This window comes from Ornithodoros turicata, chromosome 3 (assembly GCF_037126465.1).
Source record: "Ornithodoros turicata isolate Travis chromosome 3, ASM3712646v1, whole genome shotgun sequence".
NCBI lineage: Eukaryota > Metazoa > Arthropoda > Arachnida > Ixodida > Argasidae > Ornithodoros > Ornithodoros turicata.
This window is the reverse complement of record NC_088203.1, coordinates 46,184,351-46,256,439: the sequence shown is the minus strand read 5'-3', so window position 1 is coordinate 46,256,439 and position 72,089 is coordinate 46,184,351. Positions and strand designations below refer to the sequence as shown.

Here is a 72,089-nt window from a genome sequence, read left to right as displayed (position 1 = left end):
TTTATATAACATCAAATAAAAAACCATAAGGGATACATGCTTCCGCAATGAGTGTATATAGTACCCACCAATTCTGGCCAGCAATGATAGTGCCGGCACCTGTTACTCTCTCGAGCTTCATGCTGCTTCATCAGTGTTGTAATCCACCCATTCATCGAGCAGCCTCTGTGGTACGAGATTTTCATCAGAGATTAGAATAACTGAGTCCTGCACCCACACAGCGAAGATTCACCCACTCCATTGAAGATATGTGGTAGAGCACGCAAAAACACAAAAGACGAGAATACAACGCCCTAGTGTTAGTTTAGCGTGAATAAGTAACACGAAACGAATAAATAATACATTCCGGCAAGGTCCAAGCTGGTCCGGCAAGTTGTACGGCTTGTGGTCACAGCACTGGCACAACAGCTTTTGCGCCGTCAGACAAATAGCGAACACACAACAAACGTCACGCACGAGATGCAATATCTTGCCGATTAAACTCAACGATAACATAGACATGAGTTGAACACAAGAAACCACGAGGAAGCAGCAGCCCGCAGAACGCTGCTTTGTTCTCTTTCTACATGATTGCTACAGGCTCCAACAGCTCCCATAGAGGCCATACTTTGAGACAATTCACACAACACTGGGCACACGACCAATGACAGTGCAATGCTGTAGAAATTATGCACAGCCAGTCGGCAAAGCAGGAGCCTTAAAGGGACTATCGCATCCGGGAACGCATGTATGATACTGATAGGGTAATGTTCCTCATCGCTTTAGAGTCCACTTTGCCAAATTTCTCTTCCGAAAACACCTTACATATTAAGTAAACGAGTTTTAAAGGTCCGCATTCCATCTGCAGCCAACAGGATGATGACGTAAGCCAGGCGCACGAATGGGAGCGCAGCGCTGGCGATTGTCTGCGAGATCGTCTGCTTGGCGTTCGCATCGCACTATACTAAGTGGAAAGTCCTCGGTAAATACGCTGACTTTCGCTTACCAGTGTGAGTGCAGACGTAACCATGTTACGTGAAACACGGCGTTACGCTCCTGGCTGTACGGACACGTTCAAGTTAACCAGAAACAACATTCCGCGAGCCGGTAACAGAGAAGACGCCGTCCCTAGCATTCCGCCTCGCCCGCCCGCCTGTCGGTCGGTTGCAAAGGCTACCAAGGTCCCTCCGGCCGCTCCGTGATTGGTATTACCTATGTCAAAGGGCGCGCAGTGATTGGCCTCGTCCGCGTGACGTTTCCAGAAAGAAAATCCAGGAATGCGTCGTCTGCTCTTGCCAAGTTTTATATCAAACTACACAGGAACGACGCTGCCAATTCGCGTCGGATTTTCGGCGTTATTATCAGTGATGAACGCGGAGTGAAAAAGCTCTACAGTTTCGGAATCAACCGGGACGGATGCGATAGTCCCTTTAAAGGGACTGTCGCATCCGGAACAGTGCTTACGAATCTAATACCAATGTGTTCGGTACACTACAGTCAAATTCCTTCATAACGAACTTCAGGAGACCGCGGAGCTATTTGCCAAATTTTCTCCTTCCACAACTGCCGGGGTGATGAGTAATCGAATTTAAAAGATCCGGTTTCGTTTTGGTCCTCGAAAGCGGCAGCGCCAACAACATCGCGTGACGCAAGGTGGAATCTAGCTAATCCGCCGTGAAGGACGCTGTCGTCTGCCGCCAAGTCTGGGGCTGCTTTGTTTTTTTCCTGCACGTCGCCCGTATTCACATGTGACACTTTCTAGTGACACGGATACTCTTTGTGAATCGGGAAAATCGCTACGCTTGCATCCTTCGCGTGAGATGTCGTTTCGAAACCGACGCAGCGTTCCTGACTCCAGGAAAACTTCCTTCAAAAACCTCAATGTTTGATTTCGCACGCCTAGGGTACAGCTACAGCCGGACCCCAGACGAAGCGAAAGTTGGAAGCAGCTACATCACTAGCGGGTATCCAGATGAAGCAATGAGTGTTCATGCTGTCCGTGTATGCTCCTCGCATTTCACCGATAATGTGTACCTGTATGAGAACATCATGCAAGTGCAACTTGGATTGACACAAAAAAGGAACGAATTGAAACTTGACGCCGTTACGACAGTGTTCCACGAACAAAGCGAGCCAGCAACTTCGACAGTAAGTCACAATGTCTATGTAGTTTCCCAATCGGATCGTCACTCTTGCGCGCGAGTAACTTAGCAGCAAAAGACGAAATCGGTACAACGTAAGGTATCCCCTAACCTATGATTAATAACTAGATAAATAAAATACAATAAATAAGTAAAAGGACATGATGAAAGATCATATGAACGTGATTGGCTTTTCTCGTTGTCGGATGCGTTATGATGAAACTTTCCCTGTTACTGAACCTGTGACATTTGTGGAATGTGGTGGACATGATTGGTTTTCATGTGTATTGCAGATGCAGGCAGCTCGACAGGGTCAAGCGCAAGTGGTATTATATTACGCAAGTGGTACGTATATACATATAATGTGTTTACAATTTTTGGACCCAGAACAATTCGCAAACTATGAACCCCGATCACTAAAAGGAAGAACTGAAGAACTGTTTGTGTGCTGGTGTTAGAAACAGGCACTATATACAAGCAGTACCTCTGTCCGTAACATAAGCGCCATAAACCACTTCCCAGTTTCCTTTTATCTCGCTGTTTGTGAACTGTTTCAGTGATGTAAGGCGGCGGTTTTTGCAGTTGGTCGTAGCCAACTTGATGTGCACTTTTGACGTTCTGTGTTATAGAAGGACCAGGTGCTGCTGATCCAAGTCCCATTCATCCATGAAACGACATCAAACAATGTACGTGTGTGCACGGCAATTTTACTGAGAGACCCGGCTTTTCCACTAATGCCTTACGACGGCTCTGACAAATTAGGATCTTCCAGAACAGTGCTTTCTTCATCCAAGTTCAAGCCGTAAAGAGAATGACCTCATGGCTTCTACTGACATCTCACAGCTACATGCCAAGACAAAATAACTTGAAAGAAGGAAATTTAAAACAAAGAAAAAAAAGGTCCTTTTCAGGTCCACCCAAATCTTTGTGCAGAGGCTGACAACAACAACGTTATTGTGAGATGATGAATGATGCTGATGCAGCGTTGGGATTAAGCCCTTGTTTACTTTTTTGCAATGCTATACATTACTGCTGGTTAAATGTAAAATGATGCACCTACCTCCAGACATTAAAGGGGCTACCAGAGATGTAGTGTCAATTCAACAGAAAAACTGCAGGTTCTACGAGGCACTGCCACATAAGCATTGGCCAAATTTGCTGTCCTGTGAGCTTTCATATGATATGACGTAGATAGTAAGAGGCCTCTTACTGTAAAAGGGAGGTGCATTATTCGAGTAGTGGGGTCTGAGGCACGAGAGTCATTTCAGGATGTGCTAACCCTTCCAAAATTGTACACTTGGTTGTGCCCACTGCCCAGAGATCGATCGAGATCCCCCCAACACCCCGAGTTTTTTTCCTGTGTACCACTGTTATAATGACACCGTCCCGAAATGTAAGGAACACAGAATTCTAGATTTTCATTGCAATTGAAGTACTTACGAAACTGTGTTTTTGTTTTCTGTTCTTTTCTTTTTTTTAGTTCCCGCTTCAAATCCCAAGGGACATTGCCAGTGTGGTGCACGCTGATAACTGTCTGTGCATAGCAAATAATAAATATCTGTGCATGAAGAGTTGGATGTGGACTTGTGCAATGGCTCTTGAATGGACAACACTCAGTCAACACAAAGATTTATTCACATTTGCGTAAATTATTGCCTGTCATTATAACAATTATTATAATACATAGACAAGAGGTAATGCTCTGCCAAGAATCTCTGAAGTTACAGTCTTGAAAGCTGTTTTCAGTGGTGCTAAAGAGTGATGCTAAAAAAATTGGATCAATGGCAGGTATCAAAATTTGTTTTGCTGTATCAAGGCAGAACAATCTTCCGTGGGAATGACAAACTGTGGACATTCCCAGACATATCTATCACATTCTATGATAATACCATTAGAATGTACCATTAGTGAGTTATAAAACGTTACCTGAAATTATTTGACGTGTTATATCCCTCACATGCTACAATGCTGCCAACGATAAGAAGCATTACACTTCCATTAAAAGTACAACTGTCACTTATGGCCTGGTAGTTTGTTGCTCCAGCCTATTTCTTTGCATTTCTCAGGATTGCTGTGGTAACACTGATTCTGTTTCACATTTCTCAATTGGAAACTACGCAAGTCTATTATGGTATAGGTGTGAACAGGAAATGGGGCACACTAAAGATGATAGTCTGATAGGACCGGGATGGAAAAACGTTGGCGAATCATGCGGACGACACATCCAAGTATCTGTCGTCTGTTTCTCGGTCCAAGGAATCTCCAAACTCAGCTTGTAAAGACACAATAAGCAGTGAACCTGACGCAGCTGTACAAAGAAAGGACACTGTCCTAAACACGTAGCACAGTAATTTCCTGACAATCATACTAGTCCTAACCCGGCCCTTGAGTTGCACAATTGGTTAGAGCCTTCGTAACTTCCATGGGGCATTTGTCCTGTGTGCAAACAACGACGGCAACTACGAAAATAAGGACTGCTCAACGTGCCTATCTATCGTGGGCACAGTAGGCGAATACTGTGATCGTCGCTGCAATACTGCGGTAGATACACCACCAGAAGTTCTGGCCGAAGACAGACAGTTGGGAACAAAGTGTGATGCGTGCTTACACTGTACTTCGCCGTCATTGCGCAACTCTGCCACTTCACCAGCACTGCAGCATATAGGTACTCATCCGGTTCCTGGGGAGCACAGGCGCCGCACAAACACTTGGATTGTTCCCAGGGGTCCTGAGGCTCGTTCTGTTGCGCTAACGGCAGCTGCGGCACGTACATCACCAGTGACTTGCAGAAGAAGCGGATCCGTCGAATATGGGCAGTCATTCAAACATTCGTCACGGGACATCAAAAATTCGTCACGGGAGCTATTACTACAGGCATTTGAACAGCACGATCCGCCACTTCCGCGTTCCGAGTCCGCCATATCCGTATGTGCCTTCGCCTTCGTCTCCCTGACCTTGCTCATGCAAGCTGCAAGCCGCGGGGACTCCTCTGGCTCGCCGCGTTCTTATTGGTCAGATTCCTTGTGACGTTGCCAAAGATTTTCAGAAGGAAGTTCCGCTTGACGCCCGCACCCGTCTCTGCTGTAGCGCCGCTTACACAGGAATTATGAAAAAAGGTGTTCCGTCGATTAAGATGGGACTTTCGGAGTCATGGTCAATGAAGAACGGGGAATCTCATTTCACTGTGGTTTCGGAATTGATCTCTGATCGATGCGACTGTCTTTTTAACTTTGGCTGACCTTTCGGCTGCTTCTGGCTACCATTGACTTCAACTGGATTTCACGCCTACCGCCGTTGCAAGATATTCGAAATAACTGAAGCTTCTTTTGGCTAAAAGAAATATGTATTTGACACAAAGCACTGATTCAAAGACCTAATACATGGGTGCACTGCGAATACAAAGTCCACTGCGTTGTTCACACACGGCAGCTAAGTTCGAACTTGAAGCAAGACAAACACACCATTCATTTCTTAATACCGAGGCAGTCTTATGAGCGTGTACCATTTTATGATGAATATCTCCTTTCGCTGCATCAATGCGCTTGTGTGGCTTGTAATCCTGTCTTTGTTGTCAGCCCTCGAAATCCGACGGCGCCCCAATGCGTTCTTCACTCTCCAACCGTTCCAACTCACGAAGAATTACAGTTCCGCAGTTGATAGACTGTTCGTGGGGTAATAGTCCTGTCCAGGAAAAGCACAACACACGTATAATCACCAAATGGTCTGCCGATTGACACCACCGAAACGGGGAACCCAAGAGGACGGACGCCGTGCCAGCCGATGTGTGCTATTTCGAAACTATGCTGAAACGGTCGCCGGGACGCTGCACGCACATGCGCGCGTACAAAATGCGATTTCAAAACATTGTCGACCAATCGGAGCGCGCGCACAGTCTCGGCCAATGAGCTTGCAACGTTGTAGATTGGCGCAGTGGTACATACTTTACATCCTCCTCATACCGCATACCGCATCCTCACCAGCTCAGTGGCTCAGTGGTTAGCGTGCTGGCCATGTCACGTCGAGACTGGGAGGTACCCGGGTTCGAATCCCGGTGCCGGTTGTGCTGTCTGGGGTTTTTCCTGGGTTTTCCTCAGACGCTTTCAGACATATGTCGGCACAGTTCCCTTAGAAGTCGGCCCAGGACGCACATTCCCCCAGGGCATCAGTCGTGACGTTGCCCACATACGTGAGGCCGACAACGGCAAGCCCTATCGCCATCACCACCACCACAGCCGCATCCTCGGTTAGCTGACGAGGACTGGTTTCTAGACGCAGCGGTTTGAAACCGAAACAAGTGACGGTTTGGTGACTTTAATTACTTAAATTTCCCACAGAGCTGGTTTTTATGTTATTGGGCCGACAAATTCCGTATGAGGACGTGAATAAGGAAAGATCACGAATACCTTGAGTTTCGATAATCAAACTGTTAATAAACTGGAGATGGAACAAGTTTTTTTGTTTTGTTCTTTTGTTTTTTAATTGAGCGACGGTGGTGATGATCTTGAAAGAGCTCGCCGTTGTCGACTTCACAGAAGTGGGCGACGTCAGGACTGACGCCGTGGGGAATGTGCGTCCTGGGCCGCATTCTATGTGAACTGTGCCGACCTAAAATCGGAGCGACGAGATGAGCTGGCGTTGATAAACTGACGAATCCCAGATTCGTCTGGGATTTGTCCGTTGATCAACGCTGACGTCTCGACGTCAAAGATTCCGAAATCCAAATAGCTTCGCTATCAGGGCGACTTACTCGGATTGATTGTGACTAGCATATAATTGATTAACCATTTAATATCACGTTTGAAGTAGAGCATTATCGGTAATGCCTTACAAAACTGCGGCAGCGCGTAATTCATTATGTTTTCCAGACCCAAGTGTGCATACAGCGTGTAATGTATATTGCCATGTTGTATGTTTTGCATATTGCCATCGCCATATTAACGGCTACAAAACCAATGTAACTCTGTTAGCAATCTGAAGACAATGTAATGATCCCAGAAACTGCATACTGTACGAAAGTAACGATTTAGTAATGCATTATACAGATTAATAAGTGACGCAACTAATTACTTTTTGAAGGTTATGAGTAAAACGAACATATCTCTGATCTCTATAGGACACTAGTCCAGTGGAACTATGACCTGTAATCAGTGTACACTGGATTACAGTATATTCAGCGCCAGTTTCACTTTCTCAGTGAAACTCCACTAGGGTAGACTGGTTCCCAGTGTATCCAGTGAAACTCCAGTACTGCAGTGACCAGTATAGAGGGGTTTCCACTGTACCCCGTGAAAATCCACTATATCCAGTGACCAGTATGACCTCGTTTCCAGTATTTCCAGTCTGATTTCCAATCTTTTCCAGTCTGACCAGTGGCATTTCCAGTCTGCTAAGGGTAACCTGTAACATTTCTAGTTTAAACCTTACTTGTTTTTTCAACAGGGACGTGAACCTAAAGTGCATACACTGGTTATTTTTGCAGTGTTTTAATAGCTTTACTTAAAATAAAGTTTTGTCAAAATGTGTTTCATGTGTGAGCTACTGCATGTCACTTTTACACACACAGCCTACATTCCTGAAACAGTACACACATATAGAAAAGAAGTATGACAATGTGATGTTATACTTTGAGAATTCACCTATATTCCACTTTTCATGGACGTTCTCATGCAGACATGTTGACATCACTCTGAAATCTGCCGTTGATATTACCCTATCTGCTTTCCAGGGTGGAAAACAAATATCGCCATTCCGATTAACTGCTATCTCCCCACTATAAGCACTTATGCTGTCCAAACACTTTTTCCTGTGGAACGGATGGTACAAGGTTCACTGTCTGATATTGAAGGTAGGCTACATTAGTTCAGTTAATTTGCCTTTTGCGCATTTTTGTTACTGTTAGCTGGATTACTGTTGGAGCTACAACCCTTTCTGACACGCAGAAGCCTCCGATAACGTTTTGGAATCTTCACTCTCATCAACGTCCATTGAGGAAGGTGCCTTTACTATATGCCAATGTTTCATTGAAGAATGCTAGAATTCATGTTAGCATTGTCTGCTCTTACTAATTCAGTGTCTGTGTTTTGAGAGCTAAAAAAAAAGGGAACTATTTATTTGTCACAACTTCGCACTGGATAGTGGAACTGGATTGGTATGTAAGCTAATATACCTGCATTGTACAATAATTGTGTTGCACTTGATGCATTATGGTAGTGGGCAATGCCACATTCATTACCTTTTTAGTGGGTCTAATGCACAAATACTGTGTGCTGACGGCATACATGCTGTTCACTAGGCAAAAGTACTTGAGCACTGCTCTGTAGTATTTTTATCTGAAGTCCGTAATGGTCGAAAAATTTCAGCACGCGGTATATCCGCATCCGATCCCCTACCGATCCGCTGCTTTTACATCCGCGTCCGATCCGCATCCGACCTCGAGCCATCCGCATCCGATCCGCACACCGCAGGAAGTGCTAAATTTTCATCCGAATCCGCAAGTATCTTGCGGATATGCGCTTCCATCCGTGGATGGTGCAAGGCTCTAGCTACAAACATAAAAATACAAATACAAACATATTATAATGAAATAAAAAATGGTTAGGACTCCATCAGTCTCAAACAGACAAGGGTTGAGTCTACAAGACACTGTAGCACTGTGTCCCTGAATATTACCCGTGAATGCCTTTTGTGCCGAATAGTGACCTCACCTCTGTGGTCATTTATGTATTATGCTACAGTGTCTTGTCATTTCATCACTTGTCTGTTTGAAACTGATGGAGTCATACCCCTTTTTATTTTATTATATATGTTTGTATTTTTATTGATATGTTTGTACCAACCCTCGCTCTCTACCTTATAACATGTTTCCTATATTCTGGAATTTTCGTAACGTGATGCTAGACCTGATAAAGTGAGGGATTCTTCTGCACGAAAGTATCGTCTCATTAAAATTCGGATTCTCTCAACCGCCTTCTTTCTGTTCTGCAAAATCATTAGAAGTAAACATGGCTATCCGTTTGTTGTCATTGCATTCTTTTTTGTTTTTCTGCAGTAGTGAGAAACCCTGAGGACACATGCTAGAAAGGGAGTCTCTTTGAGATACGAACCCTCATCATGTCATGAGGATCCAGTGGTTGATAAGTGGTTCCTGCACTCTAAGAACTTTCTCCGTTGTTTTAACAGGAAAGTAGTGGGAAAAAATAATGCGGAAGGCCTGTTGAAAATATACGGGTATCCATTTTCAGTGGATTACGGGGCCGTGTTCTTATAGCCGGGGTAATTTATAATGTTTGACCATTAATAATACAGGACAACGCGTTTTATGCGGTTTACGGTACTTCCTCTGTAGTGACAGGTTCCACTGTTCAGGGGCGCCGGAACAGAGGGAGCAGGGGAAGCGACGGCTACCCCTCATTTACGAATGGGGGAGCACGGCTCCCCCGGTGTCACCTCAGCGTCGTAATCTTCTACGGTCTAACGGAATGGCGTGCATGTGTTCTTTCGGTGGCCACAAATTTAGAAAACAATAAACAGAGATCCTACCACTGTCACCGTGTGCGGAGACCGTTTGAGAAGAGCTACATACCAATGGTGTCATGTTCACAGGGTTCTGGAGGTGACCATGGCAAGGTTTGTGGTACGAAGTGCAAGGTTGTGGGGCGCGAGCATTTCCAGACTCAATCCACGGGGTGGGGCCGGGGGGGGGGGACAGAGGCGCAAACGGGAATCGCAAAAGGCACGCAAGACACCAGACATCTGGGGGAAATAAGGATACGATGAAACCGCCCGGTTGAAGACAGAGGGTTGTTATAATGGCGGTTTGCGAGGCCCAGCCACAGATTTCAGTCGTTGTGGACAGGGTGCCCACTTCGAGCTGGCGTGTAAAACCTGTAGTACGACAAGTGCGATGAACTGAGACGAAACGTCGCACCGGTGTTGTGTTCATGTGTCGGCAGTGGCAACGTCGAGGGAGCGCCACCAAGTCTTCGACTGCAGCAACGTTACAGGATTAAATGCCATAGACATCGGAGGAGGCAACACCGCTGGAAAGAGATATGTATCGCAGCTTGTTTGTTGTCTTATATATATTGTGTATATCTTCACCCGTCACAGTAGAATATTCTAACTTAACCTGATTGGTGGCCCCTCGCTTTCCATCGTACCGATGTCGAAAATTTACCCGCTGTTTTCATTTATCCGGCTGTTCTTATTGAGTCGCCCGGGAGTTATAACGACAGCGTGACACCCAGTCAAAAGGCTGGGTGTCAAAGGGACACATTCTTGCTGAGCTCCAGACCGGCCCAGGAAAGTCTGGTTTATTCGCAGAAGGCTTGCGGATCAGACGATATTCGCTTCCAGTCCCGGCACATGTACATGCCGCGACGGCGATTCCCGGGGACAAGTACCCGAAGTTCCCTACACATTACTTGCCGTAGAGGTCTAGGCACTGCGCAGAAGTAAAAAAAGCCGACGCACTGAACTCTTACCAACCAGCAAACCATCAATATCCCACAGACCTCCCAAATTGGTCTCACACGTCACAGATGTCACGCGTATCCTCACAACGTCCGCTGTATATCCACCATGAGACGTCACAAATATCCCCCAGTGAATATTCTGTGGATATACTACGAATATCACAACAATGACATTTCTTTACCTTACAAGGATTTATTGTGTCGATAACAGCCATTTCCAGCATTCTCAGACGTGGCAATTTCATTTTTTGCATAAAAAGGTTATAAACTATCCTTAAATAAATCACTTCTCGATCACTTCAGACATGTACAACAGAACAAATAAGAAACGCTCTCACAGAATAAGCTGCTAGTCAACACCGACTGTTGGTGTAACGTAGAATGCACGTTGTCTAATTTTGACAAATGTTGAGCAATGTTGTATGTAGATAGATAGTGCTGAATCAACGCTATTTTAACTGTACATGGTCAATGGTGGATTGTGAACATAAAGAACAACGCTGATTTTCCAAGAGCCACTCAACTAAAGATTTACGCAGCAAATATTTGCGTGGGTTCTACATTGTACCTTCAACATATTGTCAACTTTTATCACTAACGGAAAAGTCGTTGCGTCTTTACTCAACATACTGCGCACCCAATTTGTTCATGTGCCGTTCGCATGTAGAGGAAGGCCTGTTTGATGTGGTACTTATCTCACTCTTTCCTCATAATAATAATATTGATTTTATACCCTCATATCCATACCTTTTCTAATCATATTTGTAACGACTCATCACGTATTGCACCATAGTCAATAAACAAAAGAGAGAGAGAGAAAAAAACAAACATATTTTACCTTTTCCACGGGAATTATAATGATCGGTCACGTATGTTGAGGGATATAACAAGAATGAAGTTCCCAACAAGCGCGACCCGAAGCGTAACGACGTCTGCCTTATCGCCATCGACATTCTCCAACCGCCGTTTCAAACAGGCGAGGCGCGTCGTCGTAGCGGCTCGGTAGGATATGACATGTTACACGAACGGGTCTTTGGAACATCAGCATCATGCATATTTTGTACTGGAATCTCGGGAGCATCGAGGCAGTACTGGCCAGTACGTCGAACAACCACGTTGTGCATAACAACGATTGCCGTGGTGTGCGAGAGCTAGCGTTCCTTTGTTCTCCGGCTTTGCAGTTAGGGTGAGTTCGTTCTTCCTTTTGCCTCACTTAAGATTTGTGCGTTGTTGTTTTTTCAACAGTCACAGGTGTGGAGCAATGACAGCTTTGTATCTGAGTAAACAGCAGCAGTTTGCTTTACCTGCGGAGTCTGGGGCGTATCACTGACGAACTCATGCGAACGGCGGAACTGTGTGAGATTGTGTATGTACAGGTACAAAGTGCAAGTCCAATTCTTCACATCTCTTTGATTCAGGATTTGATTGGGGATAATGAAAACAATGGTGAAGCAAATTCTATTAACTATGCACAGCCTGCTAGTAGATAAGCTTGGCTCAGCTACAGTTGTCTTTCATATAAAGGATAGCAGTTATGCTTTCACGTTTCACTGCACTGTTTTTCAAAGTTCCTTGTTTTTTGCATGACCGCTTATCTTTCTTAAATGTCACATGGACGCGATGTGACTCTAGATTAATAAAACATGACTGTTTTACAGTATCCACACACAACCATGGATACCCTCACACATGTGTAAAGTTACTGGTGTCTCTACAACACTGAAGGGCCAGGCATAAACCGGAAGACGTCGCTTGGGTCTGCCAGTGATTAGGCTGCTTCCGCATGTAGCCATCTATACTGCAAGAGAAACTGCGGTAAGTCACTGTCTTGCATTTGTTCCCACTTTTTGCAGAGTGTCTGTTCCTTACGCCTATTTATGGCAGTGTTTGAGCTGCTATCCCAATAGATGGAATTAACTATGTTATTGGTTATCTTTCAGGGATGACGGTTGCGAAGTGGCGTAGCAATCACGTGATTATTATTATTATTATTATGGCCATTATTGTCTTATTATGCGTCTTATCTGTGTCACCCTATATTGTTAATAATTAGCCTATTTATGTTGTAATATATTTTGTACTATTAGAAAGAGCGTTTCTTACAGTGCATGTAACATCACTGTACTTGGTTTGTGTTCAATAAACAAGAGTTCGTTGATACGATGTTCTCTGTTGCAGACTAGTATTTTCCGTAGAATAAGTAAAAATTGCAAAAAAGCTACAAAATACAATAATAATAATACGTCCTGTATATGTCCTCTATATGTCCAAATATCCCTCAGAGACATTCCTGGAACCTTCCCTGGATCAGCAAATGTGGAAGAAATACGGGTCCTCTGTCTGTCCCAGAGACGTCAATGGGCTATTCAGCCTAGTCCCTGGGATATCCCAAAATCCCAAGTGGGATATCGTGTGGACGTTTCTGAGACATATATGGTTTACTGGGAACTAATTCACCACCAAGCGCTATTTAATTACAGTACTTCTGCGATGTTACTTTAGATCTACCGTGCAAATATGTGTCATTTGCTAGGTGCACGTTTACAGTTCGTGCAGCAACCATGTATAACGCCACCATGAGCCCTCAAGAAAATAAGTGATGATGATGATGATGATAATGTTTAAGGTAGCACTTTTTTTTCGCTCCCCCACTGAAAAATTAGTTCCGACGCCACTGCCACTGTTAATGCTACAGATTACTGTGTAAGCGATTTACAGGATCCTGTTATAATGACAGGATTCACTGCCAATTGCACAGGTAACCTGTTGCATTACGTACCAGTTCCGCGTATGCGGTTAATGATCCGTGATTGTATCGAGACGCACAAACGCTGAATGCAATGAAGCAGCGTGGATGTTGTTGTCATTTATTGTAATAAAATATCACAGCGAAATAATGTAAAGTATCACAGTAATGTTTCACATGCACAACTTCTCTTGGTCCCATGGATGTGGTAACTTTCCTCGAAATGTAGGCATTTGTGTTTCAACAGTGACAGCGTGTTACAACTTGGTTTGTTTGTCACTCTGTACATGTACAGTTAGGAGGCACATCTGAAAACTGCCAAGCGTCTTTGACATATCTATCCAAAACTTGCCGTGTGTGTACCCATTAGCATCACGAACTGCCATAAATGATATATCCTCCAAGTACGAACGAGTTGCAAGAAGTGCAGCGCGCATCCATTTAAGTGCCAACCAGCAAAAATGAAAAGGTACTAAAACTGTGACTCGGTAATGAATGGAATACGTCAAGTGCAAGCTTCTGCCCAATTGGTTACTGTCTTAACAAGGTCATTGGTGCTTGAACTGCTATCACCACCACCACCACCGCTTGAACTGCTAGAGATTTGCTCAGCCTAGCGCCACATCTCTGAAGATCACCGCACAGATAAAATGGTGTAGGACTGCAGGTGCTGTTTAGCTACTGGATAAATTCCACGATTATGAAGCCTGAGCGAAGGCAACAGAGATACACACGAAACAGACTCCGAAACATAAGTTGCACAGGAAGCACACACACATGAGAAGTCACCCTCTACACGCAATGTGTACATTAAGTTCTTGCTGATTTGTGCAGGTCTTGTGTGTGTGTTTCTCTGTTGCCTACGATGAGGCATCGTTATTACGGAATTTAAAGCAGCGCGTTTTTATTCGTGAAAGTAGCCATGATAGCTGATTAAAGGCACTCCATGCTAATAAGTGAAAACTATTTCCATGTCGCAAGCACTGACACACAAGACAAGTTCTCCAGCACAAAAAGAATATCGTACTTTTGAAACAAATAGAATATCGTACTTTTGAAATTGTGCTAAATTGTAGGCTGTACCTCCGAATAATCAGTTTTCTTCAAACACTAAAGTAACTGAACAGAAACTCTCTGCTGTGTTACTACTAAACAAACAGACATTACCCCAGTCAAAAACAACTCTGAAAATACAGGGTGTCCTAGCTAACTGCGAACATATTTTAAAAAAAATATATATGACACTTTTTCCAAGATGAAATCAATTGCAATATAGTATATGCTGAAGGGCACTCCTTAGGAGGGCATTAGCAAAGTCCAAAGGCAACGTCTTCATTCTCTTTCCCACTTTTTAATTATAAAAGCTACGAAGTTGTCCCAATGAGAAAATCTGTTCCTTTCGGTGACCTGATATCGTAGCCGTTTTCAGAACAAAAATCCGTTCGATAGATCGCCCGCACAAAATTCGTGAAGGAACGCCATTTTTCTCTTTATTTTGTTCATTACGTATCGTCGGAGACGCGTATTTCCTTCATCCCCAATTTCAGAGGGGGAAGGAGCACAGTGACTCCTCATGCGTCGAAGATGAGCTTTAACATGCGGAAACAAAACAAAAACAAATGTATCGGGTGACTCTATCGGAACTGGCCTTATCTTGGGTTGCATTATCTGTTTCCTTTTAATCACTTTCCAGGACGCGAGAGGCGATAGTGTGCTCTTTCTCCCTCTCACATTGGGGGTGAAGGAAAGACGCATAATCTAAGAAGCGCAATGAACAAAATAAAGAAAAAAATGACGTTCCTTCACTAATTTTTTGCGGGCGATCTATCGAACGGATTTTTGTTTGGAAAACGGCTACGATATCAGGTGACCGAAAGGAACAGATGTTCCCATTGGGACAACTTTGTAGCTTTTATAATTAAAAAGTTAATTAATGAAAGTTAATTAGGACATTGCCTTTGGACTTTGCTAATGCCCTCCTAGGGAGGGCCCTTCAGCATATGCTATATTGCAATTGATTTCATCTTGGAAAAAGTGTTATATATTTTAAAAAATATATGTTCGCAGTTGGCTGGGACACACTGTAAAGTAACTGTCTCCAAGTAGCACTCATCCTCTGTGTGCCACAACCTACGATTCCTGTGGCAGCCGCGCTGTATCACTGCAGTGTTAAAACTGTTAGTTAAAACTGTAATGGGATCAAAATTATCTGGAAAGTCTGGAATACGTGTGCCCTTTAGTTTGAAAATGTGGCCCTTTGTATGATACAAGATCACCAAGTCCTGATCCATAATGGTTCTCTGGCACTCCATTAAGATACATTTTTGAAGTGTAGAACTACAGCTGTACAACCTGGTCCTCTAAAATGAAGTGGACGACCTGTCTCATCATACAACTTGAAATCGAAATTGACGTGATTTCGTTCTGTAACTGCTTGAAATATTGCACGTTGTGGAAGCTGTAATGAATCTGGGGATCATCTATATGGAAATATGGGACGAGTTTCAAAATGGGAAACTTTTTTGCACCTATGTGAGATGATTCGATAATGTCACAATAAATCATGAAATTATGAAACAATGGTTTAAGATGAAATGGTGGTGTTCCTATGGGGGGTGCTGTTTGTAATAGATTAAGCTGGTGCATAACCTAACATATATTCAAATATTCCCTATTCCCTATTCAAATATTCCCACAAATATTCAGAAAGATTTATAGTTACTCCATCAGCAGGAGTGAAAGTAAACAGTCATGTATCTTCATTGTATGTGAGTATAGCATTGCTACCTAGCACATCTCTGATAGCTGGTGGAAGCGAATGCGGTGTCTCGTAATAGTTTGGTGGAACTTGGACTTCTTCCGTTGCAAGTATTACTTTTTCTATAACAACACCAAAACTGAATGCAAATGGATCTCCAATGTATTGTGTTGTATTTTCTATCAGTTTACTGGAGTTTAATTTGAGGAGTCCCTTGAGCTGTTCTGGGATAACAAAGAGACGTGGGACCAATACTGTATAGATGTTGTTTTGGAATAGCATCTTTGCATCGATTTCATATCTTTTAAAGACGCGATTTAGTGTCACAGTGATAGAGCGCGGTGGTATGAATATCATTGGACCTTATTGTGTAATGATAGTCACCTCTTCCATTAAAAGCATCCTTGAGATAGCTTCCTCTCGCGCGTACGTGTTCCGACACGGAACTTTAGCACCTACAACTTGCAAACCTTCTATAGTGGACACACTCACGGCTTGTTGCAGATCTTCGTTCAGAAACTTAATAGAATGAATTATTTGAGGTAGTTGGAATGTGTATCTTCCATCAACATAACCAAATGCAATGTTGAATTCTTTAAGAAAATCCAGCAGCACGTATTCCAAAATCGATATAACAACAACTTCCTTACGCAGTGGAATAATGCTTCTGGAAGTAATATGTATAGTAGCATTGCTATTCTGTGGAATGTTGTAGAATACATTGGAGATGGAAAGTTCATGCAAGCCGACTTCATATTGTTTATTCAGTTGCAGTGGTGCACTCAGAAAAATTGTAAAGTCATTGATGCTATTGTTTGGGTACATAACCATACAATCATTGGATAGCTGATACATGTAAAACTCAGAGCTTCGCGACATCTTGGACAGGAACCCAGGAGTTAAGTGAGTCATCATAACCTAGCCATTTTACTTTATAATGCTTGACAGTAGTATGGACTGGACACAGACTGCCGCCAACTCACAACTTTGTCAAAACACGATTTAATTAGCAATTAGAGCTAATTGGGACCTCTCACATTAATCAGGACCCTCCAGGGAGTCATTACACTAATTGGGGAGCATCTAACTCGTGTCCAGACCAAGGTGTGAGTTGGCGGCAACCTGTAAAAAATAAAAAATAAAAAAATAGGTAGAAAATAAAATAAAAAGATAGAATTAGAGTGGAGAGAAACAATTTATTCGAAAATCAACGATGCCGCGGCGAAGAAGCCACTCCGCAACACACGAGTCACCAGCGCCCACCATGTTGGTAGTTGGCACCCAGCAGTTGCAGAGATCGACGACAGGTGGCCAAGTAGTTGCAAGGCATCACACCAGATGGCGCCACCATCATAGCTCTATGCGAGAAAGAGAACAACAAGATACTAGCGGCAGGGAAAACGGGCAGCACTCCTAAACAAGTCTAGGCATGCGAGAGAAAAGGTTTAACACACAGTACACACAGAAAACAGTACACATCGGGGAAAAGGCAATCAACTAGGCCTAACCACAGCGTCACAACAATATGCAGCTAACACAAAACGGGAACTGCTAAACGTGCGTCAACACGGAGAAAAGGCTTGCTCTCCGCTAAACAAGTCTAAACATGTGAGAAAAGGCTTAACACGAGCGTGGTCAAACATCGACAAATCACTCGTTGGTCACCGCTAAACACGGGGGGCACACCAAACATGCGAGAAAAGGAGCGCGGCAAATCGCTCACCTTTTCCCCCCGCGGCGACTGCTCATCAGTCAGGCAGAAACTGAGCGGGCGCGGGGACTGTGGAGCAACCGAGCCCACGTCTGTTCTCCGTGACAGCTAGCCAGAAGCTGAGCGAGCGCGGGGACTGCGGAGTAACCGAGCACACGTCTGCTCTCCGTGACTGCTAGCGAGCAACTAACTGAGGCGACGCGTCGCGGCAGCTACGCATACGCGCGCGCACGCTCTTAGCGCCCTCTGCTCCACCCGACCGCGCATGCGTGCGCGCTCCTATCGCCCTCTGCGCACTCCTACTGCCACCTGCGGCGATTACCTGCGAGAGGCTAAGAGAGAAGAGCATTCCTGCGCCCTCTTCTTGCATTGCTCATTGGTCGTGACGTCATCCCATTGTCTCAGCGCTACCCTGCTTTTTTTTCTCACACAGTCGACACAACTGGACAAGGTCAATCTGCAATGAAGCCATGGCATGGCATCATCATGCACCTGCGTGGCTCAAGGACGCGTGCGCTCTAGACAGGGGACCTATTATTTATTGAATCACTATCACTATTGAATAGGAAACTATTGCAGAAGAGCACCATGCATGAAAGCTGATCATAGGAATTCTAAAGTCTTACTAAATGAGACTTGCAAAAGAACAAAATATCCTAACACGTAACTCCATCAACGGCTAATAAGAGGACTAGGCATTTAATCGCGAAATTATTAAGAATAGCACTATTCTCATTCAGGGCAGCACTATCGTCAAGACGACAATGTTCCTTGTCAAAAAAGAAAAAAAATACAAAGCATCAACAAAGGAAAGCATGTATATCGGAGCATGTCAGAACACATCAGGACAAATTGCACGACTGCTGGGCAACAGAGGAAAACAAACACTTGAACAGAATGAAAAGACACTCACTATCATCGGACACGTACACTACATTCCCTCATTGTATATCCGCTCATCACAAAATCCACCTGCATCATCGAACACCATTCACCAGTGACGAGCCACACATCCGCACCCCATCAGAGGCAGACAGAACCCCAGGGAAACTAAGCTCTTCCACTGACGGCCAACGCAATTGCTAGGAGCAGAATTAACGTGTCCAGACCCGCCAGTGTCCAGGAGAGAAGTGAATCCTTGCGCCCCCTGCAGGCCGTTCTCATTGGTCGTGACATCACCCTATTATCTCACGGCTACACTGTTTTTTCCACTAATGCTCCTCTAAACAAGGTCAACCTGAAACAATAGTGTTGCGGTATGACGTCATCATGCAGGTGCGTGGCTCAAGGACGCTTACGCTGAAGACAGGGGACCTTTTATTTATTGTATCACTATCCCTAGATTATTTCCTTTATTCTGCTATAATGATTGCATAGGGAACTATTGCAGAAAAACACCATAGATAAAAGGAGATTGTAGCATTCCATTCCCAAAGTCTTACTGTACAGGAAAAAACAAAATAATGGTTCAGCAAGACATGTCCATCCCAGCCAAGAGCCATGCAGCTAACTGAATAATGACGCTTTGTTCCTCCTGAATAAAGTCACACACCTGCCCCCCTCGCGGTTACTCTATGAACTAAATGAATCGCAAAATTATTAAGAATAGCTCTACTCCCATTCAAGGCAGCACTATCGTCATCATCAAGAATATTCCTTGTACAAAAAGAAAAAACTACATGTAGAAGGAAAGCATGTCAGAACAGGTCAGAGCATGTCAGCGCATGTTTGTGAGACAACAGGGGGGATAAAACCGAAAAGAAACAAAGAAGAAAACCAGGATCAAACTATTTCTAAGCACACGCACTCCTCTTATTCAAAAACAGCGCTCATCATAAATCCGTCCAGGACAAAACACACAATTTTTCTATTGCTACACTTTTTTCCAGTAACGGTCAATGCATTGCTACAGACTGCGTGACGTCATCACATCCAGCCTTGTCATGCAGTGAAGCAGACTTTACATCCAAAATAATTAATTTACACTGAGGGTGCCATGCTTCAGGAATTACTATCCTGCGCTCAGATGCAAGCATTTCTTCACGGATACCTTTAACAGCTGACTTCCTCAACATACCGAGCTCCTAACAACATCTAACAAACAATCAGAGAAACCCTCTTCTCAGCATTACCATGCGACTTTCTTCTGCGTAAAATCGGTGATTTGAGGAAGAGAGCAGCGAAAAATTGCACGCACTTGTGCTTGACTTAAAAAACCTGAAGCATATGCTAATAAACTAAGAAAAAGACACTCATGTCTGGTATGTGATACCCCAAGAACACAATGACCTCCTGTGTACGTCCGAGGAAAGTCATCAGCGGACAGGGATAACATCCCCAGGACTTCCCTACCAGGTCCTCAATGTGTTAGAAATGTGACAAAGTGAGACTCCCCGTCATATCCTCAAGACCTCCTATGGGAGCTACCAAATGACGCGGCTAGTACAATTCTGGGAGCAAGCAGATACCTTATAGTGATTGTTTATTTTGGGAAGTGAGGGCACATTTGCAACATCCAGTCAGCGTGTGTGTGTTTTTTACACATACACAGCTACCATTAGGTTTCTCATCTGTATTTGTTCAGCGTATTTCTCATCACAAACAATGAGTGTCACAGTTTAAAAAGCAAAAAAAATAGATATATATAAAAGGCTCGTAGGCCACTAAGACCACCGAAATCACTTAGAAAGGCATATGGTGCAGCAGCATTTCCTTTCCAAGACAGAACAGATACAACTTATTGCTTGTCTTGCGAACTTCAGCAGATTCGAGAGTCCTTTTCGCATCTCAGTCAAAACAAAGGGTGAGGTATCTAAGTTTAACTTGATTTTGCACATAACCAACAATGAACTGAGAAATTCCTTGGAGTATTAAATCGCTACCAAGGTAGTGTCCGTGTTTCTTACTGCTTTGGTTTGAGGCATGCATCGTAAGTGAAGCTTGAGCAGTGAAACGCTATTATTTTTTGTCTCTTCGGAAATAAAATGCTCCGTGCAACCTCCTGCCAGGGACCCTTTGCGGACACTCACGCAAGAAGACCGCTGTGAAAGGTCTAGCAAACTGTATTGTAATGCACGTCAAACGCAGCACATGAACGGATTCCTTTAAAATCCGAAGCTCAGTATTTGCACCACTATATCTGTCTTTATTTTATATTTTTGTTTGTATTTTTTAAATTTATGCATGAGCACTCCTTCTTTGATATTTTATTGGGTAATGAGAAATAAATCGGGAACTTGACAACTGCTAGCAGATATTAAAATGCACAACGCGGGATTAAAGTTATTTACTTCTCCTGTGCTCGTCCTCCGGTTGACGACCGCAGGATGTACGCAAATGACAGTCACTGGAAGCTCCTATGATGACAGCCTGTGGACCTCCTCCGTTCATACCACCACGGACGAGGACGTGATGACACTTTGAGGACATCCTGAGGACCGCGTGTGTTCTTGGGGTAGTGCCACATACACGGACGCATTGCCCTTGCGTAAAGAAAGCACAGGACAGGGATACACAAATTTCCTTAGGTGAGCAGGGAAAAGGCTTAAGACCTCAAGTCACCACACATTGCCACGCGGCTAGCACAACATGTCACCAACAATATACTAGCAGCGGGAAGAACTGCAACACTGCTAAACAAGTCCAGACATGCCATGACGACGTCACAAATCAGGAAAAAAGCACACGCATGCACGCACAGGGGACAACGCATTAAACACACGGAGCGCTCAGGAATAATCGTAGCGTTACCGCACATCGCTACGAAGCTCAACGTCCAACACAAGACGACAGCAACAAGATATTAGCAAAGGGTAAAAATTGCAACGCTACTGAACAAGTCAAGACATGCGACATCGCATACAAAACACTGGTGATCGGGGAAAAGGCCTAAGCCTGCGGCGGATCATCATCGTAGAGCATACACAACTTTATTTTTCTATTTCGCGTAAACTAAACGCGGTCTGCTTGGAAAACGACAGAGCGACGAGCAGAGAAATATAGAAATTTCTACTCCGTGCTCAGATACCAGCATTTCTGCTCAAAAACCTGCAAAATTAAGCACTGCTTACTTCGTCAAGATATCGAACACCCAACAAAATCAAACAAACAACCCCACTTCCACTGATAGAACACTACTCCGCTTTTACGCAGGAGGCTTTCTTCTACATAAAAGTAGAGAAAATAAGAAAAGAGCAGCGAAAAATTACACGCACTTTTGTTCGCATAGCTACCCAGACAACGAAACGTCATCCCACAAACGGCCCAGGGATATTCCTCTATGGATATTCAATATCCCCCCTGCATTCCAGAAATGTCTGTGGGTTGGCATATGCATGTCCCAGTGGTAGCCCTTTGGACATTCCCAGCAATATCCCACGAATGTGTCACGTGGATGTTAATGGCCCTTAAAGGTCAGATATGCCGATTTTGAAGTGCCGCAGAACTGAGCGATACTCGCGCTGTGTGTTCATTACCGAACACTGAATATGTGTGCGAAATATCTTGATCCAACTGTTCGTAGTTTTTTAGAAAACAGTTTTTTTAGTTCCCACGCCCGGCCGTCAGACCGTCGGCAAACCCTGCGCATGGGCGCACCGACGTCACTGCTCTCGGTTTATCTGCCTTTGGCTTGGCATGGACTCTTGGCTTGGCTGCTTGGCTCCTTTCGTTTCCTCCTCTGTGCATCGTACATAAGCGAACAGCTGTTATGTTGTTGCTAAGCCGGAAAAAAAGCATGTGAATGTTTTTTTTGGCACAGCGTCGTTTGTAAAGTGCACTTCCTTGTTCTGACCTTGCCTTTTATGGGCTGGAGCGATATGATTCCTGAATATGCCACGGCGAAGTTGTCGAAGGTGCGACAGTGCTACGCTGTTAGAACAATTCATCGAAGCATTCAAGTGTTACCTATTATAAGCTGCCAAAAGACCAAGCAGTGCGAAGCTCTTGGCTGACAGTGGTGCCTGCTAATTTTCACTGCAAGGATTTCGTCCACGAATGTTATCATAGGTTACGCGCGACTCCAGAGGCAATTTGGAATCTCGGCACGAAGTCGTCTGATGAAAATCTGAGGTGCCCGACGCATAACATTTTGAACGTGCCACGGAGGATCAAGGCAAAAAACGAGAGCAAAAAAAGGTAAGTCGAGGCTCAGATATAAAAAATAGCAAGCTTAACCCCAAGAACACGCTGACACCCCTCACTTATCCTGAGGATGTCATTGCGGGACAGCGGTGACATCCTGGGAATATCCCCACATGATCCTCAATTTGTTAGAAAAGCGTTAGAATGAGACTCCAGAGATGGTCCTAAGGACAACGTCTGGGGACAAGACTGGGATACTCCCAGGAGCACTATAGGATCATGTCAAATTCTACAGTACATCTGCTTTCCTTTTTCACTTTTAGAAGTGTGCAGACGTTTACAGTGGAAACGGACTCTCTCTCGGGCAGTTTTCAACCTCGGCCAGCAGCTTGTCATTTTCCGTCTCCCATTTTTGATTGTTTTTCGATAACGAACAATGGCTGTCGTGGTATAAAAAGCAAAAAAATATAAAAGGTCATGTGCCACTAAGTGTAAGACAAAGACAGCCGACTTTGAAAGGAATATCCGACAGTGGCATTTCCTTTCGCAGATACGACATATACTATGTATTGCTTATCTTGCGAACTCTCGCATGTGCGAGAGTCCTCCTAGCATCGCAGTCAAAACTAAGGGTGAGGTAACTAAGTTTAATTCAATTTCATGTATAAGTAACACACCAGTGACGAATTCCTTGGAGTACAAGGATAGAACCAAGGTAGCGTCCGTGTTTCCTACTTAGTTGATGTAAAACACCAAGCGAAAGTCAAGCACGCGCTGTAATATGCCATCACTTTTCTGTATCTTCCACGGAAATGCTCCGTGCAGAATCCTGTCAGGGACCTTGCACGGATGCTCATGGCAACAAGATCACAATGAAATGTCTAGCAAGCTACATTTTATCGCACATTGAACCCAGTGCATGAAGTATCCGTCGAAATCATTCAATTTTTGTATCCCTGTATTTTTGTACTTTCTTTTTCTATTCTACTATTCCCTCTTTGTGGTATTTTGTAGTTTATACATGATCACTGCTGATTTGGTTGCATTTGGTTATGAGAAACAAACCGAAACACTAATTATTGGGCGCAGGCATAGAAATGCACATCGCATTATTAAACTAATTTACTTCTCCTATATATGTCCTCCGGCTGGCGGCCGCAGGATGTACGCAAATGACTATCACTGGAAGATCCCGTGATGACACTCTCGGGATCTCCTCCGAACATCCCATCACGGATGAGGACACGATGACACTTTGAGGACGTCCTGAGGATCGCGAGTGTTCTTGGGGAATGAATCGATTGTGCAGCTGTCCTACTGCGCTTACTCTGATATAACTACGATTAACAACACAATAGTACTATTGATAATCTAACTTCCGAATTATCACAGGTGCACGCTGAAGGCGGAAATGAAGCATGATCTGGCTTGCATCTGGTCATGAAGAAATTGCTGACACGTTAGTTGCAGTCCACCTCCACCAACAGGTATGACAATGTGATGTTATAATTTGAGTATTCATCTATGTTCAACTTTTCATGTGCACTCGCATGCAGACATCTTGACACCAATTTTAAATCTGCCCTCAAAGTTACAACCTGTGCTTTCAGGGTGGAAAACAAAGGTCGCCATTCCGATTAGCTGCTATCTCCCAGTTCAAGCACTTTTGTGTCTGGACACTGATTCCTGTGGATGGGGTGTTACAAGCTTCACTGTCTGATATAGAAGGTACGTTACATTAGTTCAGTCTTTGCACATTTTTGTTACTGTTAGCTGGATTACTGTTGGACATACAATCCTTTGACACACCGAAGCTGATGTCGCCTCTGATAACGTTTTAGAATTTTCAGTGTCATCAACGTCCATTGAGGAAGGTGCCTTTACTATCTGTGAATCTTTAACTGAAGAATAGCCCAGAATTCATGTTAACATTGTCTACTCTTATTAACTTACTGTCTGTTTTCTGAGAGCTAAGAAAAATGGAAACTATTTATTTGTCACAACTTCACACTGGATGTGGTACTGGCTTGACATGTAAGCTAAAATACCTGGATTCTACAATAATTGTGTTCAACTTGGTGCATTACCGTGGGCAATGCCACATTCACTACATTTTTAGTGGGTCCGGTGCACAAATACTGTGTGCATACTGCATACATACATACTATTCGATAGGCAAAAATACCTGAGCAGTGCTGTGTAGTCTTTTTACCCAAAGTCCATACTCTTACTGCAAAGTCACAGTACGTAGAACAGCAATGTGCAGGTATGCTGTGATAGAGATTCACAACAGAAAGAAGACTGTTGAGAGCATCTAAATTTTAATGAGACGAGACTTTCGTGCACAAGGCTGCTCTTGTTAATGTCTAACATGAAGTTACAAAATCCCAGAATATATAAAACATGTTGTAATGTAGAGAGCGAAGGGTGGTACAGACATAAAGATAATTATATAATCATATATAATAAAATAAAAAGGGGGTACAACTCCCCCTCAACTCAACTCGACAACTCAATAACTCTGCTTATTCTCTACCTTACAACATGTCATATATTCTGGAATTTTGTAACTTCATGTTACACATTAAGAAGCACAGCCTTCTGTGCAAAAGTATTCTTTCTGTTGTGCACAATCATTATACAGTAAATGCGACTATCCATTTCTTGTCATTAAATGCTTTTCCTTTCTTTCTTTCTTTTTTTCTGCAGTGATGAGCATCCATAAGGACACATGCCGGAAAGGGAGTCTCTTTGGGATGACAAACCCTCATCACCTCATGAGGATACAATGGTTGACGAATGGTTCTCAAGCACATCGAAACTTCCAACAAATAATTCATGAAAAAGCCAGTCAGTGCTAGCACCAGAAATTGAACGTGAACCGTCCTGCTACCAGTCAGAGATGTTCAGAAACAATTTGCATAGTGATACAGTTACAGTTATCACTCTGACACAAATCACTCAACTTTGGTTGTGAAATGACATAAGAGGCCTGTGTGATGCCATGAGAAACATAACTGCCACTGTACAATTGTATAAACTTATTTAGCGAATTTTTACTGCAGCAGCTCTTCACCACTCCCTTCACATTTTCTTTTTGGTTTTCCAGTCATGCAATAGTTCTCGTACTATTCCCAGTTTTCCATACTCTACTGGTTTGCAGACATCCTGAAATACAGAAGATAATTCAAGCAACTAAGCCACTGGGCGTTCAAGGCTTACATGTTTGTATCGTCCATATTTGTTGCCTGCCTTGGCTTGTTCTCATTGTTTACACAGATGATAAAGCTCCCAAAAATTATTCACAGGCTGCATTTCTGCACCCTGTAGTTACGAAGTTTTACAGTACAGATTTGTACTGAGAGATTGTGCTATTTCTTGAGAAACAACACAGTGGAATATCAAAGCAAGGCACACCTAGACGTGCTCATTGTAGCGTGATATCTCAGTTCCACGGCAAGCAGCAGGACTGATCATTGTCTGCTCGCTTTCTGTAGCGATATGTACCAGATAGTAAGAGGAAGTCCGCAATGGACAAATGGACGCAAGGCAAATAAGCTGATACAAAGAAAAGAATTCAACTTGAAGTCAGGTGCACCTCAGCTACAACGTGCCATATTGAAATTTACACGATTGTATATCTTTCTTTCACATTTTCAGTTATTTGTACAAACTGACATATTCATCTAGTTGTGTCTGCACAAATCTATGCAACTGGACAGTTAATGTAGTGAGCATGGTGTACTACATCGTCAAGGACAAAGTCTGGAAGCGGATGTGTGGGGCGCACTGCTTAATGTGTAGCAAAATAACGTAGATTCCTCTGTGTGACTGACCACCTAACTTCAATAACAAGTGATACACATGCAATGTCTTCAGGGTACTTCTGGAAAGTAATACATGACGTATGGGAGGATGGCTTGCAAGATAGCACCCGAAAGCAACGGTTTCACAGATTTTGGGCAAACACATTTACGTTGGCTCCCATGAAACGCAAGTAGTTATCCTGTTCCACTTTATTGCACTTTATGCACCCCTGAGGGTGCATTACAGAAGGTGTTGGGAGGGAGGTTCTAAAAAGGAACAGAGGTTGTGCGAAGTTCCTGTTTATAAGAAAAGAAAAATTCCATACATACAACCAGACCATTCCTGAAGCTATACGGTATGGTTTCTGCTCTTACAGTTATGGTTTTAGTGCGTTTCAGTGAGTTTTCTTACGTTGGAGATGGCACGGCATGCCATAAGTTTAAGCTAATGCCAGCCGCATATTTGTATAACAATCATAATAAATACATACTAAATGAGCAGATATAACTGTTGCACAATGATACAGCACGAGGCATTTTGTGCCGGTCATGCAGTGTGTGCATGAGATGCCACATGTTCTCCTGGTGGTGATGATGGGAAGGAAGCTACTGTACATGTGTGGGATATGGTGTCTTGCACTGCAATAGCATTTATGCACTCTTTTCTGTAGGCTTTCGAGTGTCAGATGTTAGAAACATTTGTCATGACTCTCATGACACACTCTTAATTACATTAGAACTTTGTGGTCATAATATGCCAGTATTATCTTCATCCTCCACTCACTACTGTACACTTAGGGGTAGAGTGCAAGTCAAAGTAGAGGAGAGCTAGTGTGAAATGAGAGTCCCTGTTCCACACTAGTAACATACAGGACATGTCATGAAGGAAAAACTTTGGACACTTAGCATACATCTGAGCTGGTGTATGGAGAACACATTGTAACATATGACATACAATGAAGTACTCTATGTATATTAGAAGTGGCCATTGGCTTGGTTTATGCTGTGTTACTACAATTTCTACTACTCTGTACTTGTTGTTAGAACTCAGCTATTCAGAACACATTGACGACAGGCACGACACAGCCAAATTAGAGGCATTGTGGCATTCATGATTAATAGGAATAATTGCAACACGGATGTGGGTGTATATGATAAATCATGTGGCCTGACTACAAAGGGATGTGTTTTCCATTCTTAAGATATACCTTCACAGGATATGAGGTTACACAACAAGGGTGCACTGATCACACCAGTGTAAAGCTGCAGTGTTGTGACACCTGTGTCACCATCATGTCATGACAGCTGTCAAAAATGGATAGCTGGTATGCGTTATGTTGGGAGGAGTAAGTTCCTATGCTACAGAAATGTAACTGTTCATATTCACATTTCAACATGGATAAATTATTCTGCAACATGTGTTGCTTACTTACTGTTCCAAGTACCATCACATAAGATGTAATTTGTTTTTAGTATTACTCTTTCTCAAAGCTTAATCCTATCAATCACTCCTTAAAGGGGCCGTAAACAGGTATGCAAGGTGCGCATTTCTCTGAGTCATATTATTCAAACTTGTACAGTGAAAGCTCCTTGTAATTACTAGCGCTCAAATTCAAAAGGCACTTGAATACGGATGAAATATTCACTGCACTCTTTCGCTTGTTAGCTCCGCCCTGTGCTCTAACTTTACGTCATTTTGACGTAGCACTTTTCTCACCAATTACAATCAAGAAATCAACGTATGATTTTATTTTGCTTGCGGAAATTGATTAGATGATCGTGAGTCTTATTCCATTCAAAGTCTGACCAGTTACAGACTCAAACTGGAAAAGAAATGCGTTCAATTTGGATATCACACGCGCACTACGTTTTCCGCGCAACAGCACGCAGCACAGCGCGAGCCGACGCCACAGTTGCGGAATCTCACGTGCGCGTTGTGGAGTTGTGAGTTCTAGTTTGCTTTCGCTTCATGCTCGTTCTGCTCTAAGTTCCTCTGTGGTGTCTTGTTTTGTTTGTTTTCGTGTAAATATATAAATTTCAAAGTTAATTGTAAGTAATACTTGTATATAGCTGTTTTTCTGTAGTTAGCATTTGCGAAATATGCCTCCAGTGTGCATAGTCGCAACGTGCCCCCACCGACGCGTAAAGAATCAACCGCCGAAGCTGAGATTTCACCGTGTGCCGAATGACGAACCTCGTAGGTCGTCATGGTTAGAACTTACTGGACAGCAGAATGTGTCTGTAGAGAACCTGCCAAAGACAATGTTTGTATGCGAGGACCACTTCGATGCGAAAGCGTACCGCATGGCCATAATGGGACCTGTCAGCAAAAAACTTCGCGATGATGCTGTCCCATCACTACAACTGCCCAAGGATGCCGACGACGGTCCATCGAAACGCCGTGCTGTTTTGGTAAGTCCTGTTTATAGTGAGTATCGTTCATTCTAGAAATCAGGTGCTTCAGAAAATATCGCCTGCCTACAACTCAGTTTCGCATATCCCTGTCAAAACATGTGCTGTAATTCTACTGCACGGTAGTTGTACATTAGCTAGCTGTAGTTTTGGTGCACCCTGCTGGAAATAGCAGGGCAAACCAAGCAGCAGCAGCATATCACTTTTCTAACATGACCGCGTGAGGGTGCGTTGAAATTACTGTTTCGTGAGAACCATAGGTAATCTCGTTTCTTCCATTATCCAGGCCCCAAAACAAGTGCAACTCAGCCAACATTCACCACTGTTGCGGCATCCACCCGTGTGTTCTCTGCAAACAGTAAGACAGCTTCTTTCACTGAATTTCAGTAAATCACATAATAATAAATCACATTATTCTTTTTCAGCCTCCTCAAATGCCAGCAAGTCCAGTGCTGCAAGAGAACGCCATCCCATCATCACCACGCATGTTTGTGGTGGTCCCACGTAAATTGGTGAGCTTTGGCTTTGTCATTTGAATATGCTCACATATGCATCATAGACATTGGGAAATTTCTGTAAACACGTTAATTTCAGCTTTGAGTGAACTAGTACAGCCCTACAATTAAAGCCGCTAGTCGGTGTAAGGTTAACCAGAAAAAAGGGTACCAGCATCCTGTAATGCAATTATTGTGACACAGCTGAAAATAATGTGCTTCAAGATGTTGTGGCAGCACATGCCTGTGACAGAACACATTTGAAAGCTATAGGAATTGAAATATATTGTTAAAGAAATAAAATATCACCTCATGTGTTTTTACAGGAGTATCGTTCACCTACAAGCATGACAAAAACAAAACCAGTTGTGGTGCACCGATCAACATGTAAGTACAACTCAAGCATGTTACGTAGCAAACTCCAAAGTGGGAACTGTAGGGAACAGGTCTTCTTTGGAAAAGCTTCAGGGAGTTTTGGATTCAGACAGAAGCAATACACACAACAGAACAAGATTCACACGAGCGGAAAAACCTATATTGCAAAAACAAGAGGTCAGAGGAAACGTGGAGGGAGAATTGAATACTGTAAGCAGAAAGTCAGAGACGTTGACAACATGGCCATAACATCTCACAATTTATGACAACATTGCCACTGTCTCCTGGCTGTTGCCAAGAGTATGTTCATTGCTCCCTTTGCATTTTCCTTGATCCTTTGGTTTTGTCTAATAAAGAACCTTTTGCTAATGTGAGCCTTGTTCTTGTTCTGTTGTGTGCACTTGAAATTGTTGTCATGTATTTTTCACGTTCCTGCATCTCAGATGTTTGTGATCACCAACTTGTCTGCTTCCATGTCATTCTTTCCAATATAATAAGCATGCAGCCATTTCACTAGATCTCCACCTGAAATTGCAGATACACAGACAGACGTAGCTGCGAAAGCACTGCAGGAACGGGGTTGTCAGACAGAGCCATGGGAACTGCCAGTTGAAAGAAACGCCACTGTCAACACGAGCTGCACAACAGCCCCGACTCCCGCAAACTCAAACACAGGAAGCCAGCCTGCTGAAACTGATGATGACGATGATGATGAAGATGACGACGACTACAGTCCGTCACAGGAAGAGAGTAGTAGTGGGTGAGTTTTAGTCTATAAGCCGTAGACACTAGTACGGAGTACAAGTTGGAGTGCAAGTAAAAAAGTGTGACATGATGTATATTTTGTATCTTCATGTACTCCCTTGTTTGTTCCTAGTGAGGAAGATGTTCCCCCGCCACTTACGCTTCAGAATGAAAGAAAGTTTTTGGTGTTTGAGACGTGCCTCCTGGAGTTATTCCAAAACTGCCGGAAATGCTTATCCCGTTGCTCTGCCGAGGTAACAGCTACAGGCACAATGATAAGTGTGAAAACCCGGTGCCACGATGGACATGAGCTGACATGGGAGAGTCAACCTGTGGTCAATGGAAGGCCAGCCGGAAACCTTCTGCTGTCAGGTTCCATATTCTTCTCTGGAGCAAATGCAGCACCAACTCTGCGAATGCTGAAGCACATAAACGTGCAAACGTTCAGCCTCACAACATTTTACAGATACCAAAGCTGCTTTCTTGTTCCAGCCGTAGAGAAGGTTAGTAAGAAATCTTTATCACTTTTACGCCCATATGCACTGTAAATATGCTTTTTTACAGGTCTGGTCATTGGAGCAGAGGCAACTTCTAGACCAGCTGGATGACCAGGCAGTAGATGTATCGGCAGATGGGAGGTGTGACTCTCCTGGGTTCTGTGCAAAATATATGACATATAGTATCCATGTGGATCAACTGAACAAAATAATTCATTCCGTCCAAGTTCAACTGGCAGAGGTACGTGTATAAATTGTCTTTCCAACTTATTAGACTTCAGCAGGTTGGAAGTATAGATATAACCATCGAGATCTTTGTTTGGAATGTATGCTTTGGTGAAGCATGAACATGGGCATCATACTTTTTATTTTCACCACTTTCACATGCAGAACGAGAGGGTGGCAGCAAGTGTCAACATGGAAAAAGAGGCGCTCATCAGGAGTATTCAGTTTCTAAAGGAGCGAGGTGAATGCTTTGAATGTTCATTTGCATACATTGCGTGCAGTTTACGTTTTCCTTATGTGTTGATGTCGTATGAATGCAATAGTGTACAGGTCCCGTGGAAGCATGTGTGACGATATCAACTCTGCCGGTCAATGAGCAGGTTAATTCTTAGGAGCTTATACGAGCTCTCGCTCTATCTATACTTCCATTCTGTATGGCTTTGTTGTAGCACGCAATGAGATCAAAGCATCACAGCTGAGAGGCAGCAAACGAAAAGAAACCAATGTAATGCTTGCGAGTAAAACCCCACAGTACCAGTGTTCCAAGGAGCTCATTCTGTCACAAATACTGTGTCCGGTTGTCATTCACTGTGCACATAATCTGCAATTGCTCTCACATTTCACGTACGCCAGAATGTTGAATTATGCTAAACCTTATTTTCCATTCCCAAGCCATTTCTTACTGGCTTTTACCTGTCGAGGCCTGCTAAAATGAATGCTTTTCGATATAAATGCTGCATATTTCCCTGCATGTTTCTGAGTTTTTGTTGCATAAATGCCTACATGTTTTATCAATTTTTAGTGCGTTTAAATCTGTGGTGTAGTGATTACCTACAGTGTGAATTTTCTTGCTTATGCTTTGTTTGTTCGAGCAGGCATAAAGCTGAACTCCATAACAACAGACCGTCACCCTGCCATAAGAAAGTACCTTGAGAAGGAAGAACCAGCGATAAGGCACTTTTTCGACATTTGGCATATCTCAAAAAGTTAGTTGAATCACGTTGTGCGGTATGATGTCCTTCACAGTGCATTGTTTCAGGTGTGAAAAAAAAGCTGACCGCGATCAGCAAAAGCGCCAACTGCCACAGCCTAGAGAGGTGGATCCAGGCAACGTCTAACCACCTGTACTGGTGTGCAAAAGCCAGTGGAGGAGATGCTCGGCTGACAACAGATGCATGGCTAAGCATCCAGAATCATGTTGTGGATATTCACAGTCACCATAATGGATCCTACCCACGCTGCCTTCATGGTCCAATCACAGATGGAGACTGGCTTGACCCCGGTAAGAAAAAAAAAAAACAGTATTGCTTTTTATGTTTTGGTTTCTTGTTATACTGCAATGGTAGATGTTTAATCATAATACAATATGTAATAATTGCTGCAGATTCTTTGGCTTACAAAAAATTCAAAGAAGTGACTGGGAACCCACGCCTTCTCAAAGATGTTGCCCAGATGTCTGCCAACACTCAAACTTATGCCCTTGAAAGCTTCCACAGCCTCCTGATCAGGTTCGCGCCAAAATCTGTGGCGTTTTCTCCCGAGGGCATGCTTTGCAGGTGAGTCATTTGGCATCTATTATTTCATAGGAGAAGAAAGTGACCAGCATCAAATTCTAACAGGACTAGACTGGCTGCTCTGCATTATAATGAAAATGCCCAACGCAGCCAAGCGGAGACACTACGTGGGGACCTACGTTGGAAAATCAAGAACTCCAAAGCGAAGCAGGGACACCAAGTGGCTTGTCCTGTCAAGACTGCCCCTACATTTGGTACACACCTTGTTTTACATTGACGTTCAGATTCTCTAATATGTCATTTGTCCTCTCCTTTTCCTTCAGCCTACATTGCAAAGCTGCTTGCTGAAGCAGAAGTGCAGTGCAGGTCGCATGCGTCATTTCAGGAGGCAAGCAAGCAAAAGCAGACACGGAGCTTCCCAGCGCCGATGAGCCACTCGAGGCAACAACTGCCTAAAGAAGTCATCGTGGCTGCCAGGGTGTCAAGACTAGGCACCTGATAGAGGCACCTGGTCATGATCACATTGCATATCTGCTGCTTTCAAGCTTGTTGTCTGTTTGAGGCTCAGATTTGTGGGTGAGTTATGCTTATGTAAAGTAATTGTGGTAATCACTTTTCTGTAATTAGGGCTATCTTGCTTTCTGTTGCAGCTGTAGTGCAGAGGATATGTCATTTTTGTCATATTTTTGTTTCAGTGTTGTTACAACAACGAAGAACAGCTGAGGGTGGCTATAAAAGCAGACACAACCAATACACAGGCCTCGGAGACAGACTTGGGGGAGGGGGGGCTTGCTTGGAGATGACGGCGCGTTGCACAATGGTAAAATAGAGGAAGTCGTGGAACAGGAGATGGAGGGAGATGCAGTTCCCTTTGCTCTCTGGTACTGACTGGCGACTGCAGAAAACACATGATCATTCCTCAGCTAGCCTTCATTGGGGAGCTTACTGTACCGGGTTACCATCAGAGTACATGGTATGTCAGATACTGCACAAAACAGACCTCTACTCAAGAAACGTCCTGACGTAGGTAGACAGATTGAAACCGAAACAAATTGGAGGAGGAGGGCTGGGTTCTACGAATGGGCATTTGCTACTGAAAGAAAGTAGGACTGAAGCTTGCGTCCCTTTCTGGGACCATCATAACACCCTCAAGACCATGGCTTTCAGGTGCATCCATGTTCGCCCCTAGCTCTGAGCGTAGCTGTAGCGCTGTCGAACACTAGGATGTCATTTGTTTACAAGCAGGGAGGTCTGTTGTTTTCTGTATGTTTTATGGTTATACATATACCATAGTTCAGCATTCGAAATGCACGAAAATGCGTATCAGGTGCTTTAGTACATATATTGATAAACAGTGCATGGTTTCGCATAAGTCTGCCATTCGATGATATTTGTTGGGAGCTACCATATACATCACCCTCAGAAGTGCCCTGAGACCATTGATCACGTACATATGGAATAAGCTGCAAACTGTTATGGAGAGGGTGCTTGCACTGTCACTGTCAACATGCTCCCATTACATCAGACCGCTTCCTCTTCTGCTGCATATCTGAACGCGTATGCTACCAGTTTTTCATTAAACAAAAGGCATGTCACACATATCACTTGGGGTTTGCTCTCGGCAACAGCAATGGTGGTGCACGTCTCATACTGGCATCCAGAATTGTTTCAAACACAGACTTGACTTGTGTGACAATTTGTTTTATTCATGTAATTTCCAAGACTATTAGCAGTACAATCAAAAATATAAGGATGCACGCAACTTACACATTTCTGTCAGTTGTACAAGTAGTACTTGTTAGTTGCTGCAACCCATTTCCACAAACACTCTGTTTCAGATATAAAAAAAAATGCTGTAAATAAAGCATTAGCAAGTTCTTGCCAGCTACACTTAGTGTGTGCAATGTTGCAATGTTCTGCTCAATCTGCAGACCCTACACTGTACACGGAAACTACCTTTTTCAATCGTGGAAATAAAGAAATGAATACGGTGATATGCAAGACTCTTTATTCAGCTACATTTTCCTTTCTAGGAAAGCGAAAACCTCTATAAGCTCTCGAAGGAAACTGTTTCCTTATTTTATTTACCACGCATGATGGCACGGGTTTCCTATTGAATTTTCCCAAGTACTCCCACACCCACAGAATAAACTGTCGGTAGGATGTGTATCGGTACTGCCTGAAAAAAAATGTTGTGGATGGCATGATAATAGATAAAGTAGAATCCTGCAATGGGTGCTAACTACTTTGATAGATCTTTTATCTACAACTACCAATTACTTCTGCAGAGTATAATTATAGCTACAGAGTAACTACATTTTACATTAGACTCACAACTACTGCAAGCACTTTGAACTAGATTTGCAATTCCACTCTTAATTATTTTGATGCACAAGTTTTATCTGACAGCATGACAAACAAACCTCAGCTTCACATGCAGTTGAACTACCAAAAAATAAGGTAGCTACACACGTCCAATTACTCCTTGTAAGGTAAATGCAGTAGCTGCACAATTATTCGTAATGTACTGTAATTAGTAGTTTAGCTATAAACGTGGTTGACCTACTGTTCATCACTGGAGGAATCCTATGTATGGCTGCATTATTATCTCCGAATGTCAAAACCAACTGATGAACGTACCACATGAGTGCAGGGTGTACTATGCAGTTTTATATGAGTATACTTGTCTTCGTGCTGTATAACGTCATAGTAAGAGTTCCTGCGCTTTGTACTATGCATACTTACTCGTTCCTGGCTTTCCCCGTCTTTACTCCGCGTTGCCGAAGATCTCGGTTCGCCAGACGGAGCACAACCTCATTTAGACACGCGGTAGCGAATTCCTCGTGTTCCGTTATGCATTTGAGTTCGTGTTCCTCGATCATTTCGCAGGTTGTCGGGTAATCGAAGCAGCACACGGATTCCGTGGACGTTGGCATGTTGATGCAGAGTCCGCATCGGCACCTATAAAATTAGGATTAAAGTTACCATACGTGTGCGGTGCGGTCTCACATATAGTAGTCAAGTAGAGATAAGAAATGTGGTGCCATAAGATTGGGAGAAGATGCGCCAGTATGCACGCTGGAGGTGCCGGGAATATTGAAGCCGGCGCAGAGCCTAAACTCCCTTTTGTTCATGTTACTACCGACCAGTTGCAACACAAGGCAAGCTTTGTCTTTGCACGTAATACAACGAGCTGTATTAGCTATATGCACTCACCAGTTTGTGTTTCCGATCCGTGCAGCGTGGTCTTGCACGTCATCTGCGAATGGTTCCGACGACTGGGTTGCCGATGACTGGGTTGTCGACGTACTTTGGTGCGAACCACGGGGCGTCGCGTCATATGATAACAGCCCAATTGTTGACGTTCGCATCAGCATTAGGCGCTCAGTATCACTCAGTTCACTCGGAAATGCCATGGCGCTGGATCTCGGAACCACGGAGCGCAAAATGTAGCTCCACACAAACACACGGAGCACTCCGCCGCACAGCTGATATTGAAGCCTGTTTATTGGTTGGTAAATCGGAACGTCATATTCGGAGCTCGGCCCACCGATTGGACGGCAAAATGCGACGTAGCCCTTATGACGTATGCGTAGTGGAGAGAGGCGCGCTGGTTACTCATCTTTGAAAGCATTTATATGGGTCACTGATCTGGCACGAGCCGAACGAAATGTATATTTGGGTATTATGACCTGCGTTCTTTCATGGGGTACCATTTTTTTTTAAATGTTAGTCGTCCTGTTTACGGCCCCTTTAATGTTAAAAAATCTGAAGCATTACCGGCCATTGATATTTTGCATCAGTTTGCTGCTAACATTAATGTGGCGACATTTTCCTATTATATCACTCATGTTCATATCTATTTGTTATCAATGTATGGTCGTTGTATTACGTTATACTCATGTTATATTATGTATTGACAACAACCAATCAGAAGAACATATTGGTTGTTTTTGGGGACCGTGCCAAAAATGAATTACTATTAACATCATTACAAGTCTGTCATACAAATGCATCTTCTACAACAATGTCATCTACAACAGAGATGTTGTCAGTTATGTATGAAAATAAAGCATTCTATGTATATACAATATTGAATGGACATATATGCAAATGTGTGGATGTACAGGAAAAATAAAACGTGTGGAATGTACTGCAGAATATACCCTGTTTGCAGGCAATACTGTTCGCCGTTGTTAAATGAAGTAAAACATTTCAGATTTTTAACTGCTGTCGTCAAGTGCCTCTAGCCTTGCTTTTTTTTCCCAGTACATTGATTTGTGTTTTGCAGCTTCAAGCTCATAGGTGTGCAGACGTTCAAGATAGGAGCGGATCTTCCTCTCTCGTTCCAGTTGCATGTGCAGGATTTGTATTTGTAACATGTGCTGCTCGTGATCATACTGCTGCTGGCGTTCCAGTTTCTGCGCGTACGCAGCTGCTGGGGTAGCAGTAGGCCCTGCTCTTGCTCTGCTACGTCGTCTTCTCCTACAGTATAGTGAGTGGTGAGACGAGAGTGCAGCAGACACACCATACACTTTGTTTTTGTTCTCACAAAATGAGGCCTATGGGCAATGAAATGGTCTATTCTGTATACTTGCCATCTAGGTCGTGTCAGGTACAACCTACTGCCGCGGTGATATCACAAGTGACATGCGGCTGTAGCGTACCCCTTGCGTAGCCCGTACATGTAGGGGTTTGGGCGCTTGGGTACAGTATAAGACGAAGAACACGCTGAATATCTTTGTCAAAGACAAATGGAGAAGTGGCAATAACACTTAATGCAGTCATTCTTACTTAAGTCAGCGTGTTAGGTAAATAACTTTCGAGGAACATCTTTTGCTAGGGCATCACAACAGACATGCACAAGCCTTTGCTGAGTGTGGCTCTTTTTTATGGCTGTGTAAGTGTGACAAAGGTGGTTGGCTACATGCACATGGCAATATACAGCTTTGCACTGCTATAGCACATAGCCCATATGCAAGGTGCGCATGGTATTCAATGTGACGTTAAGTTTATATGTTCATGTTATTTTGTTCAAAGCTATGACATCATCTGTGAGGCCTTTGTTACTGTAGTAGCTTGCAGGAACTGGCACAATATCATTCAAGGCAGCTGTGATTATGTGTGTGCACCTCAGGCCCTAGGTATGGAGCTTAGCCTAGGCATGGAGCATAAGGCAGGGAGCTAACAACATATATGAAACTGAGTGACCAAGAACTTGACAGCACCACTTGACATTGCTGCAAGGTGCTTACCTGTGTCCCTGTGTTGCAGTTTGTGAAGGTGTAGTGGTATTGTTGGCCACTTCAGTGACCACTGGTGTCGTTGGTTGGGCTGCTGTGATGCTACCGGATGGACACAGGACGGGACTGCTGAACAGAACGAGCATGTTAGTCTTTCTCTTTCCATTACAGTGTAGGTACCGCCTCCTGTGATGACAAACTGTTTACAAACCTGGGACCTTCCTGGGTTTCTCCTGCCACGTCAGAGGCTCGTCTGCAGGAAACAAAAAGAAAAAGAAAATATTATTTTGTGAAGGGACGCTGTCCTTGTGCATTATCTGACGGTTCAGATTCTGCCGCAGTTGCATCGTCGTCGTATTCGTTGGTGTCTTTGTGAAATTCTTGCGGTAGAGCCTCCCAAATGGGTTTTGTCTATTGCGGACAGCTCAAATTCAGGGCCCCCGCCAGTGCCGCAGTGCTCCTTCTGATATATTCGAACTTTTTGTTTTGCGGCCAATTTGAGGCGCTTCCACTGTCCCTTGATGGCATCTTCTGATCGCGGGCCAAACGCGGTCATGGCATTGAAGCGTTCGGTTATGGCCTGCCACGCATCGTTTTTCTTTCTCAGTGTGTGTATGTTTGCAGACTTGTCCTCGACAATGCGAACATACTCCAACACAAGCTCTGCTACATAAAGCTTGTCGGCAAACTCCCAGTTTTCTGACCTTACTCGCTTCGTTGCCATTTCGCGCTCAGGTGTCGTCTGCTATGCAACGGTCGTCTAGCATGGCACATTATCAACGTAAAAACAACATACTAAAGATACATCTGGTGAAAGTAGAAAAATATATGTATTTCGACGAAAATAGGCGGATTTCGTTACCCAAAGTTTAAAGTTGCGCTCACGCGACGCGCACCGTTGTCGTCTGCTACGACGCCAAATATCGCGACATTATGATGGAGCTGCGGGAAGTTAACGAACTCGAACAGCTAGATGATTTTGAAAGGAACTCATGGACGAGAACTATCAGAGATCGTCTAGATCCTTTCACAACATGGAGCGGTACAGGTTTCAAGCGCCGATACCGTTTCTTGAAGGACACCGTACGGTTCATTATCGACACTGTGCGGCCTGACCTGCCGGCGAGCGAACTCAACTGTGCGATCGCACCGGAGCTGCAAGTGCTTAGCGCGTTGCGACTCTTCGCAAAGGGCTGCTATCAGGACGACGCCTCCGACATGCACAGGTTCAGTCAGCCCACGCAGTCACGGATCGTCAGAAGAGTTGCCGAAGCCCTAGCCAGCAGGCGGTCCACTTTCATAAAATTTCCGCTGTCCCCAGCCGAGCAAGAAGGGGCAAAGCACAAATTCCAGAGAATATTTAGCTTCCCATTGACCTTGGGTGTTATAGATGGCACCCATGTGCGGATTAAGAGCCCTGGCGGATCGACTGCACAGATGTATATCATCAGGAAAGGATATCACTCCTTAAATGTGCAGGTATGTTATTCTGCGGAGTAGCAGCGTGCAAAGATGCAAGTGTTGTGCTGAACCGGCATGGCTATAGCAACACGGTTATGTGCTCAGGAAAACAAGCAGTATTTCAGTTCAGTACAGTACAGTACAGTTCAGTTCTCTAGAGGTGCATGTCTGACATGTCACTATACTCAATCTCCCTAAAAATTAATACGTACTTATACTAGGCCAGGGCACGGTGGTGGCAAAACTGCACACATGTAAAACTTCTCTCCACTTTGGTTGACAGGTTCCAGAAGCTGATGTCAATACGCATGAACCATATGTTCTTTGTGTAACTGGGTTTGTCTCTCACTTCCAGCTGGTGTGTGATGCCGACGAATACATCACAAATGTCGTTGCTCGGTGGCGGGGCAGTGCACATGACTCAAGAATATGGGAAGAGTCAGAGCTCCACAGAATATTTTCCTCTGGTGTAAGTCACTCGACTGCTGTTGTAGTGAGCTATTTCAATAAGCTGTGAACAAAACTCCTTCACTGCAAACAGGCAATAGATGGAGTTCTCCTCGGGGACAACGGCTACGCTACGAGTGAGCACCTCCTGACCCCACTGCTCATACCACGCACAGAAGCTGAAGAGCGGTATAACAATGCTCACCGTCGCACAAGGCAACTCATTGAGCGTGTGATTGGTCAGCTGAAAAATAAATTCCGCTGCCTCATCAGAAAGCTTGAGACGAGCCTACAGACAACAAAGGCCGTCATCGTTGCTGCATGTGTCCTTCATAACATTGGAAAGACATATGAACGTGGGTCACACTAAACATGCAGTCCAGGAACCTTCCACTAAAAGGCAAACTTTTTCAGGTGAGGAAGCCGACGATGCCTCAAGCACGGGAGACGACAGTGCCTCTGATGATGATGCTGACGTCCACCCTCCAGCGGCAGACACGTCAGACACAGAAGAATATGAAGTTCCTCCCATTGGAAGTGGAAGGACATTCCGTTCTAGTGTCATTGAAATATATTTTAATTATTAATGACCATGTATCTACTATCCCCATGTACCTATCTGTATTCATATCATACATATATTCCTCAACATGTATATTCCTCGACATTGTAATGTGACAGTATAGTTTTTATGTGTGCCTCTTACACTCTCGACAGCTCACATGCGACTGCAGTTTCTTTCTGTGTTCAAACATTTTACTTCACTTGACAACGGCAAACAGTCATGATCACAAACAATGTATTCTGCATCTACAACTAGCGTTTTATTTTTCCTCTAATCGCAGCATGCATGCACACATTTTTATATATGTCCATTCAACATTGTATATACATATACCCGTAGAGTGCTTTCGTTTTGTACATTACTGACGACACTGCTGTTGTAGAGGACATTGTTGTAGACGGCTGCATTTGCACCACAGACTAGTACCCATGTTGATGTCCGACATCCTGCTTTTACAGTAATGACATCCCTCCTGTGACCGCACAGTTTCTTTCTGTGTTTGAGTGTTCAGTGTGGAAATTGACGGCTGCATTTGCACCACAGACTAGTACCCATGTTGATGTCCGACATCCTGCTTTTACAGTAATGACAGCCCTCCTGTGACCGCACAGTTTCTTTCTGTGTTTGGGTGTTCAGTGTGGAAATTGACGGCTGCATTTGCACCACAGACTAGTACCCATGTTGATGTCAGACATCCTGCTTTTACAGTATTGACAGCCCTCCTGTGACCGCACAATTTCTTTCTGTGTTTGAGTGTTCAGTGTGGAAATTGACGGCTGCATTTGCACCACAGACTAGTACCCATGTTGATGTCCGACATCCTGCTTTTACAGTAATGACATCCCTCCTGTGACCGCACAGTTTCTTTCTGTGTTTGAGTGTTCAGTGTGGAAATTGACGGCTGCATTTGCACCACAGACTAGTACCCATGTTGATGTCCGACATCCTGCTTTTACAGTAATGACAGCCCTCCTGTGACCGCACAGTTTCTTTCTGTGTTTGGGTGTTCAGTGTGGAAATTGACGGCTGCATTTGCACCACAGACTAGTACCCATGTTGATGTCAGACATCCTGCTTTTACAGTATTGACAGCCCTCCTGTGACCGCACAATTTCTTTCTGTGTTTGAGTGTTCAGTGTTCTCATCATAATAATACTTATGATTTAGCATAGACAATACATGTGTCAGTCTTCAGCATTGTTGCGTGTCAGACCTATCAAATTACTTGTACACTGCATTACGAGGTGGAAAAACAGCATGACAATAACAACCGTCACCTCTGATGTGCACATATTTCGCAGTACTGGTAACTGTGTTGCGTGATTCCCTTTTCACCAGTACATTTGCACACTACATGTCCGTCCTTAACAGTTCCTCCTTTTCATGATCCCCTATGTGTTACCTAAGTGTAAGAAATTGCTTTTCCTACCTCAGGTCGCACTCCACGCCCAAATGTACAGCAGTAATTTCCACTTCTCAGTGTTGGTACTTCTCGTGCCAATAAGAATGTCAACAGTACTGCTGCTCTTCATTCTAAGCCGCCCAATAGAATTCCACTCTGCTGCGATATAACATGTCACGTGCAATAGAGCTGTGTCTCCAAGCACAATGTAGGAAATATTTATTTTCCCCATTGCACGTGCCATTGGATCCCATTGTGCCCTTCACAACTACACTAACGTGGAAATGCATAACAAGCTTTATTGATTTAATGCAATGAAACTATTCAAAAGCACGAGGTACAGGCACAGCTGTGAGAACACAGTGTGAATCACGGTCACAGGTATGTATTGGCAGTAATCACATCCCAGAAGAATGTTGCTCTGATAAAATCTGTAGCTTCCTTTAACAGGTTTCTTGTGTTTTGTCTCTTGCTGAGGCAGTCTATAAAACCACATCTACTGTTAGCAAATGAGAAATAAGCATAAAAGCAAGTAGTTGTCACCTTGAATATTTTCCAACGTCACAGTGCATCATAGTCGAGAAAATGTTGGTTGTTGGCATATTTGCACTCCCCTTCTGGTGTGGTGTGCTGGAAACAGTAGAGCACACATTTTAGCTACACATGTAGTTCATATGCTTCCTTATACAATTTTGAGACCTTCACTTCTCTGTGGATAATGTCCTAAAACGGCAAGTTTTAGGAGACATAATTTTGCACGCTGCTGACAGGGGTATATCGACATCCTGACTACATCAGAGGCTGCTTTGCACCCTGCTGTTGTGTTTATATGCTCCTGCGGAGCCTCTAATTTGTGCATACAAATTTGTCGGCACAAAACACAGCTGGAAATATATCCTTGTATATCGATGCGGAAATTCGCTCCTGTACCTTTATCGAATAACCAAGTCTGATATCCTAATGGCATGCGTTTTTGTCAAAATTACTCGCAGTCGACATATACAGCAGCACCCTGCATTGAACCTTATAAGCATAAGCAGATCTTACCTGTATAAAATTGTGGCAAGGGACATGCTCATAGCGATTTGGCATTCTTGACAAGCGAATCAAGCCTTCAAGGGGATCTAGAGCTTTCTCCATACGGTGCCTTTTCCAGAGTCAGACCTGAAATATTGTTCCATGGTCATGCACAGGGACATCCAACATATACCGCCAGGTACTCTCAAAATACTATTATTTTGGAACATCACTCTATTAACACCTCCAAGGCGGGCTACATGTGCCATCCTCCTGTGTAGCTGAAAAGCACATGGAGAGTTAACTGCCCCATAGAACCCCCCTTTTGTGGCCTCCGTGTAGTTCAGCAGAAGCATCAAACTTGCGAAATCACACGTTTTGTCATTCACAATAACCGAAGCATTATGCGCCAGCCCCATACGTCAAACCCAGCAACATCACAGTATGAGGCGCTACAAAACCAACACGAATACATACAATATAGTGTAGTGAGGTATAACAGAGGCACTTACGAGCTCTATTAAAAGTACCACGGATAATCAGCGTCGTTTTGGTCGCTGGAGGTAACAGCTGTGTGCAGCGCCGGCGCCGTACAACCATGCACCATTTGTTAGCTTTGGATCGGAAAGTGACTTGTGTCTAGCTGCCAATGTTGACATCACTAACTTTGACGTTCTTGGTTTTAAATTTTTGGAGCGGATTTCAAAATTAGACACCATATTGATCATTACCTTTTTTGTCGGCGGCGGGCGTATTCCTGGTATCGCTTCACTTCGCTCACGAGTTCCTTACACCGTTCTTTTTGCTTAGTTTGTGCAATTTCGACTTGAAAAATAGGCAACATGATCTAGCAAAAACTATTTTTTCGGTTGTTTATCGAAAGGCTCATTCACACCTGCTCCGCGCTAGACCGGCTTTAAACTACCTCCACCCCTAGTCTAAGCCTGTCCTATGTAAATACACGAGAATTAGACTGTCGCTAGACCGCCAGGTTTAACCCGTGTGAACGGCGAACGAAACGAGGCATTCAGGGCAAATATTGATTCCAGTGTGAGAACGTCCGCCTTACAAACACTTCTAGTAGCTTTACAAATCAAAACTTACCTGAATTTCTCCGAAAATTTTCCGGCGAACCGTAGATTAGGCCTATGCGCTGCGCATACAAACTCCATGGAGGTCGCCATGGGCCTCACTGCAGACGGGTTAGACCACCGGAGTGGTTGTTCGTGATTGGCGGACGAAGTACTCACGTGATCAACTTAAACCAGACGTCACTAAACCACTGGCTAAGTGGGACTGGTGAATACGGGCAATTGTGTTTAGTATAATATATGCGGCACTGAATAATTTTGTTTGCAGTGGATGCTGCCCCTCATCATTGTTTATTTCAAACAAATGTATCTGTCTTTTAGGAATTTGTATGATACGCTGTAAGAAAATTTTGCGTTATTTTGCTGCACAAGTGACTGCTAACTCTGTTGCCGGCATATGTGCACAAAATATCTGCATATGCGTGCGTATTCTGCACAAAATCTCTTTTTAGGACACAGTTCTGCAACAAAGGGCACACATATATGCAATAAACATATATAATGTAAGTTTCATAGTGTTGTGTTGTATACTGATGAGCGCTCGTAATCCGCTTATGCGGGCGTCATTAATAAATCATATGGCAGCCCTTAGATACAAATATATATAGTTTGAGGTAAGAAGATTACCAAACGACCACGGAGTTTTACAGAAGTAGCAAAAAAAAGAAAAAGACGCGAAAACAGATTTTAAGTTCATTGTGTAGGGAGACGTTAAAATGTAAAAGGGACGAGGGGTCGACGTTTCGACAGTAGCACTGTCTTCGTCAGGATAAAAGTGCGTAGGTGGTTACGCTACTTATCCTGTATGTGATGTCATAATTGGTACGAGCACGCCACAAGCGTTTGTCAGTGAGTCAGATTCGGGAATGTTCCAGAAGGTGAAGTCCGGGTGGTGATGTCATTCGCCTTTGGTCACCGCTTTACTTTTTAACCTCTCCCTAGGTAATAAACTAGTGTTTGTAACTTCCCTAAATCTGTTTCCGCGTCTGTTGTTTGCAGCTTCTATATATATATATATATATATATATACATATATATATAAAGAGGGGGGAAAGCCATTAAAAGAATAAGTAAATGATGCTAAACGTGTTTGAAATTCAAACTTACAGAATAAGATGGCTTCTATGGCTGCACGTAGAGAAACAGATACTCATTGAACGATGCGACAGCACCAGAGGACACGTGTTTCGCCGTGTTTGCGGCTCATCGGCCCTGGGTAGCTGCGCATCGTTCGGGATTGGCAAACCAGGGGTCACTCAGCGAGTGATATACACCTGGGAGGGTGACTGAGCACTCCTCAATGCCACAGTGCAAGCCAGTGAAGTATAAAGAGGGGGGAAAGCCATTAAAAGAATAAGTGAATGATGCTAAACGTGTTTGAAATTCAAACTTACAGATTAAGATGGCTTCTATGGCTGCACGTAGAGAAACAGATACTCACTGAACGATGCGACAGCACCAGAGGACACGTGTTTCGCCGTGTTTGCGGCTCATCGGCCCTGGGTAGCTGCGCATCGTTCGGGATTGGCAAACCAGGGGTCACTCAGCGAGTGATATACACCTGGGAGGGTGACTGAGCACTCCTCAATGCCACAGTGCAAGCCAGTGAATTATAAAGAGGGGGGAAAAGCCATTAAAAGAATAAGTGAATGATGCTAAACGTGTTTGAAATTCAAACTTACAGATTAAGATGGCTTCTATGGCTGCACGTAGAGAAACAGATACTCATTGAACGATGCGACAGCACCAGAGGACACGTGTTTCGCCGTGTTTGCGGCTCATCGGCCCTGGGTAGCTGCGCATCGTTCGGGATTGGCAAACCAGGGGTCACTCAGCGAGTGATATACACCTGGGAGGGTGACTGAGCACTCCTCAATGCCACAGTGCAAGCCAGTGAATTATAAAGAGGGGGGAAAGCCATTAAAAGAATAAGTAAATGATGCTAAACGCGTTTGAAATTCAAACTTACAGATTAAGATGGCTTCTATGGCTGCACGTAGAGAAACAGATACTCATTGAACGATGCGACAGCACCAGAGGACACGTGTTTCGCCGTGTTTGCGGCTCATCGGCCCTGGGTAGCTGCGCATCGTTCGGGATTGGCAAACCAGGGGTCACTCAGCGAGTGATATACACCTGGGAGGGTGACTGAGCACTCCTCAATGCCACAGTGCAAGCCAGTGAATTATAAAGAGGGGAAAAAGCCATTAAAAGAATAAGTAAATGATGCTAAACGTGTTTGAAATTCAAACTTACAGATTAAGATGGCTTCTATGGCTGCACGTAGAGAAACAGATACTCATTGAACGATGCGACAGCACCAGAGGACACGTGTTTCGCCGTGTTTGCGGCTCATCGGCCCTGGGTAGCTGCGCATCGTTCGGGATTGGCAAACCAGGGGTCACTCAGCGAGTGATATACACCTGGGAGGGTGACTGAGCACTCCTCAATGCCACAGTGCAAGCCAGTGAATTATAAAGAGGGGGGGAAAGCCATTAAAAGAATAAGTGAATGATGCTAAACGTGTTTGAAATTCAAACTTACAGATTAAGATGGCTTCTATGGCTGCACGTAGAGAAACAGATACTCATTGAACGATGCGACAGCACCAGAGGACACGTGTTTCGCCGTGTTTGCGGCTCATCGGCCCAGGGTAGCTGCGCATCGTTCGGGATTGGCAAACCAGGGGTCACTCAGCGAGTGATATACACCTGGGAGGGTGACTGAGCACTCCTCAATGCCACAGTGCAAGCCAGTGCATTATGAAGAGGGGGGAAAGCCATTAAAAGAATAAGTAAATGATGCTAAACGTGTTTGAAATTCAAACTTACAGATTAAGATGGCTTCTATGGGTGCACGTAGAGAAACAGATACTCATTGAACGATGCGACAGCACCAGAGGACACGTGTTTCGCCGTGTTTGCGTCTCATCGGCCCTGGGTAGCTGCGCATCGTTCGGGATTGGCAAACCAGGGGTCACTCAGCGAGTGATATACACCTGGGAGGGTGACTGAGCACTCCTCAATGCCACAGTGCAAGCCAGTGAATTATAAAGAGGGGGGAAAGCCATTAAAATAATAAGTAAATGATGCTAAACGTGTTTGAAATTCAAACTTACAGATTAAGATGGCTTCTATGGCTGCACGTAGAGAAACAGATACTCATTGAACGATGCGACAGCACCAGAGGACACGTGTTTCGCCGTGTTTGCGGCTCATCGGCCCTGGGTAGCTGCGCATCGTTCGGGATTGGCAAACCAAGGGTCACTCAGCGAGTGATATACACCTGGGAGGGTGACTGAGCACTCCTCAATGCCACAGTGCAAGCCAGTGAATTATAAAGAGGGAGGAAAGCCATTAAAAGAATAAGTAAATGATGCTAAACGTGTTTGAAATTCAAACTTACAGATTAAGATGGCTTCTATGGCTGCACGTAGAGAAACAGATACTCATTGAACGATGCGACAGCACCAGAGGACACGTGTTTCGCCGTGTTTGCGGCTCATCGGCCCTGGGTAGCTGCGCACCGTTCGGGATTGGCATACCAGGGGTCACTCAGCGAGTGATATACACCTGGGAGGGTGACTAGAGCACTCCTCAATGCCACAGTGCAAGCCAGTGAATTATAAAGAGGGGGGAAGCCATTAAGAGAATAAGTGAATGATGCTAAACGTGTTTGAAATTCAAACTTACAGATTAAGATGGCTTCTATGGCTGCACGTAGAGAAACAGATACTCATTGAACGATGCGACAGCACCAGAGGACACGTGTTTCGCCGTGTTTGCGGCTCATCAGCCCTGGGTAGCTGCGCATCGTTCGGGATTGGCAAACCAGGGGTCACTCAGCGAGTGATATACACCTGGGAGGGTGACTGAGCACCCCTCAATGCCACAGCGCAAGCCAGTGAATTATAAAGAGGGGGGAAAGCCATTAGAAGAATAAGTAAATGATGCTAAACGTGTTTGAAATTCAAACTTACAGATTAAGATGGCTTCTATGGCTGCACGTAGAGAAACAGATACTCATTGAGCGATGCGACAGCACCAGAGGACACGTGTTTCGCCGTGTTTGCGGCTCATCGGCCCTGGGTAGCTGCGCATCGTTCGGGATTGGCAAACCAGGGGTCACTCAGCGAGTGATATACACCTGGGAGGGTGACTGAGCACTCCTCAATGCCACAGTGCAAGCCAGTGAATTATAAAGAGGGGGAAAAGCCATTAAAAGAATAAGTAAATGATGCTAAACGTGTTTGAAATTCAAACTTACAGATTAAGATGGCTTCTATGGCTGCACGTAGAGAAACAGATACTCATTGAACGATGCGACAGCACCAGAGGACACGTGTTTCGCCGTGTTTGCGGCTCATCGGCCCTAGGTAGCTGCGCATCGTTCGGGATTGGCAAACCAAGGGTCACTCAGCGAGTGATATACACCTGGGAGGGTGACTGAGCACTCCTCAGTGCCACAGTGCAAGCCAGTGAATTATAAAGAGGGGGGGGGGGAAAGCCATTAAAAGAATAAGTAAATGATGCTAAACGTGTTTCAAATTCAAACTTACAGATTAAGATGGCTTCTATGGCTGCACGTAGAGAAACAGATACTCATTGAACGATGCAACAGCACCAGAGGACACGTGTTTCGCCGTGTTTGCGGCTCATCGGCCCTGGGTAGCTGCGCACCGTTCGGGATTGGCATACCAGGGGTCACTCAGCGAGTGATATACACCTGGGAGGGTGACTGAGCACTCCTCAATGCCACAGTGCGAGCCAGTGAATTATAAAGAGGGGGGAAAGCCATTAAAAGAATAAGTAAATGATGCTAAAAGTGTTTGAAATTCAAACTTACAGATTAAGATGGCTTCTATGGCTGCACGTAGAGAAACAGATACTCATTGAACGATGCGACAGCACCAGAGGACACGTGTTTCGCCGTGTTTGCGGCTCATCGGCCCTGGGTAGCTGCGCATCGTTCGGGATTGGCAAACCAGGGGTCACTCAGCGAGTGATATACACCTGGGAGGGTGACTGAGCACTCCTCAATGCCACAGTGCAAGCCAGTGAATTATAAAGAGGGGGGAAAGCCATTAAAAGAATAAGTGAATGATGCTAAACGTGTTTGAAATTCAAACTTACAGATTAAGATGGCTTCTATGGCTGCACGTAGAGAAACAGATACTCATTGAACGATGCGACAGCACCAGAGGACACGTGTTTCGCCGTGTTTGCGGCTCATCAGCCCTGGGTAGCTGCGCATCGTTCGGGATTGGCAAACCAGGGGTCACTCAGCGAGTGATATACACCTGGGAGGGTGACTGAGCACCCCTCAATGCCACAGCGCAAGCCAGTGAATTATAAAGAGGGGGGAAAGCCATTAGAAGAATAAGTAAATGATGCTAAACGTGTTTGAAATTCAAACTTACAGATTAAGATGGCTTCTATGGCTGCACGTAGAGAAACAGATACTCATTGAGCGATGCGACAGCACCAGAGGACACGTGTTTCGCCGTGTTTGCGGCTCATCGGCCCTGGGTAGCTGCGCATCGTTCGGGATTGGCAAACCAGGGGTCACTCAGCGAGTGATATACACCTGGGAGGGTGACTGAGCACTCCTCAATGCCACAGTGCAAGCCAGTGAATTATAAAGAGGGGGAAAAGCCATTAAAAGAATAAGTAAATGATGCTAAACGTGTTTGAAATTCAAACTTACAGATTAAGATGGCTTCTATGGCTGCACGTAGAGAAACAGATACTCATTGAACGATGCGACAGCACCAGAGGACACGTGTTTCGCCGTGTTTGCGGCTCATCGGCCCTGGGTAGCTGCGCATCGTTCGGGATTGGCAAACCAAGGGTCACTCAGCGAGTGATATACACCTGGGAGGGTGACTGAGCACTCCTCAATGCCACAGTGCAAGCCAGTGAATTATAAAGAGGGAGGAAAGCCATTAAAAGAATAAGTAAATGATGCTAAACGTGTTTGAAATTCAAACTTACAGATTAAGATGGCTTCTATGGCTGCACGTAGAGAAACAGATACTCATTGAACGATGCGACAGCACCAGAGGACACGTGTTTCGCCGTGTTTGCGGCTCATCGGCCCTGGGTAGCTGCGCACCGTTCGGGATTGGCATACCAGGGGTCACTCAGCGAGTGATATACACCTGGGAGGGTGACTAGAGCACTCCTCAATGCCACAGTGCAAGCCAGTGAATTATAAAGAGGGGGGAAGCCATTAAGAGAATAAGTGAATGATGCTAAACGTGTTTGAAATTCAAACTTACAGATTAAGATGGCTTCTATGGCTGCACGTAGAGAAACAGATACTCATTGAACGATGCGACAGCACCAGAGGACACGTGTTTCGCCGTGTTTGCGGCTCATCAGCCCTGGGTAGCTGCGCATCGTTCGGGATTGGCAAACCAGGGGTCACTCAGCGAGTGATATACACCTGGGAGGGTGACTGAGCACCCCTCAATGCCACAGCGCAAGCCAGTGAATTATAAAGAGGGGGGAAAGCCATTAGAAGAATAAGTAAATGATGCTAAACGTGTTTGAAATTCAAACTTACAGATTAAGATGGCTTCTATGGCTGCACGTAGAGAAACAGATACTCATTGAGCGATGCGACAGCACCAGAGGACACGTGTTTCGCCGTGTTTGCGGCTCATCGGCCCTGGGTAGCTGCGCATCGTTCGGGATTGGCAAACCAGGGGTCACTCAGCGAGTGATATACACCTGGGAGGGTGACTGAGCACTCCTCAATGCCACAGTGCAAGCCAGTGAATTATAAAGAGGGGGAAAAGCCATTAAAAGAATAAGTAAATGATGCTAAACGTGTTTGAAATTCAAACTTACAGATTAAGATGGCTTCTATGGCTGCACGTAGAGAAACAGATACTCATTGAACGATGCGACAGCACCAGAGGACACGTGTTTCGCCGTGTTTGCGGCTCATCGGCCCTAGGTAGCTGCGCATCGTTCGGGATTGGCAAACCAAGGGTCACTCAGCGAGTGATATACACCTGGGAGGGTGACTGAGCACTCCTCAGTGCCACAGTGCAAGCCAGTGAATTATAAAGAGGGGGGGGGGGGAAAGCCATTAAAAGAATAAGTAAATGATGCTAAACGTGTTTCAAATTCAAACTTACAGATTAAGATGGCTTCTATGGCTGCACGTAGAGAAACAGATACTCATTGAACGATGCAACAGCACCAGAGGACACGTGTTTCGCCGTGTTTGCGGCTCATCGGCCCTGGGTAGCTGCGCACCGTTCGGGATTGGCATACCAGGGGTCACTCAGCGAGTGATATACACCTGGGAGGGTGACTGAGCACTCCTCAATGCCACAGTGCGAGCCAGTGAATTATAAAGAGGGGGGAAAGCCATTAAAAGAATAAGTAAATGATGCTAAAAGTGTTTGAAATTCAAACTTACAGATTAAGATGGCTTCTATGGCTGCACGTAGAGAAACAGATACTCATTGAACGATGCGACAGCACCAGAGGACACGTGTTTCGCCGTGTTTGCGGCTCATCGGCCCTGGGTAGCTGCGCATCGTTCGGGATTGGCAAACCAGGGGTCACTCAGCGAGTGATATACACCTGGGAGGGTGACTGAGCACTCCTCAATGCCACAGTGCAAGCCAGTGAATTATAAAGAGGGGGGAAAGCCATTAAAAGAATAAGTGAATGATGCTAAACGTGTTTGAAATTCAAACTTACAGATTAAGATGGCTTCTATGGCTGCACGTAGAGAAACAGATACTCATTGAACGATGCGACAGCACCAGAGGACACGTGTTTCGCCGTGTTTGCGGCTCATCAGCCCTGGGTAGCTGCGCATCGTTCGGGATTGGCAAACCAGGGGTCACTCAGCGAGTGATATACACCTGGGAGGGTGACTGAGCACCCCTCAATGCCACAGCGCAAGCCAGTGAATTATAAAGAGGGGGGAAAGCCATTAGAAGAATAAGTAAATGATGCTAAACGTGTTTGAAATTCAAACTTACAGATTAAGATGGCTTCTATGGCTGCACGTAGAGAAACAGATACTCATTGAGCGATGCGACAGCACCAGAGGACACGTGTTTCGCCGTGTTTGCGGCTCATCGGCCCTGGGTAGCTGCGCATCGTTCGGGATTGGCAAACCAGGGGTCACTCAGCGAGTGATATACACCTGGGAGGGTGACTGAGCACTCCTCAATGCCACAGTGCAAGCCAGTGAATTATAAAGAGGGGGAAAAGCCATTAAAAGAATAAGTAAATGATGCTAAACGTGTTTGAAATTCAAACTTACAGATTAAGATGGCTTCTATGGCTGCACGTAGAGAAACAGATACTCATTGAACGATGCGACAGCACCAGAGGACACGTGTTTCGCCGTGTTTGCGGCTCATCGGCCCTAGGTAGCTGCGCATCGTTCGGGATTGGCAAACCAAGGGTCACTCAGCGAGTGATATACACCTGGGAGGGTGACTGAGCACTCCTCAGTGCCACAGTGCAAGCCAGTGAATTATAAAGAGGGGGGGGAAAGCCATTAAAAGAATAAGTAAATGATGCTAAACGTGTTTCAAATTCAAACTTACAGATTAAGATGGCTTCTATGGCTGCACGTAGAGAAACAGATACTCATTGAACGATGCAACAGCACCAGAGGACACGTGTTTCGCCGTGTTTGCGGCTCATCGGCCCTGGGTAGCTGCGCACCGTTCGGGATTGGCATACCAGGGGTCACTCAGCGAGTGATATACACCTGGGAGGGTGACTGAGCACTCCTCAATGCCACAGTGCGAGCCAGTGAATTATAAAGAGGGGGGAAAGCCATTAAAAGAATAAGTAAATGATGCTAAAAGTGTTTGAAATTCAAACTTACAGATTAAGATGGCTTCTATGGCTGCACGTAGAGAAACAGATACTCATTGAACGATGCGACAGCACCAGAGGACACGTGTTTCGCCGTGTTTGCGGCTCATCGGCCCTGGGTAGCTGCGCATCGTTCGGGATTGGCAAACCAGGGGTCACTCAGCGAGTGATATACACCTGGGAGGGTGACTGAGCACTCCTCAATGCCACAGTGCAAGCCAGTGAATTATAAAGAGGGGGGAAAGCCATTAAAAGAATAAGTAAATGATGCTAAACGTGTTTGAAATTCAAACTTACAGATTAAGATGGCTTCTATGGCTGCACGTAGAGAAACAGATACTCATTGAACGATGCGACAGCACCAGAGGACACGTGTTTCGCCGTGTTTGCGGCTCATCGGCCCTGGGTAGCTGCGCATCGTTCGGGATTGGCAAACCAAGGGTCACTCAGCGAGTGATATACACCTGGGAGGGTGACTGAGCACTCCTCAATGCCACAGTGCAAGCCAGTGAATTATAAAGAGGGAGGAAAGCCATTAAAAGAATAAGTAAATGATGCTAAACGTGTTTGAAATTCAAACTTACAGATTAAGATGGCTTCTATGGCTGCACGTAGAGAAACAGATACTCATTGAACGATGCGACAGCACCAGAGGACACGTGTTTCGCCGTGTTTGCGGCTCATCGGCCCTGGGTAGCTGCGCACCGTTCGGGATTGGCATACCAGGGGTCACTCAGCGAGTGATATACACCTGGGAGGGTGACTAGAGCACTCCTCAATGCCACAGTGCAAGCCAGTGAATTATAAAGAGGGGGGAAGCCATTAAGAGAATAAGTGAATGATGCTAAACGTGTTTGAAATTCAAACTTACAGATTAAGATGGCTTCTATGGCTGCACGTAGAGAAACAGATACTCATTGAACGATGCGACAGCACCAGAGGACACGTGTTTCGCCGTGTTTGCGGCTCATCAGCCCTGGGTAGCTGCGCATCGTTCGGGATTGGCAAACCAGGGGTCACTCAGCGAGTGATATACACCTGGGAGGGTGACTGAGCACCCCTCAATGCCACAGCGCAAGCCAGTGAATTATAAAGAGGGGGGAAAGCCATTAGAAGAATAAGTAAATGATGCTAAACGTGTTTGAAATTCAAACTTACAGATTAAGATGGCTTCTATGGCTGCACGTAGAGAAACAGATACTCATTGAGCGATGCGACAGCACCAGAGGACACGTGTTTCGCCGTGTTTGCGGCTCATCGGCCCTGGGTAGCTGCGCATCGTTCGGGATTGGCAAACCAGGGGTCACTCAGCGAGTGATATACACCTGGGAGGGTGACTGAGCACTCCTCAATGCCACAGTGCAAGCCAGTGAATTATAAAGAGGGGGAAAAGCCATTAAAAGAATAAGTAAATGATGCTAAACGTGTTTGAAATTCAAACTTACAGATTAAGATGGCTTCTATGGCTGCACGTAGAGAAACAGATACTCATTGAACGATGCGACAGCACCAGAGGACACGTGTTTCGCCGTGTTTGCGGCTCATCGGCCCTAGGTAGCTGCGCATCGTTCGGGATTGGCAAACCAAGGGTCACTCAGCGAGTGATATACACCTGGGAGGGTGACTGAGCACTCCTCAGTGCCACAGTGCAAGCCAGTGAATTATAAAGAGGGGGGGGGGAAAGCCATTAAAAGAATAAGTAAATGATGCTAAACGTGTTTCAAATTCAAACTTACAGATTAAGATGGCTTCTATGGCTGCACGTAGAGAAACAGATACTCATTGAACGATGCAACAGCACCAGAGGACACGTGTTTCGCCGTGTTTGCGGCTCATCGGCCCTGGGTAGCTGCGCACCGTTCGGGATTGGCATACCAGGGGTCACTCAGCGAGTGATATACACCTGGGAGGGTGACTGAGCACTCCTCAATGCCACAGTGCGAGCCAGTGAATTATAAAGAGGGGGGAAAGCCATTAAAAGAATAAGTAAATGATGCTAAAAGTGTTTGAAATTCAAACTTACAGATTAAGATGGCTTCTATGGCTGCACGTAGAGAAACAGATACTCATTGAACGATGCGACAGCACCAGAGGACACGTGTTTCGCCGTGTTTGCGGCTCATCGGCCCTGGGTAGCTGCGCATCGTTCGGGATTGGCAAACCAGGGGTCACTCAGCGAGTGATATACACCTGGGAGGGTGACTGAGCACTCCTCAATGCCACAGTGCAAGCCAGTGAATTATAAAGAGGGGGGAAAGCCATTAAAAGAATAAGTGAATGATGCTAAACGTGTTTGAAATTCAAACTTACAGATTAAGATGGCTTCTATGGCTGCACGTAGAGAAACAGATACTCATTGAACGATGCGACAGCACCAGAGGACACGTGTTTCGCCGTGTTTGCGGCTCATCAGCCCTGGGTAGCTGCGCATCGTTCGGGATTGGCAAACCAGGGGTCACTCAGCGAGTGATATACACCTGGGAGGGTGACTGAGCACCCCTCAATGCCACAGCGCAAGCCAGTGAATTATAAAGAGGGGGGAAAGCCATTAGAAGAATAAGTAAATGATGCTAAACGTGTTTGAAATTCAAACTTACAGATTAAGATGGCTTCTATGGCTGCACGTAGAGAAACAGATACTCATTGAGCGATGCGACAGCACCAGAGGACACGTGTTTCGCCGTGTTTGCGGCTCATCGGCCCTGGGTAGCTGCGCATCGTTCGGGATTGGCAAACCAGGGGTCACTCAGCGAGTGATATACACCTGGGAGGGTGACTGAGCACTCCTCAATGCCACAGTGCAAGCCAGTGAATTATAAAGAGGGGGAAAAGCCATTAAAAGAATAAGTAAATGATGCTAAACGTGTTTGAAATTCAAACTTACAGATTAAGATGGCTTCTATGGCTGCACGTAGAGAAACAGATACTCATTGAACGATGCGACAGCACCAGAGGACACGTGTTTCGCCGTGTTTGCGGCTCATCGGCCCTAGGTAGCTGCGCATCGTTCGGGATTGGCAAACCAAGGGTCACTCAGCGAGTGATATACACCTGGGAGGGTGACTGAGCACTCCTCAGTGCCACAGTGCAAGCCAGTGAATTATAAAGAGGGGGGGGGAAAGCCATTAAAAGAATAAGTAAATGATGCTAAACGTGTTTCAAATTCAAACTTACAGATTAAGATGGCTTCTATGGCTGCACGTAGAGAAACAGATACTCATTGAACGATGCAACAGCACCAGAGGACACGTGTTTCGCCGTGTTTGCGGCTCATCGGCCCTGGGTAGCTGCGCACCGTTCGGGATTGGCATACCAGGGGTCACTCAGCGAGTGATATACACCTGGGAGGGTGACTGAGCACTCCTCAATGCCACAGTGCGAGCCAGTGAATTATAAAGAGGGGGGAAAGCCATTAAAAGAATAAGTAAATGATGCTAAAAGTGTTTGAAATTCAAACTTACAGATTAAGATGGCTTCTATGGCTGCACGTAGAGAAACAGATACTCATTGAACGATGCGACAGCACCAGAGGACACGTGTTTCGCCGTGTTTGCGGCTCATCGGCCCTGGGTAGCTGCGCATCGTTCGGGATTGGCAAACCAGGGGTCACTCAGCGAGTGATATACACCTGGGAGGGTGACTGAGCACTCCTCAATGCCACAGTGCAAGCCAGTGAATTATAAAGAGGGGGGAAAGCCATTAAAAGAATAAGTAAATGATGCTAAACGTGTTTGAAATTCAAACTTACAGATTAAGATGGCTTCTATGGCTGCACGTAGAGAAACAGATACTCATTGAACGATGCGACAGCACCAGAGGACACGTGTTTCGCCGTGTTTGCGGCTCATCGGCCCTGGGTAGCTGCGCATCGTTCGGGATTGGCAAACCAGGGGTCACTCAGCGAGTGATATACACCTGGGAGGGTGACTGAGCACTCCTCAATGCCACAGTGCAAGCCAGTGAATTATAAAGAGGGGGGGAAAGCCATTAAAAGAATAAGTGAATGATGCTAAACGTGTTTGAAATTCAAACTTACAGATTAAGATGGCTTCTATGGCTGCACGTAGAGAAACAGATACTCATTGAACGATGCGACAGCACCAGAGGACACGTGTTTCGCCGTGTTTGCGGCTCATCGGCCCAGGGTAGCTGCGCATCGTTCGGGATTGGCAAACCAGGGGTCACTCAGCGAGTGATATACACCTGGGAGGGTGACTGAGCACTCCTCAATGCCACAGTGCAAGCCAGTGAATTATAAAGAGGGGGGAAAGCCATTAAAAGAATAAGTAAATGATGCTAAACGTGTTTGAAATTCAAACTTACAGATTAAGATGGCTTCTATGGCTGCACGTAGAGAAACAGATACTCATTGAACGATGCGACAGCACCAGAGGACACGTGTTTCGCCGTGTTTGCGGCTCATCGGCCCTGGGTAGCTGCGCATCGTTCGGGATTGGCAAACCAAGGGTCACTCAGCGAGTGATATACACCTGGGAGGGTGACTGAGCACTCCTCAGTGCCACAGTGCAAGCCAGTGAATTATAAAGAGGGGGGGAAAGCCATTAAAAGAATAAGTAAATGATGCTAAACGTGTTTGAAATTCAAACTTACAGATTAAGATGGCTTCTATGGCTGCACGTAGAGAAACAGATACTCATTGAACGATGCGACAGCACCAGAGGACACGCGTTTCGCCGTGTTTGCGGCTCATCGGCCCTGGGTAGCTGCGCACCGTTCGGGATTGGCATACCAGGGGTCACTCAGCGAGTGATATACACCTGGGAGGGTGACTGAGCACTCCTCAATGCCACAGTGCGAGCCAGTGAATTATAAAGAGGGGGGAAAGCCATTAAAAGAATAAGTAAATGATGCTAAACGTGTTTGAAATTCAAACTTACAGATTAAGATGGCTTCTATGGCTGCACGTAGAGAAACAGATACTCATTGAACGATGCGACAGCACCAGAGGACACGTGTTTCGCCGTGTTTGCGGCTCATCGGCCCTGGGTAGCAGCGCATCGTTCGGGATTTAGCGCAACGTTGCGCAACGTTTAGCATCATTTACTTATTCTTTTAATGGCTTTCCGCCCCTCTTTATAATTCACTGGCTTGCACTGTGGCATTGAGGAGTGCTCAGTCACCCTCAGAGGTGTATATCACTCGCTGAGTGACCCCTGGTTTGCCAATCCCGAACGATGCGCAGCTACCCAGGGCCGATGAGCCGCAAACACGGCGAAACACGTGTCCTCTGGTGCTGTCGCATCGTTCCATGAGTTCGTTCCATTCCATGTTTGTCCATTTGTTTGTCCATGTCCATTCCATCGTTCCATCGTTCCATGAATATATATATATATGATACTCATGGAACGATGCGACAGCACCAGAGGACACGTGTTTCGCCGTGATCGCGGCACGTGTCCTCTGGTGCTGTCGCATCGTTCCATGATTATCTGTTTCTCTACGTGCAGCCATAGAAGCCATCTTAATCTGGAAGTTTGAATTTCAAACACGTCTAGTGTTGATGAAGGATGAAAGTCACTGAAAAGGTTAGCCAGCTGTAGGGATCGAACCCACATCTTCTGGATTACCGGCATTCTTAGGCAATTTCTTAGGCACCGGATTTCTTAGGCAATTGAGGCTTTGTTTGTATCTGTCCCTTCTATGTTTGTTACAGCTTCAGAACATCAGTTTCTCTCTCGTCTAGTGTTATTTACTTATTTCTTTCATGGCTTTCCCCCCTCTTTATATATATTTCCCCCCCCCCACACATATATATATATATATATATATATATATATAGAAGTTCAGAAAAAGACGCGGAAACAGGTTTTAGGGAAGTTAAAAACACTAGTTTATTACATGGGGAGACGTTAAAAAGTAAAATGGGCAAGGGGTCGACGTTTCGACAGTGGCACTGTCTTCGTCAGGACAAAAGATGCGTAGCTGATTACACATTTCTTAAATAGGTTTGCTACATGACGTCATAATCGGTACGGGCACGCCACAGGCGTTTGTCAGTGAGTCAGATTCGGGAATATTCCAGAAGGTCAAGTCCGGGTGGTGATGTCATTCGCCGTAGGTCACTGTCCGCTTTGGGGAAAATTCCGGGAAGGGTGAGCGCTGCTTCAAACTTTGCTGAAAAAAAAAACCAAAAAGAAAGAAAGAAAGAAAAACAGAAGGGAAACGAAAAGGAGGAAAGTGTAGCTCATCTAGGCGGCCAAATTTCTTACCGTTGAAAGTGCTCCCAGATCTTCGTTAATGGTTGATTGGAATTTGTAAATGAGATAAGATTCGCGTTGTTCCCTGCACCGATCTGAGCTAAAATTTGACTGGAGAATAAAAAGTGACACGTTATTTAGTGAATGACCAGGTTGTTTGAAATGGCGAGAAACCGGGAGGTTTGGCTTTTTGGTAACGTCAGATCGGTGGTTGTTGAACCTGATCCGAAATGATGTTTTAGTCTGACCTACGTATTGTGCTTGGCACATGCCGCACTGAATGACATAAATGACGTTAGATGAATTACAGTCGAAGTCACAATATATATATATATATATATATATATATATATATATATATATGTGTGTGTGTGTGTGTGTATAGAAATAAAAAAAATGAGCATCTGTACTTACTAGCTTGGCACTGCGGCCTCCAGAGGCGTTGCTAACACCCTGGAACATTTATGTCTTGCAGAGACACAGAGCGTGCGACATCCCTACGCTGTGCCGATGGGAGCAAACAAGCTAGAGACGGCCGTCCACAGATGGGATTGTGGCACGCCGACTTGTAAACAAACACACACACACACACACACACACACACACACACACACACACATATATATATATATAGACTACAAGTAATGAAGATACTTGGGAGGCCGTATGAAGATTAAAAACACTTGCTACTTTTATTATTTTTAATAATTAAGGGGGTACTACAAATAGATTTACAGTTAGGGGTCGACGTTTCGACAGCAGCGCTGCCTTCAACAGGACTAAACTTGAAAATAGGTGACAAGGGCTCATATACAAGAGAAAGGGGGGAAATGAGAGGGGAACAGTGCACGTGGAGCGGCGTTGGTGATGTTGCAGGAGTATTGTTGCTAATGGTCCATTGAACACTTTCGGGGGCGTTGGCTGTCTTCGAGGAGAGTTCTCCTTGGTCGTCTGATAAACCTGAAATCATAAAAAAGAGACGTCGGAAAAAACGAAACAGGTTCGGGGGACTTGGTCTACGAGCTAAGGCTGCGAACTGTAGACAATACGCCGGGGTCTTCGTTTATCGTGGACTGGAATTTGTGGATTAGGATTGATTCACGCTGTTGCCTGCTACGGTCCGAGGGGAAACCAGATTGTAAGATGTACACGCGGATGTCCTTGAATGAGTGGCCGGTTTGATTGAAATGACGCGACACAGGGAGATTTGATTTCTTTGTAATATCGGATCTGTGATTATTAAAACGACATCATTCCGAATTCGTTTTAATAATAATTCGGAAATATAGGCAAAAAGATCTTACGCATAAAATATCAGTCAATGGCTTATTTCTAAAATCGCCGTCAAAAAATGACCAAATTCTCTACCTGTACTGTCCCTCAAAAGCGCTGACTGGAAGTCCACCACCCATAGAATAAAGGTAAAAATATTGATCGTTTCTGTACGCTTACTATCACTTTCTTTCTTTGTTCTCGGAGCATACAATACTCCTAAATGAACTCGATGCTGTCGACCAATCACAGAACATTTATTTTTCATATTTGAAACCGACAGGTTCATATTGCAAACGTTGTTTTTTGCTGCCTTATTTTTACACCATGTATATATATGTAATTTTTAGGAGTTTATTCTTGAAGTTTATCTTGTGAAGTGTAGATCAGAGTGACCTGATATTTTCCTCGAGAGGATATACGCACAGCCCTATGACTCATCAGCGAAAACGGCATTTACGTTGATGTTATAACTTTTTCTCACTAAAAATATGTAAAGAATGGGAACTACCATACGTAGTCCCTCTTATGTATGCAATCTTTTTACGTGGTTCGTTTCGTCTATATCATGAAATATAGTTACTCATAGGGACATATTCATCCTACATAAGTTTAATATAGCCCTTGTGAGTCTCTCATGGTGCATCACTGCGTGCACAGGACAAAGGAAGACGACAAAACCGTGCTTCCGTTGTTCTCTGGAAAACAAAACATTGCTCAGGTTCAAGCTTTCCAACGTCCAATGATCCAAGGAGGACCAGAGATGCAACCAGGGCCACCGATGCAACCAGGTCCAGCGATGCAGCAGCCGATGCAACAGCCGACGCCAGGATTACCTCCACCGCTTCGTGGTGTTGACAACCCCCGGAGAAGTATAATCGACACTAAGAGTCTGATTTCAGGATTCCTAATCTGCTGCTGGTGCCCCCTGTGTTGCTTCGGATGTCTCGGATTATTGGTTTTGGGTGCCGTTATAAATAACGCCATAGCGGGCAAAGATTCAACGACATCCACAGGCAGCGCTCTTCCGCCAACCGCTAATCCGCACCACTTTTAAAATTAGAACTGTAACGGCTTGTGAAACAAAGAATATGCACATGCGTGTACCGTTCGCAGAACTCCATGCTTGAACATTGCGCAAGTAAAAGTATACAAGATTGCTATATTTCCCGGTCTACTGTAATATCAAGTTTTTCAATTAAAAATCAGGAATTTTGTGATACATTCCTACAATGTTACTCCAGTGTGTCATATTTTTGCAGTGCGGATATTCAATACAATCAACTATACAACAGATCGGGGACGTGGTCGAAAAAATATTTCGCTGCGTTAATGAAGGCCTCTTCCCTTTGCATATCTGCACCATTAGTCAATTCAGCTGGTCGTTTTCGTGCAGAAAGTGTAGCATGCCACTGTGGGTTCAGCATCTAAAGGAACGAAGAACTAACCGAAGAGCCCATAAAACGCTGTGCACATTGGACTGAAACTGCCGTTTGTCACCTACACTCGAAACGGTGTACCTTTGTCTGCACTACAACGACCAGCTTATTTTCACTTGAAACAGACGTTTGACCTACTGGTGAATATTCTGCAAAGGTACTTCAGACTGGAAGCTTTAGCCGTCGCGCTGTTCAATGAAAGCAATGTGCAGTTCTGATTCATGGTGTCGGAAATACAACCATGCCTTGAAGCATTTTTCGGCTCCGTCCAATTGGGGGTCGGAGTTTCAAAATAGGGGTGGAGGTACTTTGTGAAGTGGCACATGCGGAGGATAATGCATATAGGCTGTTCTTTTGTTACAGCTTGTGCGTATGATGAGTTATGTTAACCGCTGTGATTTGAACGAGCACATAACGTCAAGCCAACAAATGTATATTCTAGTATCAGTGCCAAAGCTGGCTGCAATTAAAAGACGGAAAAAAATCCCCAAAGAAGCGCCAGAAAGTAAGCGCGTACTCGGTCGTACTACGACTCAAACCCCTGCTCCCCACCCAAAAATATTCACTTTGCTTATATAATGTTCTCTTCGTCAGAAACTGACAGGTATGGTGCAAGTTTCAAGTTACGACGAGTTCTTACATTAACTACCGTGCTCAGTGTCTGAGTCGGTAGCGTGTTTGCCTTCTGAGACCCATATTCCTGCTTCGAAACCGCCCGAGTACAGCAGCAACTTAATGGCAGGGTACAAGTTGCTTAAACACGCAGGCTTCCGCGAGGGACGTTAAATACGGGGTGCCGTTTGTTGAGCTTTCATAGTACTTTTAAGAACCCTTAGATGAGCAAAAGCAATCCACAGACCGGCCGTTCTGGAATCGCCCTAGATCTCAGTTCTCTCGCGGCGTAAACCCCCTATTATTAATTATTGTTACCTCAGAGCAGGATAATGAAACAAACATCTTAAATTCATTTAATGCGGAGGGTTGGGCGTGTTGGTACATACTCAAAACGATACACCGCAACAACGAGGACAAGATGGACCAGACAAACACAGGCGCGCAACTTCCTAAAGAAACATTTTGACACTCAAGTTGTAGTGTTACGAACATTAACAGAACCAGAGACTCATGCCGATTTAGAAAGCATTTCGGTGTATGTCTGTATTTCGGGACGCACTGCCAAGACCCCCTGAAACCGGAGGAGCGGCCGCGCGTTTTGTTTTCGTGCTCGGGCAGGCAAGGGCTTTCCTTCTCGCGTTCGAACTTTCATGCAAACTATGCCATCTGTTATTGGCAGCCCACCTTATTCCCTCTCCACATCCATTTACACATAATGCATCCCAAACGACGAGGTCCACACTACATTCTCGTTTCGATCCCTCACCCATCAACCTTCTTCACAAATAGAAGCTATGCAAATTGTAGTAGTATATAGTCAGCTCAAGAAGCCGGCAAGTCACACAGTCATCTGGACGCCATTAATTAGCAATTAGAGCTAATTGGGACCCCCCACATTAATCAGCATCATCCAATGAGTCATCACACTAATTGGGGAGCGTCTAACTAGTGTCTAGACCACTGTGTGAGTTGCCGGCTACTTGAGCTGATAAAAATAAAAAAATAGGTAGAAAATAAAATAAAAAGATAGAGATAGAGTGGAGAGAAGGAGTTTAGTTGAAGATGAACAACGCCATCTTGAAGAAAGCGGTCCGGAACGGTCGCTGACCATCGCTGGGTAACGGAGCACAGAGGCAGGCTGCAAAGCATCACAGCTGTGACGTCATCATGGCCTGTCTGGGCAAGTTAGGACAGCTCTGGACATGCAAAGAGAAAAACACTCGTAATACAGAGACTGGGAAAACAAGAGTATGCAAACCATCAATAGCTAACAAGAAAATTGAATTAGTTACACAACAAATGATCCCACCACAACAGGGGCGCAGAACGATGCGACTGCTCTATCTGACAGCCAGGCAGAGAACTGACTCGTAATGGTTTTTTTCTCCTGTATAAAGCCCCGCAGCTGCACCCCTAGCGGTTACTTTCTCAACTAATCTCACAACAAAATTATTAAGAATCACGCCAGCGCTACTCCCGTTCCCAAGGCAGAAGAAGATAGAAAATGGCGGGGATGCCCGGACAACAGCAACCAGCACCCGACATGCACTGGCACGAAAATCGCAAACAAAGCGGGAACAAAGTTGGCGAAAGCATTAGTTACACAACAAATCACCTCACCACAGCAGGAGCGCAGACCGATGCGACTGCTCTCCGTGACAGCCAGCCAGAAACTGAGCGAGCGCGGGGAGCGCACGTCTGCTTTCCGCGACAGCCGGAGAAAAACTGACTGGGGCGCCGCTCCGCGGCCGCTACGCATACGCGCTCCTAGCGCCCTCTGGGGCGACCATCTCCGAGAGGCTAAGAGTGAAGAGCATTCCTGCGCCCCCTGCTGGCCGTTCTCATTGGTCGTGAGGCTAAGAGAGAAGAGCATTCCTGCGCCCCCTGCTGGCCGTTCTCATTGCTCGTGACGTCATCCTATTGTCTCACGCACAGGGGTGACACAAACCCGCCATTGTTGTAACTACCCTCAAGTGGGTGCTTTTCGCAAAACTGCCATCTTGTCCTGGTCGCACGTCATATTTTGCCAGAGTGAACTATTGCGGTGCTTCTTCCGCAACATAGTAGTAGTATTTGTACTTCGCATCGGCTCGGTAAGTCTTAACGCGCGGTCGTCATCACATCTTTGGAAGTTGTCAACAATACGAGGCTTTATGAGTAAAACTGAGCGTTTTACTGCGAGATTATCGGATAAAAATAAATACGTCGGTAAAAATAATTAATTAAAACATCGTCCAGAAACAACAACCGCATTGTTTACAAATCGTTTGGCCGCAGATCACGGGCGCCGCCATCTTTAAGGTCACGTGTGCCTTGACGTTTGCTGTGACGTGCGACCAGGACCTATCCAGGATGCATTGCGTTCGCCCAGCACGCTTTCGTCTACGGAGCAATACATTGGACGCCACCCCTGTGGTCTCACGGCTACCCTGTTTTTTCCACTAATGCTCCTCTAGACAAGGTCAATCTGCAATGAAGCCACGGTATGACGTCATCATGCAGCTGCGTGGCTCAAGGACGCATACGCTCTAGACAGGGGACCTATTATTTATTGAATCGCTATCCCATGATTATTTCCATTATTCTTTTATAACGATTGAATAGGAAACTATTGCAGAAGAGCACCATGCATGAAAGCTGATCGTAGGAATTCCAAAGTCTTACTAAATGAGACTTGCAAAAGAACAAAATATCCTAACACGTAACTCCATCAACGGCAAATAAGAGGACTAGGCACTCAACAAATCAACACAGAGTACGGGTAACCAGGAGCGCAGAACTCAGGGACACACTATCGTCAAGACAACAATGTTCCTTGTCAAAAGTGAAAAAATACAAAGCGTCAACAAAGGAAAGCATGCATATCGGGTCATGTCGGGACACGTCAGGACAAATCGTACGACTGCTGGGTAACAGAGGAAAACAAACAAACACTTGAACAGAGTGAAAAAGACACTCACCATCATTTTTCCCGTTCACAGCATTCCCTCCTTGTAAATCCGCTCGTCACAAAATCCACCTGCATCGTCGAACACCATTCACCAGTGACGAACCACACATCCGCACCCCATCAGAGGCAGACAGAACCCCACTGAAGCTACGCTCTTCCACTGACGGCCAACGCAATTACCAGGAGCAGAATTTGCGTGTCAGACCCGTCAGTGTCCATGAGAGAAGTGAATCCTTGCGCCCCCTGCAGGCCGTTGTCATTGGTCGTGACGTCATCCTATTGTTTCAGGGCTACACTGTTTTTTTCCACTAATGCTCCTCTAGACAAGGTCAACCCGAAACAATAGTCTCGCGGTATGGCGTCATCATGCAGGTGCGTGGCTCAAGCATGCGTACGCTCTAGTCATGGGACCTGTTATTTATTGAATCACTATCCCAAGATTATTTGCTTTATTCTACTATAATGATTGCATAGGGGACTATTGCAGAAGAGCACCATAGACAAGAGGAGGTTGTAGCATTTCATTCCCCAAGTCTTACTGTACAGGGAAAAAAAAATGGTTCAGCAAGACATGTCCATCCCAGCCAAGAGCCATGCACCTAAGTGAATAATGACGTTTTCTTCCTCCTGAATAATGTCACACACCTGTCCCCCTCACGGTTACTCTCTGAACTAAATGAATCGCAAAATTATTAAGAATAGCTCTACTCCCATTCAAGGCAGCACTATCGTCAAGAATATTTCTTGTACAAAAAGAAAAAAGCTACATGTAGAAGGAAAGCATGTCAGAACAAGCCCAGGCATGTCAGTGCATGTTTGTCAGACAACAAGAGGGAAAAAGCGAAAAGAAACAAAGAAGGAAACCAGCATCAAACTATTTCTAAGCACACGCACTCCTCTTATTCAAAAACAGTGCTCATCATAAATCCGTCCAAGGCAATACACACCATCTTTCTATTGCTACACTTTTTTTCCAGTGACGCTCAATGCATTGCTACAGACTGCGTGACGTCATCACATCCTGTCTGAAGAAGAAGACAGCGGCAAAGACTCCTATCATTCATTGAATCGCAAGATTATTTCCTTTGTCCTACTCTTAATGACATTGATTCTCTCATTAAAATTCAACAAAAAAGCACCCCACATATTAACGATTTTCACCCCAAAGGCTCATCATGGTCATTACAATTACAGTAAACTACCACTGCTCTTTTAAAATAATAAGTGAGACCACTCAACATCACCTCCGGGCTTATGCAATACATGACCCGTTCTATGCTCATACATTCGTTGTCTGAAGCTACACCTGCGAGCAAAAAGGCGCGGAAGCCGGGGGGCAAAGTTCCATTCGCGCATTGCGAGCAAAAAGGCGCGAAAGCCGGGAGCAAAGTTCCATTCGCGCACGCCAAAGCACAAGACAGAACGCCTTTACGGGAACACGATGGTATTTGTATACTATATTAATGATTATTGCATTGCAGTTTAGAAAAACTACTACAAAACTATAATTTTAGGAGCCCATTAAAATTCTACTTTCTATGGAAACTATAATTGCCCTATTACTTGGATCGCTATTAATGAAGCGCTCCAATTTTTTCTCTCTTCTCATTTCAGCCTTGTCATGCAGTGAAGCAGACTCACATCCAAAATAATTAATTTACACTGAGGGTGCCGTGCTTCAGGAATTCCTATCCTGTGCTCAGATGCAAGCATTTCTTCACGGATACCTTTAACAGCTGACTTCCTCAACATACCGAGCTCCTAACAGCATCTAACAAACAATCAGAGAAACCCTCTTCTCAGCTGCACCATGCGACTTTCTTCTGCGTAAAATCTGTGATTTGAGGAAGAGAGCAGCGAAAAATTGCGCGCGCTTGTGCTTGACTTAAAAAACCTGAAGCATATGCTAATAAACTAAGAAAAAGACACTCATGTCTGGTATCTCATAGTGCAACATACACAGACGCATTGCCCTTGCGCAAAGAAAGCACAGGACAGGGATACACAACTTTCCTTAGGTGAGCAGGGCAAAGGCTTAAGACCTCAGGTCACCACACATCGCCACGCGGGAGCAGAGCTGACATTGTTGTACCCTGGCGATAAATCTTTTTATTCCAGCGCCAGCAGAATGTATTCAGAGAAGGCTTCGGGTGTGTAAGGTCAGCCCAAGGTGTGTTGATGGGAGCGCACTACTGCTCTGTTGGGTCTCTATAGTATTCTTGCAAAATATGTGAGTGTGAAAATGTGAGTGTGCGTCTGTGTGTGCGCGCGGACGCTTTTCTGAACCAGGGATCCCACTTGACAAGTAAGTTCTTTGTGTGTGCCTTTTCATGTGACACGAGTGATACATTTATGTACTATTGCGTGGAATAGTGGTCTAAAAAATAAGGGTAGCAGCGCTTGCATTGCTATCTGTAGGATAGATCGAGAGCGTCTTTAATGGAATTGCCTCGCGAACCTGGTGAACCTCTTTGTTTTGGGTAGGCTATTTTATGAGAGCCGGTCCTGTTGCGTTGCATTTGATGCGCTCTCCTGAAGCAGTGTGCCTTGTCCTTGTAGTGTGGTTTACGCCTTTATCAATAGAAATGAATAAGTGTTTCTTTGTTTGTTAGTATGTGTCTGTCACCTTCGTAGCGCTGTTCAAGCTTTATTTTCTTTGCAAAAATTCAGACTTTATGGTATTAAGCTGTTCGAGTAGAAGTGGCTTTCCCTGCTCGCTTAAGATAAATTGTGTATCCCTGTCCTGTGCTTTCTTCACGCAGGGCCAATGCAAATGAGTATTTAGGATTATGCAATAATTATCTGATGGCAGAAATGGGTGTCTTTGTCACAGTTTATTAGCGTGTGCGTCGTTATTTTATTTATTTTTTCTCTTATAGCTATGCGAGCAAAAGTGCGTGTAATTTTTCGCTGCTCTTTTCTTATTTTCTCTACTTTTTATGTAGAAGAAAGCCTCCTGCATAAAAGCTAAATAGTGTTCTACCAGTGGAAGTGGGGTTGTTTGTTTGATTTTGTTGAGTGTTCGATATCTTGACGAAGTAAGCAGTGCTTAATTTTGCAGGTTTTTGAGCAGAAATGCTGGTATCTGAGCACGGAGTAGAAATTTCTATATATCTCTGCTCCCTAAGACACTTTGTACGTCGTTTTCCAAGCAGACCGCGTTTAGTTTACGCGAAATAGAAAAATGAACTTATGTATGCTCTATGATGATCCGCCGCAGGCTTAGCCCTTTTCCCCGATCACCAGTGTTTTCGCATTCGATGTCGCATATCTAGACTTGTTCAGTAGTGTTGCAGTTTTACCCTTCGCTAATATCTTGTTGCTGTCGTCTTGTGTTAGACGTTGAGCTTCGTAGCGATGTGCGGTTACGCTACGATTATTCCTGAGCGCTCCGTGTGTTTAATGCGTTGTCCTCTGTGCGTGTATGCGTGTGCTTTTTTTTTTCTGAGTTGTGACGTCATCGTGGCATGTCTGGACTTGTTTAGCAGTGTTGCAGTTCTTCCAGCTGCTAGTATGTTGTTGGTGTCATGTTGTGCTAGCCGCGTGGCGATGTGTGGTGACCTGAGGTCTTAAGCCTTTTCCCTGCTCACCTAAGGAAATTTGTGTATCCCTGTCCTGTGCTTTCTTTGCGCCTGTGTCGCAATGCGTCTGTGTATGTGGCACTATCAGATACCAGACATGAGTGTCTTTTTCTTAGTTTATTAGCATATGCTTCAGGTTTTTTAAGTCAAGCACAAGTGCGCGCAATTTTTCGCTGCTCTCTTCCTCAAATCACAGATTTTACGCAAAAAAAAAGTCGCATGGTGCAGCTGAGAAGAGGGTTTCTCTGATTGTTTGTTAGATGCTGTTAGGAGCTCGGTATGTTGGGGAAGTCAGCTGTTAAAGGTATCCGTGAAGGAATGCTTGCATCTGAGCGTAGGATAGGAATTCCTGAAGCACGGCACCCTCAGTGTAAATTAATTATTTTGGATGTGAGTCTGCTTCACTGCATGGCAAGGCTGAAATGTGAAGAGAGAAAAAATTGGAGCGCTTCATTAATAGCGATCCAAGTAATAGGGCAATTATAGTTTCCATAGAAAGTAGAATTTTAATGGGCTCCTAAAATTATAGTTTTGTAGTAGTTTTTCTAAACTGCAATGCAATAATCATTAATATAGTATACAAATACCATCGTGTTCCCGTAAAGGCGTTCTGTCTTGTGCTTTGGCGTGCACGAATGGAACTTTGCTCCCGGCTTTCGCGCCTTTTTGCTCGCAATGCGCGAATGGAACTTTGCCCCCTGGCTTCCGCACCTTTTTGCTCGCAGATGTAGCCTCAGACAACGAATGTATGAGCATAGAACGGGTCATGTATTGCATAAGCCCAAAGGTGATGTTGAGTGGTCTCACTTATTATTTTAAAAGAGCAGTGGTAGTTTACTGTAATTCTAATGACCATGATGAGTGTTTGGGGTGAAAATCGTTAATATGCGGGGTGCTTTTTTGTTGAATTTTAATGAGAGAATCAATGTCATTAAGAGTAGGACAAAGGAAATAATCTTGCGATTCAATGAATGATAGGAGTCTTTGCCGCTGTCTTCTTCTTCAGACAGGATGTGATGACGTCACGCAGTCTGTAGCAATGCATTGACCGTCACTGGAAAAAAAGTGTAGCAATAGAAAGATGGTGTGTATTGCCCTGGACGGATTTATGATGAGCACTGTTTTTGAATAAAGGAGTGCGTGTGCTTAGAAATAGTTTGATGCTGGTTTCCTTCTTTGTTTCTTTTCGCTTTTTCCCCCTCGTTGTCTGACAAACATGCACTGACATGCCTGGGCTTGTTCTGACATGCTTTCCTTCTACATGTAGCTTTTTTCTTTTTGTACAAGAAATATTCGTGACGATAGTGCTGCCTTGAATGGGAGTAGAGCTATTCTTAATAATTTTGCGATTCATTTAGTTCAGAGAGTAACCGTGAGGGGGACAGGTGTGTGACATTATTCAGGAGGAAGAAAACGTCATTATTCACTTAGGTGCATGGCTCTTGGCTGGGATGGACATGTCTTGCTGAACCATTTTTTTTTCCCTGTACAGTAAGACTTGGGGAATGAAATGCTACAATCTCCTCTTGTCTATGGTGCTCTTCTGCAATAGTCCCCTATGCAATCATTATAGTAGAATAAAGGAAATAATCTTGGGATAGTGATTCAATAAATAACAGGTCCCATGACTAGAGCGTACGCGTGCTTGAGCCACGCACCTGCATGATGACGCCATACCGCGAGACTATTGTTTCGGGTTGACCTTGTCTAGAGGAGCATTAGTGGAAAAAAACAGTGTAGCCCTGAAACAATAGGATGACGTCACGACCAATGACAACGGCCTGCAGGGGGCGCAAGGATTCACTTCTCTCATGGACACTGACGGGTCTGACACGCAAATTCTGCTCCTGGTAATTGCGTTGGCCGTCAGTGGAAGAGCGTAGCTTCAGTGGGGTTCTGTCTGCCTCTGATGGGGTGCGGATGTGTGGTTCGTCACTGGTGAATGGTGTTCGACGATGCAGGTGGATTTTGTGACGAGCGGATTTACAATGAGGGAATGCTGTGAACGGGAAAAATGATGGTGAGTGTCTTTTTCACTCTGTTCAAGTGTTTGTTTGTTTTCCTCTGTTACCCAGCAGTCGTACGATTTGTCCTGACGTGTCCTGACATGACCCGATATGCATGCTTTCCTTTGTTGACGCTTTGTATATTTTCTCTTTTGACAAGGAATATTGTTGTCTTGACGATAGTGCTGCCCTGAGTTCTGCGCTCCTGGTTACCCGTACTCTGTGTTGATTTGTTCGGTGCCTAGTCCTCTTATTTGCCGTTGGTGGAGTTATGTGTTAAGATATTTTGTTCTTTTGCAAGTCTCATTTAGTAAGACTTTGGAATTCCTACGATCAGCTTTCATGCATGGTGCTCTTCTGCAACAGTTTCCTATTTGATCGTTATAGAAGAATAAAGGAAATAATCATGGGATAGCGATTCAATAAATAATAGGTCCCCTGTCTAGAGCGTATGTGTCCTTGAGCCACGCAGCTGCATGATGACATCATACCGTGGCTTCATTGCAGATTGACCTTGTCTAGAGGAGCATTAGTGGAAAAAACAGGGTAGCCGTGAGACAATAGGATGACGTCACGACCAATGAGAACGGCCAGCAGGGGGCGCAGGAATGCTCTTCTCTCTTAGCCTCACGACCAATGAGAATGGCCAGCAGGGGGCGCAGGAATGCTCTTCACTCTTAGCCTCTTGGAGGTGGTCGCTCCAGAGGGCGCTAGGAGCGCGTATGCGTAGCGGCCGCGGAGCGGCGCCCCAGTCAGTTTCTGGCTGGCTGTCACGGAGAGCAGTTGCATCGGTCTGCGCTCCTGCTGTGGTGAGGTGATTTGTTGTGTAACTAATGCTTTCGCCAACTTTGTTCCCGCTTTGTTTGCGATTTTCGTGCCAGTGCACGTCGGGTGCTGGTTGCTGTTGTCCGGGCATCCCCGCCATTTTCTATCTTCTTCTGCCTTGGGAACGGGAGTAGCGCT

At 44.8% G+C, this 72,089-nt stretch overlaps 3 protein-coding genes and 1 long non-coding RNA gene across 4 annotated transcripts; 3 read left to right on the top strand and 1 right to left on the bottom strand.

Moving 5' to 3' along the window:
• The first annotated feature begins 29,166 nt into the window (after positions 1-29,166).
• On the top strand, positions 29,167-31,538 carry LOC135386998 (uncharacterized). Its single transcript, XM_064616445.1, has 6 exons — positions 29,167-29,467; positions 29,535-29,621; positions 29,930-29,990; positions 30,516-30,738; positions 30,856-31,225; positions 31,287-31,538. The coding sequence occupies exons 2-6, from the start codon at positions 29,544-29,546 to the stop codon at positions 31,470-31,472; spliced, it is 918 nt and encodes a 305-aa protein (XP_064472515.1). The 5' UTR covers positions 29,167-29,467; positions 29,535-29,543; the 3' UTR covers positions 31,473-31,538.
• A 65-nt stretch (positions 31,539-31,603) lies between these two features.
• LOC135389421 (uncharacterized) lies at positions 31,604-33,603 on the top strand. Its single transcript, XM_064619471.1, has 6 exons — positions 31,604-31,685; positions 32,320-32,430; positions 32,484-32,726; positions 32,829-33,000; positions 33,064-33,212; positions 33,282-33,603. Exons 1-6 carry the CDS (start codon positions 31,604-31,606, stop codon positions 33,455-33,457), a joined length of 933 nt encoding a protein of 310 aa, XP_064475541.1. The 3' UTR covers positions 33,458-33,603.
• Positions 33,604-35,073: 1,470 nt separating this feature from the next.
• LOC135386997 (uncharacterized) lies at positions 35,074-36,267 on the bottom strand. Its single transcript, XR_010420771.1, has 3 exons — positions 36,175-36,267; positions 35,704-35,919; positions 35,074-35,137 (listed from the first exon to the last, which is right to left on the bottom strand). It is a non-coding gene; the product is annotated as an uncharacterized LOC135386997 (long non-coding RNA).
• Positions 36,268-39,134: 2,867 nt separating this feature from the next.
• LOC135389420 (putative nuclease HARBI1) lies at positions 39,135-40,696 on the top strand. Its single transcript, XM_064619470.1, has 4 exons — positions 39,135-39,680; positions 40,018-40,131; positions 40,204-40,465; positions 40,524-40,696. The coding sequence occupies exons 1-4, from the start codon at positions 39,135-39,137 to the stop codon at positions 40,694-40,696; spliced, it is 1,095 nt and encodes a 364-aa protein (XP_064475540.1).
• Positions 40,697-72,089: the final 31,393 nt, after the last annotated feature.

What these genes read in the sequence shown, in the direction of transcription:
- LOC135386998 (XM_064616445.1), top strand. Translation starts at nt 29,544, where the DNA reads ATGCCAGCAAGTCCAGTGCTGCAAGAGAACGCCATCCCATCATCACCA. An exon ending in TGGTGGTCCCACGTAAATTG is followed by an intron (nt 29,622 to 29,929) that starts GTGAGCTTTGGC and finishes GTGTTTTTACAG; the next exon opens with GAGTATCGTTCACCTACAAG. An exon ending in TGTGGTGCACCGATCAACAT is followed by an intron (nt 29,991 to 30,515) that starts GTAAGTACAACT and finishes CTGAAATTGCAG; the next exon opens with ATACACAGACAGACGTAGCT.
- LOC135389421 (XM_064619471.1), top strand. Translation starts at nt 31,604, where the DNA reads ATGCAGAACGAGAGGGTGGCAGCAAGTGTCAACATGGAAAAAGAGGCG. An exon ending in TCAGTTTCTAAAGGAGCGAG is followed by an intron (nt 31,686 to 32,319) that starts GTGAATGCTTTG and finishes TTGTTCGAGCAG; the next exon opens with GCATAAAGCTGAACTCCATA. An exon ending in CATTTGGCATATCTCAAAAA is followed by an intron (nt 32,431 to 32,483) that starts GTTAGTTGAATC and finishes GCATTGTTTCAG; the next exon opens with GTGTGAAAAAAAAGCTGACC.
- LOC135389420 (XM_064619470.1), top strand. Translation starts at nt 39,135, where the DNA reads ATGATGGAGCTGCGGGAAGTTAACGAACTCGAACAGCTAGATGATTTT. An exon ending in ATCACTCCTTAAATGTGCAG is followed by an intron (nt 39,681 to 40,017) that starts GTATGTTATTCT and finishes TCTCACTTCCAG; the next exon opens with CTGGTGTGTGATGCCGACGA. An exon ending in ACAGAATATTTTCCTCTGGT is followed by an intron (nt 40,132 to 40,203) that starts GTAAGTCACTCG and finishes CACTGCAAACAG; the next exon opens with GCAATAGATGGAGTTCTCCT.